Source organism: Periplaneta americana, chromosome 1 (genome assembly GCF_040183065.1).
Source record: "Periplaneta americana isolate PAMFEO1 chromosome 1, P.americana_PAMFEO1_priV1, whole genome shotgun sequence".
Taxonomy (NCBI): Eukaryota; Metazoa; Arthropoda; class Insecta; order Blattodea; family Blattidae; genus Periplaneta; species Periplaneta americana.
Window position 1 is genome coordinate 117811482 of NC_091117.1, and position 72089 is coordinate 117883570.

A 72089-nucleotide genomic window follows, 5' to 3' on the forward strand; every position below is an offset into this window, starting at 1 on the left:
TAAGAAGTAAATTGACAATGTTTTGCCGCTTTATGGTGTTTCGCCTCTAACGTGAAAGGTACAGGATATCTTTTTTATAGGTTACTTTACGACGCTGTATCAACATATTAGGTTATTTTGCGGTCGGATGAGATGAAGGTGGTAATGCCGGTGAAATGAGTCCGTGGTCCAGCACCGATAGTTACCCAGCATTTGCACATACTCGTACTGGGTTGAGGGAAAACTGCATAGGATATCATATACATTTTAATCTCATGCGATTATCGTCGTGCTTTTCTATAAATATGACTGGGAAGCCAGTTTTGTTTTGAACCCGGCCAGTTACCATAACAATTTTGTTCCCCTCAATTATTTGTTGTAAACTTTTTAAAATATAAATAATTATGCAAGAAATATATAAATATAAAGAAAGGAAACCATTGACATATTGACATATAATAAATTATGAGGGTATAAAACACAGGCCAAGTATAAATATCTATAAACAAAAGTGCAGAAAGATGCCATTTAACATAATATGTAACAAAACAGATCATTATAATATGTTAAGTATATGCAAATTAGCCTAAACTCATTGAACTTTAAGTCCTGTAAATACGAATTGAAAAGAAACATGTTTGTAACGAATCGCAAAATAATAATAATATTAATAATATTAATAATAATAATAATAATAATAATAATAATAATAATAATAATAATTAGAAAGCAGAATTTTAGGCCCTAAAAGTAGCATTTTAGGGCCCAAAAATAAGCTTTTAAACTCCTTTATGTAGGCTCCATAAAATAAAAAATAAACCTTTTTTGTTAAAATGTCATTAATATAAGATTCAACATTTATTTAATGCAAAATTCTAGGATTAAAAGAAACTTCCAAACATTTCACATTTTACGGGGGTACACATGCATACACAATTTGAAGACATTCTGTCTTTAAGTTAGTGTTTTCATTCACCAATCACATTTCCATAGTTTGCTTCACAGTAGATTATCAGCACCTATTGTAGCTATTCTGTCGCTCACTTACAAATGATCAGAGAAAAGGAAGGGGTTGTTATCTGTCTTGGAATGTAAGAGAATGCTTATTCGGGTGCAACCCAGCGAGTTTGTGTTAAATTGCTGACAGAGGAAGACATAAAATAATAATAATAATAATAATAATAATAATAATAATAATAATAATAATAATAATAATAATAATAATAATAATAATAATAATAATTTGTCCCACAGGAGTTCTTTTACATGCCAGTAAATCTACTGACATGAGTCTGTCGCATATAAGCACACTTAAATGCTATTTACCTGGGCCGGAATAGAACCCGCAACCTCAAGCACAGAAGGCCAGCGCATACCGACTACGCTACCCAGGCCCACTGAAAGTTGGAATTTTAGGATTGAAAGATTGCAAAAATGAGAAGGAGTGGCCAGGAGGTACTTCTCTACTGTATTTTTCACTGCTATGTTATCTGTCTTGGAATGTAAACGGTACAGGATGTTAAGAAAAACAGTAAACAATTACGAAAAATGATGCAAAAGTTTAAAAACTTAAAGATAGGCACTAACGTCGAAATGAGCATTTTTGGCATTATAACACACCTTTATTTATACCTATATTTCATGAACAATGTAAATATTAAAGCTCAAACTTGTATGTATCAAAGAAAAAAATAGGTTTTTGCCTAAATTAATCTCTCTAATAATAATAATAATAATAATAATAATAATAATAATAATAATAATAATAATAATAAAGAAACCCCGAAAAGCAACAAACTGAATGTGTGCACCTACAAATTATAAATTATTCTGACATATGGCAGGCATTCCGAATCTTCAACAAAACTGCAACATTTCTAGTGGGATCACAAAATAGGTGTTTACAATGAACCACCACTTGAAAATCAACTGAGTAACTTTATTGATACATATAGCAGGGGAGATCCTACAACTTGGCTGAAATAATATTTGTGATCACAAACCACAAGTAAGACTACAAAAATTTAGTTTATAAAGTATTTAATATGTAGATAAATTTTCAGTCACTTTGTCATCATTAACCGGAAGACTGCAGGCATTTTATTTCCATTTACCGTATTCAGATTATTACCACAGTCTAGTATATACAGCCGCGAAGCTCAATACGTAGTAAATATGCAAACTCTAAGTAGTTGCTCACCACTAGAATCGCTAATATCGCCTCATTACAGGCAATGCAAAATAGTACCGTCACAGTCTATTGTTTCTAGCACCCTCAAAACTCAAGCTTCGTGACTGTATAATAGTAGACTGTGTTATTACCAATACGCACATAGTTTATAATCATAAACTAATTACTTTTGGCACAACCGCGAACACAATTTAATCAGTACACACTTATGTAATAAAATGTATTTACATTGAAAATCGACGTTAATTAATGTTAGAAACTCATGCTTTTGTATCGTAGGTTTCCGCTTGACAATTATTCACAATGTTGCAGACCTAAGCCTCCGGCATTCTATGTAGATGGCTTTGGCTTTGTGACAAATGAGTTTCAAAAACGAAGAGCCATTCGATACGCTGATGATACTTCATGAATACCGTCGGAACTAAAAAGCAGCCGTCCATGTTTACGCAGAGAAGTCCACATCGAGTTCATCACTCCACCAGTGCTTAACTGATGTCAGGGACTGCCGGACTTTATCACAATTCAAAATTAAATTGGAAAATTTTGTCTTGTTTAATGCTTTTTAGATATTGCTAGAAGTGTCGATTTGTGTTTTTTTTTACTCCAGATTAAAATCGCAAGTTTCTTGTTTATGTTAGTTAATTAGGATACAATTAATTATACTTAATCACTCATTTAAAGTTTGTGTGACTGCAACCTGTGTATATTTTTGTGTGACTTTACTTCGTTTATAGTGTTTTTTTTTTCCTTTTTATTTCTGTTATTGTATTTGTATTCCTGGTGTTGTGGAAGAGAAGGCCTGATGGCCTTAACTACACCAGAATAAATAAATAAATAAATAAATAAATAAATAAATAAATAAATAAATAAATAAATAAATAACTTCTTGCAAATCATGTGCGCACAACAGATCTGGTCATCCGGGACACAATAAGGGTAATCGTTTCAGATGGTATATTAGGAATGAGGAAGCAACAGAAGACCTCTCTACTGTGGTTTTTAATCCTCATGAATGACAAAAGGTTTACCCGTAAATCAGGATTGCACCACGGAAAAGTGTGGTGAATTCTCTATGATAATCACTTCCATCTGTACTATGTCCATCTTCATCAAATGACTTCCAAAATCGCATTGGTTTCTGCAACTAGTTCGTGAACAAGATAAGTAAATTCCAGCGCAGCATTCTGTGTATTGACGTGGCCACTTTCAAAAGTAGTGGGAAAGTGAACATTCATAATGCCCATTACTATTCTGTAGTTAATCTAAGTTGGTTATGTCAATTGGATATCCAGCATGTGTGGAGCCTCAACACATGGTTTGACCTGCTCGGACACCGTGCCATGGTATCATATTTTTTAGACCACTTTGATGGTGCAACGTGCGCAGACTTCCTCCAGAACAAATGTAGCAAATGTATTAACTGCCCGGTGATATTCCTCTCGCTATAAGGATAATAATGTGACTTCATCAAATGGCTGTCCAGTTCAATTCTCACTCATGGCTCAACAACTTGTTGATCAGTTACTCCCCGAAAGATGGATTGGACGAGAAGAACCTGTATCTTCGACTCCCCGATTACCTTACTTACCTCCAAATTATATATTTTTTGTGGGTTCGAATTTAAAAAATCGTTTACCAGGTGCGTCCAACAACAAAGGAAGACATGAAAGAAAGAATTAGAGTATCCTGTAGGTTTCTCAGCAGTGCTGAAGTCCTCCGTGCTTCTCAGGACACAAGAAAGAGATTATAGCTATGTTTAGCACAGGGTGCTGGATATTTTGAGTATTTATGAAGAGTGTTGTGTGAGAATGATGTTTTCCAATACCACAATAACGGAGGTACAGTATTTACAATTTATTTTTTTCTATTTTCTTTGATTTTGAATAAATAATAAAAATTAGAATAAAAGCTTCTTTGAAAATTGTTTCTTTTAACAATCATATCCAGATACCTTACACGATCTAGGTTCTCATTTTAAAACTTAAGTTGATCCCAGTTATACATACTTACGATTGCTCCAAGAAATTGGAAGTCCAACGAATCGATTCTTTACAACCGTTTGGTAACGATTTTTTTTTTTCGTTATCTTCCATTTTCATGCAGTTTTCGACAAAGACGAGAATGAATTTATTCATTAAAAATAGTTTACGAGGAATTAATATTAACCTACATACTGTATTATGTAGTTTTACTTTTATGCAGAAATTTTCATACAAATGTGAGGAATTAATGTTATACTGTTTATCGTAAATTGACTTAAAATATGAACAATTAATATCGTCTTATTTATTGTAATATCAGAGAATTTGGGACAACACATTTAGCCTTATTCATTGTTAATTCACAAAAATAGGACTAATTAAAATTATCCAAGTATTGTGAAGTTACAGTAAATGAAGAAATTAATATTATCCATGCTATTGTTTGAGGCGTATAAAACCTCTCTAAATACGCTACCGGGATGTTACTCGCCAGATGGAGTTGTACATCGGATAATTGGGATGTGCGCAGTGGAAGACTTACAGAAATAAGTAGTGTGAATTTATAATAACAAATATAATTAACAAATAATAAATAACAAGTACATAAATGATTCAATGAAACAAACATGAAAATATGAGGTTAAATGAAAAGAAATGATGTACTAAATTGATCTCAAATACAACAATAAATGAGTTCCAGAACCTTCGACACTTTGAACAATACGGGCCAATATACTTCGAAAGTCATAACTCAATCTAATTGACAAATTCCAAAATAGTAGGTTGATGACCTATAAAAATATTTCCCCGTTGGAATATTTTCACAACATCTCAAACAACATATCAAAACTTAACATCAATCTCCAGCGGTTCCCACTAATACTTACTAAATGCCCAATTATATTTTAATAATTCCCATAAAAATGCAACTAATAGGCTCAAGATATTGACTCGATACATTACAGCGAAATAACGCAAAGTGAAACAGTCACACATCTGATCAAAATGCACATACTTAATTAAAACTTGATTCTTAATTACAATTTTTAGATATTATAAATCTCTGTACTATCACAATGAATATAATGCCTGAGAGTGAGAGAGAAAAAGGTATATGTAAAACAACAATGCCGCCAAATCCACGTACCCGCATAAACAAACTAGGATTCAATACACTCAGACTTATAAGTCGAATAATCTAGAACAGCGGTTCCCAAAGTGTGCTCCGCGGAGCCCTTAGGGCTCCGCGAATGATGCTCAGGGGCTACGTCCGCGGAAGTTATGAAGATGACAAAAATTGCTAATTCCATCTAGTTTCTAGCGGGAAAATGGAAACTACTTCCATCAAGCGAAAAATACTTTCTGAGAGAGTAGTTTGTGTTCTTCTTGCTACATGGAAGCATTAATATTAGACCTACTCGTCACTGGAACTATCTCGATCTTTCTTGCTTGCCAAGTACTCAATGATTCTCGAAATTTATTTTATTTTTTTATATATATACTGGGCAGGCAGCGTTTGTTATTCGTGGTACGTGGAATCTACAATCTATTGACTGTTACGTTACCTAATATATATATATATATATATGTGGCTTAAGACGGGCTCCCTAAAACCTAAGAGTCATTAGCCATCAACCAGTGCTCAGTCAAAGGGAGATAACAACAGCTATAACCTTACTTCAAAGAAGATAGTGCGAATTCCTGGGAGTTGAGTTCGGAATATGTTGAACATGATCCTGTCTCAGAGCCTACGATGCCTAGTGTAGAGATATTGAAAGTAACAAACGAAAATATTGTGATTTATGTTTAATGATAAAACACACATGTTAGGTCAATAATACAGTGTTCATTGATGTTATGAAATACATTAAAGGTGATATGTTACAGCTGTATGAACACTACTTGGTAGTGTTCATACAACTGTAACATATCACCTTTAATGTATTTCATTGTGATTTAGATTTGGACATGGGATTCACTGAATTTGCTGATGAACGTCCACAGTGTGTGATATGCAGGGACGGCTCGTCCATAAGAGCTGCGGAGCTGCAGGACTCCCTGCTTTGACAGGAAAATAAACATAATATATATTTTAATTTTTAGAAGAATTGTTACAGCTTTTATTGGTAAATTGCTTTATATTTCATCTGGCTAGGAATATGTACTATTATCTTATGCATAATCTTTTTACGCGTCGACTGTATTGGAATTGACCCTGCATTCATAGTTGTCCTGGGATCTGCAGGGTGGTCAGCTCATAGAGAGTGTGTCTTGCATGGTCAGAGCGTAGAGAGGTGAAGGGAAGCAGAGGGAAACTGCCGCTGTTTAAAACCCATATCTTGTTGCTGCAGTGGCTTGCAGTGCCAGGCCATAAGGGATCTTTCCTCTCCTCCCACACCGCTATTGTAATGCTGCGTCTATTCCTTTGAAACGTAATGACAACGTTTCTTTTTTCCTTTTCTCATACTTATTTTGTAGAATCTTATCGAGTTAATATAACGAAATTAATATTCTCTTTTGCCTTATTATTACGTATATATCCAGCCTCCAGCAGAATCTAATATTTGCCTTAACGCAAAATGATTGCACGAATAGAATCCTTTTGATATAGCACGTAAAATACGAAAGAGACTTCTTTTCCAGTTTTAGAAAATTGTTGACCATCAGTATATCTGAGTGTTGCTTTGGTGTGACGTCTTAATGCCGTAACTTAACCAGTGCAAATTTGCAAGAATTAGTGTGTGTGAATTACAGAATATATATTTTATTTTTCTCAACTTTCCCTTGCGGAAAATATTGATGTAATGAAGTGAAATTAGAGGGTCGTCCGTTACCTGACTTAAATCTTACTTAAGCTTCATCCAGCCGAAATAGTGCATGTATGTAAGGAAGTATAGCAATTAAATTTACGCTAAGCGTTTGTGGTTACATGGATGTGAACAAAAAAAATCTGTTTTCTTTTCCTTGCCTCCTCTTCGGTGGTGATGCTGCATGGACTAGGAGTGGTGTAACACATTTAGGACATTTGTCCCTTAAAAGCAAAATGCACGAATCTTCGCAGTCTCACCTGAAAAATGTTGTTTCATTGGCTATGTTACGCAACTCATACTGCTGTGCAATTAAGTGAAACGAACAGAACGAACATTCTCAAACATAATCAAGATGTGAGAAAAAAGCGTTTTTTTTTTTTTAAATATTGATTGTATCAAATTTTGTGGCCAATATGAACTTCCCCTTAGCGGACATGATTAAACAACGATTCGAAGAACTCTTATGTGTTTCGTGGGTTGCTACAGTTCGTGAGTAATCTAAACGAGCCTCTCAAAAATCATTTGGAACATGCCACTGTTTAAGGTTATTCTAAGACAATTCAGAATGAACTGGTAGATTGTAAGTTGAATGTTTGCCGATCTGAAATTGAGACTGAAATCGATGGTATTAGTTTTTCTTAGGGATTAGCAAATGGTCCCACAGACATCTCCCAACTAAGTCAGGAAGTTTTGGTTTTTCGATATGTAGTGCATTTATTTTTGTCCTATACTTATTAGTAATGGTATCAAGAAGTGAAATTTGTATGTACCGAAATCTACTGCAGCTCTCCCAATCCACAAGTTCACGAGCCCCCACTGGTGATATGTAACAAAGTTTTTCCCAATATTTCTATGTTCCCTGCCAAGCTTAGACGGCATTTCTCAATTCAAAAATTCACAAATAAAACTGCAAATTACTTCGAAAGAGAAAGTGACGAACTCCATGCAGTTCAGACAAAATTTTACCTCGTGTAAAAACAAACAACGAGAAAGCACTGAAAACGTCGTACTTGGTTAGTCATGACCAGACTATTGGTGGTAAATATCACCCTTGCTGAAACTCTTATGAAACCAATATTAGTGAAGGTAGTGAAGTGCATGGGGGACGAGAAAACTGCAAACTTGATTTCCAGTGTGTCCTTATCAAATAACACTGCATAATCGAATCCAGAATCTATGAAAAGACGTAAAAAATATAATGATTCCCCGTGATAGTTAAACGAAATTTTCGTTACAACTTGACAAATCCACGGTCTTTGCCGGATTAGCTATGTTAATGATGTTTGTGCGGTATGAATTTTCAGGTTCTTTCATGAAATATTTTGTCCTGCAGCCATTGCCATCCTCTACAAGCGGTACTGAATTTTTTTCTTCTTCATTGATAACTCGATACCGTGGTACAATTGCATTGACGTGTGCACAGATGGCGCAAAGGCCATAGTAGGTCCTGCTGCTGGCGCTGTTACAAGGATCGAGAAAGTTTCAAAAACTGAACAAGTAGTCACTGTGTACTACACCAACACGCTCTCGCAACAAAAAAATGCCAGCGTTATTAAAGCAGGTACTAGACAACGCCGTCAAAATGATCAACTTTGTTAAGGCACGACCTTCGCAGTGTAGACTACTTAAAATCCTGTGTAAAGATATGGGTAGTATACACAAGTCATTGTTAGTAATATTACACACAGAAGTGCGATGGTTATCGCACGGTAAAGCGTTGTCCCGATTACATGAATTTCGAACGGAAGTTTCTTCGCTTTTGAATTACCAGAACAGTTTGCTAGCAAATTATTTGAATGATCAGGAATGGTTGTACAAATTATGTTACTTGGCACACATTTTCAAAAATGAATTCAGCACATACATACAAGGTAAACGGAAGACTATATTCGATGCTGATGACGAAATTGTCGCACTGAAGAAATACATAGAAAGCGTCCACAATAAGGATCTTACGTTTCTCATTGACTTCAAACTTTATAGAAGAAAATAACATGACAATGAATGTCTCATTCATAGCAATAATGAAAGAACACCTTGACAATTTGCTTCAAAATATGAATTCATACTTTTCAAGGGACACTCAGGAATCGATTCCAAAGAAATATGAGTGGATTGTAGATCCATTTCCAGTGATGTCAAAACCAGCAGTCCTCACTGCTTCAGATATGAGGTCCTTATAGACATGGTTTCGAACAGCCACTGTCAGGCATAATTTAAAAGCAAACCATTTCCCGAATTTTGGGCTAAGTTACGGGAGGGTCTTTTGATATTAAGTTCAAAAGGTAAATTTCTCTCACTGCCTTTTGATATTGTGTACCTCAGTGAAACGACCTTTTCGAGGTACACGGCTACAAAAACAAAATATCGAACTTGTTTGGACACAGAAGACGATATACGTCTTCAACTGACTTCTGTGACACCGGACATTAACAAATTCTGTCGCAAGAAACAGGCACATTCTTCACATTAACTTCGGGTGTACATGTAACATTGTTTAAATATCTTAACTAGGGCCTACTTGTTAATATCATTTTGTAGATTTAAATAAATTATATCCAGTACTTTTTTACTATTGTTTCCTTCAATATATACACACACATATATATATATATATATATATATATATATATATATATATATATATACTTCCGTTTATGTATCGTGTGAAATATGCTTCATAGAACGTAGACAGATAAAACTAAAAAGTAAATATTTCTTGGGGCTCCACGAGAAACTTTTGCTTCAAAAAGGGCTCCATGGCTGAAAAAGTTTGGGAACCGCTGATCTAGAAGGTAGTAATCAATTTGGAATAGAAAGTAGAACAATTGAGAAAGCAATTTAACATACAAGTTCGTTACAGACTTTACTACGATATAACCAATAAGTATTATCCACAATTCCGCCAGGCTATCTTGGAACTTTAAACACGACGTAAGCACACAATATCTGCGTATCCTAATACTCATGCAAAATGAAATCACGAAACCACTTCACTTTCTCTAACATACTATGCATCAATATGGCGTAACTCGCCACGACTAGAAACCTCACACAATCTGATACAGGAACCAAGACATTCCCACAAGCGAATATTCTCATAAACAATTCAGCAAATATATCGTAATCAAGTGCAACAGATACCAAACAAGTTCGTAATATAAATTAACTACTCCGTGATACATTCAATACAACCTTATATGTGTCGACTGAATTCGTGTATGAAATTAAATGTAGAACATTGAATGCCCAAGTATTAACTGGTCGACGTATGGTTCCCGAGTGAGTTATGAACTAGTCGACGTTGACTTCCTGAATGCACTTAACTGGACGAGATTGAGTTCCTAAGTGAAAGGCTTTGCTACTGAAGGTAAAAAGGAAACCTCGGTTCTCTCTCTCTCTCTCTCTCTCTCTCATTTGTTTCAAAATCCTAGCCGGCCAATAGGAATTTAGGTAACAAAATGAAGGGGAAAAGATGGCGCTATGGGCGATATGCTAGTGATGCGAACTCTGTCGGTGACGTGGTCGACGAGATGATCCGCTCATGCGTCGAGCTCGGCTCTTGTTAAACAAAAAAAATGCGCTTTTAGTATTGTTCTATGTATTCTAAGACATAGTAATTATTATTATCCGAATTATCATAAAGTCACAAAAATGGGAACAGCGTATGTTACCTTACAAATTTCAATGTCACATAAAATAAAATCAAGTGAAATTGTACTAAATATTATTAAGATGTAAACATTAATTTACTGGTCAACATGACTTTTGTCTCACGAGTACCAATAGTTGTACTTAATGCAGTTTCTTTTATCGTGTTTTCAAATATGTATTCTGAATTTCCCCATCATCGACAGTTTTTTTCTTTCAATTTCAATTTTGTAAAATAAACGCTTTTTTTCGTCAATTTGTCCATTGTCAAATAAAAGCTCCTAGAGCATTATAAATATGATGGAACCATGGTACCGTTGCTACTATTGCATAGGTTCAGACATATAGAGACATGTACAAACCACCGCCTGCTGAATACGCATCTACACACATGTACAGACATGCACAAACGTGAACTAGTGTAGCACGCATTCATCAGAATCTTCAGAATGATGCCAGTTGTGAGATAGCAGTGAACCAGTAAACACGTTATTGTGAGTGTTTTGTGTGTCTGAATTATTGTGTATTACATATTTATAAATTTATTTATTTAATTAGTCGTTAGTTAACAAAATTCTAGAGTTTGTTTAAATCATCCTAAGAACTTTTGTTATATATGTGGTGAAGTGACGCTCAAGTCCCAAAGGCGAAATCTTACTCCATTAGTAAAATAGAGTTATGAACTTTATTTTGGGTGTAAAGTGGGGGATCAAACAAGGATCTGAGCCCCACATATCTGTTCTTTATCGTGTTCTATGCTTCTCACTACATGGAAGAATGGCACACGTCACATGCCATTTGCTATTTGTACGATTTGGAGGGAACCCAAAGATCACTCCTCTGACTGTTATTTCTGCTTAACAAAAATTAAAGGGATTACGTCAAAATCAAAACATACAGTGGTGTACCTTAACTTGTCATCTGCAATGAGACCAGTTCCACACTGCAAAGAATTGCCCATACCAAAGCCTCCAGAACATGCGAAATCAGATGAAGAGAGGTCAGATTCTGATGGAAGTAAGGAAGAAAAAAAACAGAGTTTGGTGATACAACGTTTGAACAAAGCTGTTCATCTGAGCCTCATTTATTGACTCAAGTAGATATTAACGACCTCATACGAGATTTACAATTATCCAAAACACAGTCTGAAATGCTTGCTTCCCGGCTAAAAGGATGGAATCTTCTTCAAAGAATACAAATATATATATATATATCGTAATCGTCATTCTCAATTTATGGACTATTTTTCTGAAGAAAATGACTTAGTGTTCTGTAATGACATTTCTTCTCTTATGAAGACATTTAGTATTGAACACAACCTAACATAATGGCACTTGTTAATTGATTCCTTTCAAGTCAGTTTATAATAATGGTAATAAATTCCTATCAGTACTTGTGGCTCACTGTGCTAGTATGAAAGAAACATATGGGAACTTTAAATTTATATTGGAAAATCCTCGATATGCAGTGTATGAATTGAATATTTGTGGTGATTTGAAGGTAATTGCACCTATTCTTGGTCTGCAGCTTGGTTACAGAAAGTACGGTTTTTTTGTGTCGCTTGGATAGTAAGGACAGGAAAAAAACATTACATTAAAAAAGAATGACCTAAAAGCGCATCATTCATTTCTGAAAAGAAAAATGTGAACATGACGTATTGTGTTATCCTAAAAATGTGTATCTACCTCCGTTACATATCAAACTATGATTAATGAAGTATTTCGTCAAAGCCATGGACAATACTCCTGGTTTCATGTACTTTGAGGGATTAGGTACAGCTTATAGCAGTAAAAGTTTTGAAAGTATTCAACATTTTTTCCTCCATTACTATATCTTGAACAATAATGAAAATTGGTATATGTAAAACATTATCCTTCTGATATACGAAACAATAATTTTACCATTTAAAAAAATGTTTTATCTTTGTCTTTTTTCAAAATGGTCGCAGTTTACTGTGCAGTGGTGCAGTGATGCAGTTTTTCCCTCATAGCTCATAAACTCAACTTTGTCATGTTCTCTCTCTTTTATTTTATTCCTGAAACTAATTTTTACAATATCAATCTGTTTCAACTATATTCCTTAAACAATTATATTCTTTCATTTTTTGTTAAGAAGAAAATACTGATATTTGACCATTTTTTTAAATGAATTTATTTTCTATCAGACAATCTATCATAGATAGAAAAGTGATCTTCCATACATTGTAGATATGGCATGCATAAATAAACACAAAAAATTTCATCACGGAATGTTTGATAGTTTTGGAGTTATGAGGGAAACGCTTCGTCACTACACAGTGAACTGAATTTAAACAAAATGTAAATATTTTTTTTTAAATCGGAAAAAAAAAATATATATTTTTTTTCATATAGCAGAAGGACTGTGTTTTACACATACTAATTTTCATTATTGTACAAGATTCGGTAATGGAGGAAAAAAATGTTGAATATATCCAAACTTTTACTGCTGTAAGCTGTACCTAATCCCTTAAACACAGAAATGTTCTAAAATTTGTGAAGCAAAAACTAAAGACGGAATATTTTTGGGTCCACAAATACGATCACTAATGCATCATGAAATGTTTGAGAAACTATTGAATCCACTGGAGAAAGCAACTGGCAAGCATTAAAAAAAGTTACTCACAGTTTTTTTGGGAAACCGAAAGGCGGAAAGCTACTGTGAAATTGTCAACGAGCTTATATCTTATAAATATTTGGGTTGTAATATACCTTTAAAAGTGCACTTCCTGCACTCGCACCTAGATTTCTTCCCGGAAAATCTTGGCGCAGTGAGCAATGAGCACGGGGAACACTTTCATCAGGGGATTTCAGCTATTTCCATAGCTATTTCCAAGAGGTATCAAGGCAAATGGAATTCTAATATGCTGGCCAAATATTGTTGTACAATCAAGAGAGATGCTCCACAGGCGAAATATAGTAGAAAATCGTCATTTCTTATTTTCTACGTGAGCAAGAATGTTTGAATATGTGACTTGTGGCAGGAAATGGGACCTAAATTTGGATTTTTCATTTTTTTTTTTGTTTTTTTTTTTGTGTGGTTTCAAAAAGAGGATGAAATACTGAACATTAAAAAAATGCATGGTTTTAGGAGCTATAGACCTTAATATATTACTTATTGAATGTTGATATTGCATTATGTACTTTTCGAGAAAAATGCAATTAATGTTTTCACTTGTTTTCTTAGCAACTATAAGAAAAAGTTATGTATTTCAGAAGCACTGAGTAAAACTACGTCATAGTTTAGTATGTAAACAAGCCTACAAGTAGCTCAAGATGTCAAAATATAGAAATGCAGTTTTTACACAGCAAATTCGTTATTTTGTTCGTCTGTAAAATTTCCTTTCACGATTTTAGGTCCCTTTTCGCTCAACGGGTCACATATTGTGCAGTTAAGAATGTGAAGTAGAAAATATTAAAGTGTTTGAAATTATAAACGCCTGTCTCTCGGAAACCTTGCGTGATGGGGAAAAACAGATATCATAGGGAATGAACAGGTGAAATATTCAAATTATGCATTTGTGATGCTAATGGACTGAAATTTTTACCACAGAGTGCTGATGTGTATTTAAAACATCCCTATAAATTTCATCAATGTATCTTAATTAGTTTTGAAGAAATTAATTATTTACCAATTAATACTAATTAATATTTAAAAAATGCTGCACGATGAACGCTTAACATTATGAATTTTAAAAAAATATAGAACAGTTCCTCTAACAATAATAAAACATCTATCACATGATTTTTAGTTAGCACTTCTTAGTTTCTGAGAAAAAATTCAAAACTGGGTGAGTGCCAATTTAAAGAAAAAAATTAATTTCATGCATCTTAATCAATTTATATCTTGGCAAATAATAAATATTTTAAAAATCCATATGACAGTCTTTTTCCTTTAGGTAATGTGGGCTTGTGGTAAAAATTTCATCACAATTGGTTAAGAAATGCATCATATGGAGCAATTTGAACATGTTAAAATGTAATAAAATTTAAAAGGGAGAAAATCAAGTTTTAAAGTACAACACTATGTTTGAGTACTTACACGTTATGGAAATTGCTTAAAACCCTCCTGCCTGATATGTTGACCCCTCCTGCTGCTTTTTCCTACTTTCAGTGACACTTTTTGACAAACGTAGCGTCTTCCTGCTTGTTTTGAAGTTCTCACTGGTTGAAGTAGCCGCTTGCTGCAGTCGACGCTTGTCTCTCCTATTGCCAATTTTGTATGCTGCAGGGGATAATTTCACTGTTGACACTAAATCTCTCATGGAAATGTTTGCTGTACAACCCATGTTAAATTCAGTCACAGCTGAAGTAACAGCCACTTCAAGTTTTTTTTTTTTTGATACAAAAATTTCTTTTGGGCACTTCCGCCATATCACACTATGAACACTTTCATTCACATTTTGAGTTTTTCCTGCAGTGTACTTGCTAAGAAGTTCATCACTAGGTAGTCTACAGTACACTGGCATGATTTTAGCCACAACATCAGGTCGCAACACTGTCTTCATGGTTTTCAAGTCATGCTTCGGAACAGCTTCTTGCTTCGCAATGGCCTGGTTGAAGAAGCACCATGACTTTTCACCACTAGGGCATCTTGAATGCAGGGGCTTGTCATCCGTCGACTTTGCATAGTCAAGTGTTGCATAGATGGCTTTCTTCATCTTGTTTACATCGGGGATATTATCAATAATGGCCTTTCTGTAGTAATTTTGCAGTTGAGGTATCATTTCTGCAGTCAGACTTCCCTTTTTTTGCCTCCGGTTGAGGAATCTGTCCCTCTCCATTCCCTAACAATATTCTGTAGACCTTTACCTACTCTCTTAGCAACGTGGTTCACACATTCTTCTTTTCTAATGTCAATGCCTTCACCATAAACTTGAAGCTGCTGAAGGTGATGGTGTGTTTTTGCATCCCCGTCAGACAATAAGGTTGTGTACCTCATATTACACAACCTAATGGACCGGGTCCAGAGAATTTCTGCAGCTTTCATCTCCATGGCATTTGAAGATCCATCAAAATTTTTCTCACAAACACCAGCATCTTTGTGACTTTGATACCACTGTTTATATTCGTCACTTGCAACATCCATTTTTTTTTTCTGTCTTTTCACAAGTACTGCAATATTTTGACATTATTTCAAAATCTAACACTAGCCCTGTTAAAATATCTATGACTAAACCTAAACCATACTTTGATGTATGTCCACGCTTCATCCATGTGCCATCGTATGACACACCAATATTTATAACATCACTATCACTAATAGAACTGTCCACTTCCATGTGAGCTTGTCTAACTGCAGAGTGAGCATTTCTCAGCACATGTTGTCTAACAAGTTTGTTTTCTTCCGTCAGTTTTATCAGGTGAGAGTTGAAGGATGGTGAGCTCAAATCTGCCATACCCATAGCCATACAATGTTGTTCCATAGCAGAGTGTCCTTTTCCCATGGTAACAAAGGCGTTGACCATTCTCCTATTTACATCGAAGGGAGGTCGAGTTGACTCAGTGTTACCTACCTTAGGGCTTGTATACATTTCATTCAACACTGTGTTGCAATTATAACACTTCACTATCACTTTAAATGCAAAGCCTGATGGTTCAGTAAGCTCAGCTTTTGCACTATCCATTCCACATTCACCACATTTTACTCCTTTATACAGTTCACTCAACAAACTTACATGCACTAATGTGTAGTCTTCACTACACTGGGGGGCACTTATATTTGAATTCTCCTGCAAGTTGCCATATTTTATCAACTTTATCTCACTAGCACTTTGTTTATTATTTGGTTCTTTTGACACTTGATCTTCATTATCACCAACTAGGCCTAACACATTTTCTTGTTGCACACATTCCACAATAGTTTTGGCATTCTTCCACCTTATATTTGCTAAATTTTTAGCCCTATTAGCATATTTTGATCGTTTCTTGCCCTTATTATGAATGTCACTTAGTCTATTCATGTTTAGAAAACTAAAACCATGCCTAAAATGCTAAATGTTGAGTTATACACGTGGTCTTGAATGTTATTGTGACGATTCCTAACCTAATGCACTTATACTAACTTATTCACACTAATATATACAACTAATTGAATACAAAATTAGTGTAAAACTTTAATAACATCCTAAATAACACGAAATCAGCAAATCAAGTATGAATATTCACGTACAAACGCACAAACTCGAGAAGAAACGATCCACAAACAATATTTTGCCGTTCACAGTTTCAAAACAAAGTATTTGCAGGGCTGACAGGCAAGCTGATAATGTATTCAGGAGTGACAACAAACTTAATTTCACTAGATACACACCAGAAAAAAAAAACTAGCCCGCTTTATTCAAATTACAAAGCTCAACATAAACTTTAGAGCTGACAGCTCGTTTAAAGGGCAACGAAGCACGTGCAAGCAGACATTTAAACGTCATGTGACACGGTTTAAAGGGCTCCCAAATAAAAAATGAGGCCATATAATGAAAGTAGAAGGTTTAAATAAAATTTTGAACATAAAAACAAAAATTTGTATTTTTTTCCATTTTTCCACATTTTTCACCTGTTCGTTCCCTTAAATTCAGGAGAAAAATACCATCATAATCACATTTTTTCTTTCTTAAAAAAATTGCTTTTTTGTTCCTCGGTGTTACCTTCCTTATGTAAAGACTAAAGAGGCAAAAGATGTGCGCAATTAAATTTATTCATCTTCATCTAGACTCGTGCCCCTGGTTGTGGGGTTGTTAGATAGCATCTACTATCTGTCACTGTCCCCCTTTTCAAACTCTCTCTCTCTCTCTTTTTTTTTTGGCATCTTGTTCTAGGTCTTTCAACAGCTTTTTACCCTTTTACTTTCAGGTTCAGTGCCTCCTTTGGTAATCTCTTTTCACTCTTCCTCATAATATGCTCAAACCATCTAATCCTCTTCTCCTCCAATATATCCTGTAATTTTGTGATTCCTAAAATATTTATTATAACTTCATTTTTAACTCTCTGTCTCTTTCTCTCACTCTCTCTCTTCATATTTTCAGTACTATACTTCTTAGGAATTTCATTTATGTCTCCTGAATTCTGCACTTATCTTTTTTTTTTTTTCATAGGTCAATTTTAAAGTATAAATTCTACATGATTTTTTTACACTTTTCAGATATGTCTCCATTCCATAGTAAACTTTTCAGTTGTTAGTAATATCTACCAGTAGCTGCTAGTTATGTCATTCTTAATTCGAAGTCACAGTAGTGGCAGCAATTAATATAATATAATACACATAAGTATATAAGTATAAGTAAATAAATTTTATAGTGTCCGGCCTGTTGTAATTTCATAAGAATAAAAACAAATTATGATGTCCCTAAACAATTAAAATTCATATAAATTGTATTTAGCATAAAGTATCCAAAGTCGCAGGAGTTGAAATTATGCGACATATTATGGATGTACCAATACGATAATTGGAAAAAGTAACATCATCTCAATTGGAGTAATGTCACAATATTTTGTAAAGTTAAAAATTAATTTGAGCAATTACTAATTGTTGTTATTGGTGGTGGTGTTGTTGTTGTTGTATATTCAACTGTCCGAGGACAGGTTGAAACTTCATAGATTAAGTGACACTAATGCGGCATCTCTCCTTAGGCAACTAAGTCAAGAAATAATTGGGTAGGGGGTCAGTTTGTTTCCACCTCCGTCGCATACATCGCGGACTAGTAACATATTACGTAAATCAGTCTACGATGCAGACAAACAATTGTCCTTACTCTGACACATAACGTCAAGTGAATGTAGACTAATGCCTAATAATATTAAAAAATTGAGAATCTAGTAGCAACAAACTTGTTGTAAAATCAGAAAAAAAAAGAGCAATTTATATCTTACTCCTTATAAAGTAATAAATATACGAGCAATTAAACTTGTTATACATATGGGAGGTTGGAATATTTTCAAACTTTTATATTATCTTAAATATTTTAATGTCTCAAAAATTGAATATCAATATTATCTATGTATTTTGAAGTTATAGAAATACGAGGAGTTTATAGTATAGTGTTTACTGTAAAGTCACAAAACTGTGAGGGAGTAATGTAAAATCATCAAAATAGGATATATATTACAAATTATCCTGCATATTGTAAAGTTAAAGTAGTTTGAAAAATAAATATTATTTTAAGATTTGAATGTAACAAATGTATAAAAAATAATTAACGTAGTTCTGCAATTTTGACGCCTTACAGGCATGAGTAATTAATATTTTCCTACGTATTGTAAAGTCACAATAGAATATGTAATATAGTATTTCGTATTAGCTATAAAGTCACAAAAATATTTGTTTGAAGTAAGAGATTTAGTAACTAATATCTGCCCATTTATTATAATTAGTAGTCAAACTGAGAGCAATATTTTTATTCTACTTAATGTAAATTGATAGAACTGGGTGAAATTAATAAATCCCCATTTATTCTAAACACATACAATCGGTACTGTTATCACTTATAACTAAGAAAAGGGACTGATAAGGAGAAGGAAGACTGGATGAAAGAGAAATGTAGGCTAAAGAAATAGAGGATCTTGAGAGAAAAGGAAGATATGATTTAGTGTACCGCGGAATAAAATTTTTGGACTTTAGAAATAAGAACAAGAAATCCATGTGGTTGATAAAAGACGAAATCGGAAATGTAATAACAGATAAACTAGGAATACTGAACTGTTGGACGAAATTTGCAGAAGAGTTATATGAGGCAGGGAATCGTGCAGATGATTTAGCTATGAAAGATGAAGCCGCAGTGTCAGAAGAAGGATTTTTTATTTTAAGGGAAGAAGTTAAACTAAGGCTTAAGGAAATGAAGAAAGGGAAAGCAACAGGAGCGAATGGACTCCCTATTGAATAGTGAAATGGTTGGATGAAGACAAGAATGAAATTCTATCATTATGCAACGAAATATATCGAAAGGCGAATGGCCTGAAGGTTTTACGGAGACAGTGTTGCTGCCAAAACCGAATAAAAATAATGCGAAGAAATGTAACGAGTTCAGGACTATCAGCCAGATATTTCACTTGGCGAAGATTCTCCTGCGAATTTTGAATCGACGTTTATATTCTAAGATGAAAGGAAATCTGGAAGAAGAGTTTCGCTTCAGGAAGGAAAATTGTACGAGTGGTGCAGTTGGGCTACTACGAACAACTGGCGAAGGATTCCTCGATAATAATAAAGAAGTGCATGTAGTATTTGTTGACCTAGAAAAGGCGGTTGACAGAGTGGATTGGAATAAACTGTTTGAAATCCTGCAGAAAATAGGTGTGGATTGGAAAATGAGAAGACTGTTCATTAATCTTCATATCAAACAACGAGTTATAGTCAGGATAGGAGAAGAAATGTCAGAATGAAGTGAAATATGGGGAGGAGTACGACAAGGATATTCCTTAACATCTACACTGTTCACATCTACTTGGAGGATTTAGTGAACAACTGTTTTCAGAATATGGGAGGGGTGATAGTAGGTAAAAGAAGAATAATGTGCATAAGATTTGCTGACGATATGGCGTTGTTAGCAGAAAAGGGGACGATACTAAGGGATAAGCTTTTGGAGTTAAATGACAGCTGTGAGCAGTATGGGATGAAGATAAATGCAAACAAGACGAAGACCATTGTCATAGAAATAAAAATAAAGAAGATAAACGTGCGAATACTAAACGAGGTAGCGTAGCAAGTGTACACAACTTAAAATACTTGGGGTGTACTATAAGCAGTAACATGAGTTTCTGCCAGGAAGTCAAAATGACTATAGCAATGGCCAAGGAAGCTTTTAATAGAAAAAGGAGCATCATCTGCGGACTTCTGAAAAAAGAACTAAGGAATAGACTAGTGAATTGCTTTGTGTGGAATGTGGCATTGTATGGAGTAGCAACATGGGCATTACGACGAAGCGAAGAGAATCAACTAGAAGCATTTGAAATGTGGATATGGAGAAGAATGGAGCGTGTAAAATGGACAGGCAGAATAAGAAATGAAGTTGTTTTGAAAGTGGGTGAGTAAAGGAAGAAGTGGAAACCGATCAGGAAGAGAAAAAAAGTAATTGGTTTGGTCACAGACTGAGAAGAATCTGCCTACTGAAGGATGCACTGGAAGGAATGGTGAACGAAAAAAGAGTTCGGGTCAGAAGAAGATATCAAATGATAGACGAGATTAAGATATATGGATCATATATACGGAGACAAAGAAGAAGAAGGTAAGAAAGACTGGAGAAAGCTGAGTTTGCAGTGAAAGACCTGCCATTTGGCAGAACACTATGAACAGTATTCGCAGCATTGTCCATTACTTTGCAATAATACTACGAGCTTGGAATATGCATTTAAAACAGATTACAATTAATTTACGTAAGAGTAGTAACATTTTTACAGGATATTGTATTTATGTTTTGAACTATAGTTTGTTAAAGACTATGGCCTTTATAAAAGTTTTGTGGACAGTTTCAAATATTTATTTATTAGTTCATCTTTCGTTGGAGGCCACGTTCCTCCTCTGAAATAATGTTATTACTTTTAGGACTTGCTCGAGTCTTTTCTTGTTCGGGTAAACGTTTATGGTCTGGTTGAAAAGTCTTTTCTTAGATATTAGAGTGTTTTGCATTTATTTTCATTGAATTGAATTTTGTTTGCTATTTGGCAAGTGTTCGATCGTTTTTAAGTCTAAATTAGCATAGTTTTCTTCTGCAGAGGCTATTACAAGAGTATGAGATGTATGTATACAGGGTGATTCCGAAGGAAAGTAGAAAAAATAGGCACATTGGTGTTTCGCAATCGCGAGTGTGGAGAACATTACATCAGGAATTACTGTACACTATGTACAACGTGTGCAGCACCTCGAACCTGAAAATTTCGCCCGCCATTTGGAATTTTAAAACTTTAAATTGTGGTTTATTTAACGACGCTCGCAACTCCCGAGGTTATATCAGCGTAGCCGGTTTCCCGGAATTTTTTCCCGCTGGAGTTGTTTACATGCCAGTAAATCTACTGATATGAGCATGTAGCATTTAAGCACTCTTAAATGCCATCGACCTGGGCCGGAATCGAACCCTCAACCTGGAACACAAAAGGCCAGTGCTATACCGACTGCGCTACCCAGGCCGACTTGTATGGAACTTTAGAATTTGTCTAATTACTAAAAAGCAGTTGCATCATTTCATACTGTTTACTGATGAAGCACAATTTACCCGCGATAGTGTCAACAATAGTAGAAACTCGGATGTTTCGTCACATGTAAATCGTCATGCGGCAGTGGAAAGTAATTTCCAACACCGCTTTAATGTAAATGTGTGGTTTGTTGCACGATATATTTATAGGCCCATTCATTTTGGAAGATCGTCTTATAGGACAGAGCTATTTACGATTCCTACAATATGAATTGCCACAGCTTTTGAAAGATGTGCCTTTAGATAAACGAAGTAGAATTATTTTCTAACATGATGATCCCCCTCCCCATTTTTCCCGTGCTGTTCGGACTTATCTTAACGAGCTTTTCCATTAGCGATGGATCGGCCGAGGTGGGCCCCAAAATTGGCTACCCAGATCTCTAGATCTAACACCTCTGGTTTGTTGCACGATATATTTATAGGCCCATTCATTTTGGAAGATCGTCTTATAGGACAGAGCTATTTACGATTCCTACAATATGAATTGCCACAGCTTTTGAAAGATGTGCCTTTAGATAAACGAAGTAGAATTATTTTCTAACATGATGATCCCCCTCCCCATTTTTCCCGTGCTGTTCGGACTTATATTAACGAGCTTTTCCATTAGCGATGGATCGGCCGAGGTGGGCCCCAAAATTGGCTACCCAGATCTCTAGATCTAACACCTTTGGATTACTGTCTATTGGATTGGATAAAAGACTTGGTATACCAAAAGAATGTGGAAACGAGAGAGGCGCTAATCGACCGTGTTTTGGATGCTGCACGCCGCACAAAGAACAGCCACGATCAACTCTCCCGAGCGACGAGCGCGTTTCACGCCCGAGCGCAACATTGCATTGAAACAGAAGGAGGTACCTTCGAAAATGTGCGGAAATATCGACCTCGACGTCTAGAAAATTAGGTATTTATGCATATGTGAATATAAACTTTAAATTTGTCCGTTATCTGCCTCTAAATGCGAGTTAGTACAATGGTATCCCAGAAGTTTTTGTGAAATCAAAGAGCCATATATCCGTAACCGTTCGAAAACAGACCAATATTCATATGATCGTTTTGACTCAGAATGACTTCAGAATTAACATCCTATTTTCTTTTACCTTTCCTAGTCAATCTATTTTCAATTGAGAAGTTGGTCTTACGAGTAAATCACATTTCAGTATCCTGGACCAAAACAAGATCCCTGAGAACATGCTTTCTTTACTTCCTTCTCTGCTCTGTAGTTATTTGTGACCAATATAGCTGTTCTATTGCTAAAATAGCTGCATCATAGGAGATACAGGTTTCTTGGACAGTTTAGTTTTCTCAGTCTGTTCAGTATGCTTGGCCATCATACAGTGTTGAAGACGCCTTTCACGTCTAGACTTGTTAACGCCATGCAATTCTTGAGCACTAGGGCTGTCTTTATAAATTCCTTAATGGTCATAGCAACATCAAATGTACTCTTTTACGGAATGAAGCCATATTGATTATTGTTCAAGTCATTGGAGAAGGGGTGGTGATTTATTCTATCTATTATTAGTTTTTCCAAGACTTTACTTCCCACGTTAAACAAACTTATACGACTAGTCTTCTGCACATCTTTGCTCTCCTCTTTTCCTGGCTTTATTATTGGAACTACTATAGATGTTTTCCACAGCTTTGAGAAACAGCCGGTCCTTAAGCATTCATTATATATTTTTGTAACAAATGTTGGAAAATAGACAAAGACTTCTTCTCCAGTTGATTTTTTGGGATCAGTACCCATTTAGCACAATTCGAAACATATTTCTCACTGAACATCTTGTCATTTTTATGTGAATTTCCTGGTGGTGTTCGTCTTTGTCTCTGTCGATACTGTCATCCGGTACAAAGTAATCTAGCATGTACCTAACAGTGTTTTCATTGTCGGTAGCGTAAGTATGGATAGATTTTTGAAGCGTTGACAGACATGTTTTAGGTCGTAGCTTTCCTGCTGCTATATATATGTGTGTGTGAGAATGTAGTTCTTCTTCTGCAGTCTTCAATCTTGCGATTAGTTTGTAACAGCTCTCCATGCTTCCAAATACATGGCAAGTCTTTTCACTTCTTGATATGTGGAGCATCTGGTATCTTCTTTAATATTTGAAAGGTAGTTTATCCGTGGACGTCCCTTTTTGTTCTTTCCTTCTATTTGTCCTATTATTTTGAAAACTGGGTGATGATTTCTAACTAGATGGCCTAAAAGTGAATGTCTTCTATTTTGAATTGTATACACAATTTCTCTTTTATGTCCTATTCTCTTCAATAATTCTTCGTTAGTGATTTTATCTATCCAACTTACTTTCAGCATTCTTCTATAGCACTACATTTCGAAAGTCTTCAATCTTCCTTTTTTCTTCTTTGGCGATAGTCCAAGCTTCACAGCCGTATAATGCTAAACTCCATACATACGACTTCAAAAAGTGTTTACGGATGTCTATTGATATGTTTTTCGATATTAACAGTGTTTTTTTTCTTGTTGAATGCCAATTTTGCTAAAGTAATTCTGTTTCTTATCTCTCCAACACTCCTTCCTTCTTTTATAATTTTGGAGCCTAGATAACTAAATTCTTTAACTTCTTCTAACATTTCATTTCCTGACTTAATTTGCGTTTTTGTTTGTTCCTTTTCTCCACATACCAAAATTTTGGTTTTCTCTTATTTATTTTCATTCCATATGATTCTAAAATTTGTTCCATTTTTTCCAACATCTTTTCAAGATCCTGCTTATTTTCTGCCAGCAAAGCGATATCATCCGCGTATCTTAACATACTCCATTCTTCTCCTTGAATTTTCATCCAATGTCTGTATGTCTTTAATAGCTTGTTCAATATATGCATTGAAAAGGATTGGTGACATGTTGCATCCTTGTCGTACACCTCTTGTTATTTTAGCTTTTTCTTGTATTTCTTCACATCTGCTTATTGCTATCTGCTCCTTATATAAGTTCCAGATAATTCTTCTTTCTCTATAATTAATTCCTATTTCTTTTAAAATTATCACCAATTTGTCCCATAAAACATTATCAAATGCCTTTTTAATGTCTATAAAGCTATATAAGTTAGTTTATCCTTTAGCAGTCTGTTTTCAATTAAAATTCTTAGGACTAGTATTGCCTCTCTTGTACCTGATTTTTTTAGAAACCCGAACCTGGTCTATTGAAAGAGTTTCATCTATTGTTTTCTCAATTCTTCTATATATAATTTCGGTAAAAATCGTTGAGGCAATACATAAAATACTGATAGTGCGGTGATCTTCACACTTATTTGTTGTAGTTTTCTTTGGACTAGGTATTATAATACTTATCTTGAAATCTTCAGGTATTTCACCGGTCTCATATATTTTACTTATGATGTGAAAAAGTTTTTCTAGTCCCTCTGTACTTGTGGCTTTAAATAATTCAGAAGGGATGTTATCTATTCCAGGTGCTTTTTTAGCCTTTAAAACTTCTACAGCCATTAAAAATTCTGATTTCAAAATAGATTCTACTTTATTATCTATAGCTACTGTATCTTTTTCTTCTGTTTCTGGAAATTGCAAACGGCTTCCAAAGTATAAAGATTCTGCAAATTTTTTTTCCAACAGAGTGCTTTCTGAGCATTTTCTATCATAAATTTTCCTTCCTCATTAACCCCCCCCCTTTGCTTGTTTGCCGTTTTTAAAAAAACATATTTACTGTTTTAAATGCTGTTTCTATTTTCCATCATTCATGTAACAGTCTAATTCTTTACATTTACTTTGTAAAAAATTTTCTTTTGCTTTTTTGCATTCTCTTATTATCTGATTTCTTACAGACTTGTATTTCCTTTCTCCTTCTGCTGTCCGTGAATTCTTCATCGCCTCTCTTTCTTTGATCATTATTACAATTTCTTCTGTGATCCATGGTTTCCTCACCTGTGTATTATTTTTACCTATCGTGTGATTCGCTGCGTCTGTTTAAATAGATTTGACACTATTCCATTGTTCTTCTAGGGAATGTTCTTCTTTATATTCTGAAATTATCTGTGTATCAATATGGTCCTCATACTTCCACTTAATTTCTTCATCTCTTAATTTTTCTAGAGGCCAACTAATTATTTTACTTTCGGTCAGTTTTTTAAATTTTAATTTACACTTAGCCATGACTAGGTTATGAGCACTATTTACATTTGCACCTGGATAACTTCTCCTACCTTTCACTTGATTTTTAAAACGTTGCTTAACTAAGATGTAATCAATTTGATATCTTGCGATATCTCCAGGCATCTTCATAGTATATCGTCTTCTTAGATGATGTTGAAACAAGGTGTTGGTAATTATCATATTATTTGCAGCACAAAATTCATTTAATTTATCTCCTCTTTCGTTCCTTTCTCCATAATCAAAATGGATAACAATTCCTCTTGCTGCTCCTTTCCAGTCTCCTAGAATTAGGTGATTTTCATCTGCTTTAATTGATAAGATAACTTCATTTATCTGACTATATACAATCATACCCATGCCTCTTATAAAGTCGTATAATACGAAGGCATTTCTTTCTTTTTTTATTTTAATTACACTAAAACAGTGCAATTTAAATTCCTCTTTAAGCAATCATAATAGTTGGTGCAAATAGAGTATACCTGGATCATTCCACAGTAAAAAGTTTAAGAATATGCCAGTGATGTCATGAATTATTTTGTACTTTTAATATAATAATGTTATTATACTGTAAAATAAATTAAACTGTCAACTAAGGCCGTCATATCATTAATATATTAGTCATACGGATAGCTGACAAATGGATGGCAGTTACATATTATCTATAATTTGAAATATTCTAGACACTCTGTATGAAGTGTTATCGAAACTAAAGAGATGCCATTGTAAACCTGAACAATCATATTTTAATATCTTAAAGACTAATTCGAATAATATTAAGGGATGCTCAAAAAACGCTTCATTGAAAAAAGAAAAAGTTTTATATTCGAATGCAACATTTTAAATTCATGCGAATTACATTCGTATTGAAGAAAAATCTTATTCTTAATCCATCTTCTAAGTTTAGGAAGTTTGTTCTGAAGGTTGAAAATCGTTTGTTATGTGTGGCGGTCGCGAGACGTCATAAATCGATGAGCAATCTCAAACCAGTGTGTCCCCTTCCTTACCTTGACCGCGCAGCACGAGCTGACAGTATACGTCTGGAAGCATTTGTTTAAAGCTGTTAATTTTTAACAGTGTAGTGGTGCCTGATTAGATTGAAAATCCCAAAATCTGAAAGTTATTTTGAGTATTTGTGGTGTTGTACCCCTTTTGGACTCAAAGGACATACAATAAAAACAGATACCGTAATAGAAAAGTTATAGAATGAATGCGAGAAAAAATACCAAATGTAATGATAGGTGATGCGATATGCATTTTGTGTTTTATCAAATTATCAAAATGGCATCCGCAGGCTGTAGTGAACAAAGTGATGTGAGGAAATCGAGCGAAGAAGAATGTGTGCCGAAAGAAATGTATGAATGGGCGAAAACTAATATTCCTGGTGTTGATATTTCGTTTACGGGGAAAGAACAACATGAAAATGAGGCTCACATATCAAATAACGATCGGTTTCTCAGGCTTAAGACAGTGCCGGGAACACGTAGGATTCACTGTGTAGTTCCAGTTTGCGAGAAGAGAAGAACTAATAGAACATTGTCTTCGTCATGTGAAGTACCCAAAGAAGTTACTGTAAGTGCACAGAGAAGTAGCGGCGGGAGAGAAACAGTGTAAACAGTATCACTCGGCAATAAAATTCTGCACGACGGGATAGTCTACCTGCCGAGGTCCTTTCTTCCGGAGAGTTATTTTTATTAAAAACTAGCATGGTATTTAAGTCTACATTCTAAAATCTTCACAGTGGAATCAATATACCCTAAAGAAATAAACACATATTTTTTTTGTCTGTAAAAATGAATTGAATTTTGCGTTCTATATTTTTTAAATTATTTTACTGCGGGTAGCTATTTAAAAAATTATATATATATATATATATATATATTTCATTTTGAGGGCATTTATAAACTAGGCTCTCCTTTTCCGAATTGCATTGAAATCACTTTTCGATCTTCTTTTACATAGTAAGGAAACTTCAATGAATGAAGCCATGTTCCTTCCCAAACCAATATTTTAAATGCTGATTGGTGCCAAACTATGAAGAATATAAATATAATATTACGAGATATTCATACTTAGAACATATCGAATAACCTACTAAAACATTTTTAACTTTTGAGACATCATGGTTAAAAAAAAAATATATATATTTTTTTTTTTTTTTGCATGGAATGACCCACCTAGGGTAAGAGCACTAGTTCTGCATCTACCTAAGCATACGTCCGATTTCGGAGATGGAAATGGCAGAGAGTAAGGAATTTTACCTACAATTATTAATTGACCTCTCTACAATATTTTAAGGTCGTTTAAATTTACAAAAATTTCAATTCAGTACATATTTTTCTTGGAGAAATATAAAGTAGCATTTGATCCACAACTAACCTCCGGCACTAGTTGAGGTTCAGTTAACGAAAAACATTTCCCTTTTATATCTTAATATAGAATAGCACAAGTATCATATAAATGTAAGGGGCATGACATTATAACACTCCACAGATGAGGTAAGGAATGTGATCGTAACTAGTGACCGGAACTAATTGAGGATCAAAATTTGAATATTATGTCCATGATAGTACATCTTCAAATTATTAAAGTAAACTGAAGGAAAATGCATTTTGCTTTGTAGAGAACAAAATTACATACATGTTTGAAACAATTTGCTTAAAAATTAGAGTGATGTAATTAAATTGTGCAATTCATTGTTCACTATTGTTTACATTTGACATATAGAAACTTCATTGGTTAAGCCTTATTTGACACATTTTGGGTTGTTTGATGGTACCAGAAATTGCACCTTTTACATTGCATCGAACTTTGCTTTCTTTCTGCTATTTCTTCTATTTCTCTCAAGAACTCAAGTGGAGTTACATATCTTGTGAGAGTGATTTTTCTTGAGTTTTTGGCATTGTCTTCTTCTGGTGCAAAAAGTTCTTTTATCATCTGAACCATTGGCGGGAAGGGAGAGTTTCCTCTTTCTCTTACTTTAGATGACCATCCGGGTTGTGTCTCATACTTTTGCGTAGCATGAACAATAGTGGAGTCATTACTGCTTTTCGAACGATGAACGTTGACAGCAGAAGAATCCAAAGGCCAGACACCACTTCCTCGAAATCCACTCAACATATTGTGTAGAGTTTTCTATTTGCTTTTTGCCAAGCTTGAGTTGGTACATTTCAGAAATCGTATCTATATTTTTCTAATTTTAACGCATCAGTTTGGTGCGTTCTTTCTTCAGAGAAAGATTATTAGAGCGCCCAAAATCATCAACATTCAAGTGCTGTAATATGTACGCAGTGTCATGAAGAAACAATAAAAAATAGACATCACTTTCTCTTGCTGAAACTTAAGTTTCTCCAGGCAAATGAGATGCATGATATTCAAAACGTATTAAGACATTTATGTACCCTTAAAACCCAACATTTTACTTCGAAACGAATATAAACTAGAAATGCATTTAAATTTGGGCGTGCGCCCCGGCCTGCTAATTATCTCGTTGCACGAATATAAAAAAACTTACCCGCTAGGTAAGACTGAAAGCTTGAAGTTAAATCCTATTTCTCTCTACAAAATGTGTGCATATGACCAACTTTTGAGAAAATTTGGAGGCTCTAACTTATACAAGTAAGTAATTACAGATTTTCAAATCCGTTTACCTTATTTTTCTCTTCAAATTTCCGCTAGTAATTGGAAAAAAACACTACTGCGTCATAACTTACGGCTTCTTTCTTTCCAAACTTCCAAGAAACCGTGTGCCATGGCTACCAAACGTACAATAAGAGACACCTGCCACTAACTTGAGAAACTCACAGTACAGCCAGTTTGATCTCAACCAGTGCCCGATCCAGAACTAGTGATCTTACCCTACTTACTTTATGAATATTGATATCTAAATTAAAATCAACCGTTTCTTCTAGAACCTCATTAAACATATGGAGTTCACATTCCCCTCATCTTGAAAAATACCACAAAATTGATGTAATTGACTTTCTTTTGCCTTCTGTAAAGTATCGCAAATCAGTGCATTTAACATTCGCTCGATGTCTGTAAAACATCAAAGTCATTCAAAAAAATATTGTCCTGTCCGCAGTAAAATATTGTGACAGCTGCAACGGGGTTCGAGCACGCGTCCGACAGAGCGCGCGGCAGACGAAACGCTGGTACGGGGAGCATCTGTATGCTGAAGGGCAGAGGGGGTGTATTACTTCAACGCGGCGAGGGGAGGTTGCGCGCGCAGCTGCTACTTGCGGAGTGAAGGGGGGACGGACCCTCCCGAATCGTCCAGAGGAGTCCGTCGAAGTGGAGATATCCAGATAATTCGAGAGAGCTATCTCAGGACACCCGTAGAAATTTCTCGTAACTATGGTTTAGCTATAAAAGAAGAAACGCGAGCGAACTGGAGCAGTTTTCAGTTTATTCAGCCATTCAGTGATTAAGCCAGTAAACAGAGCAAGCCAGCCAGTCTTGTGTATCGGAGTTCGACTTGAGTGTGCGTCCGCAAATGTGTCAGCATCCGAAGGCCTGAGTTGGAGTGCAGTGGACAGCAGTTGGAGGGACCTGAGTTCGAGTGCAGTGGACCGCAGTTGGAGGGACCTGAGTTCGAGTACAGTGGGCTGTCTCTGAAGGTCTGTGGTTCGAGATACTGTGAACTCGAGTGACTGAGCTAGAAGAACTGTGAACTGAGAACTGACAGTTCTGATTTGTAAATAGTGCTTTGTAAATATTAGTTAAGATTAACAGTTCATTGTTGTTCGTAATAGTCCAAGTAAATTGTCATTGTCGTCCGTTGAGTGCACTAGCGAATACTGTGTTACTGTGTAGAAAGTGAAGAGTTATTGTTGAGATAATAAAATTACATTGTTGTTTAGTTTAAAGATTACAATATAAAAGACTGATGAAACTACCGTTATTCTGTATACAATCTGAAGAAACCGATATAATTTAAACTAATTTCCTGCAGAATCTTGTACAAGTGAATCGCTTAGAATGAAAGTGCACTTTCTCAAACTATGAAATATGCTATTACGTGATGTTTCAGTAAAGAATTATTAGAGAATGTGATAAACTGCACATTCTTCCATTTATTCATTTCTTCTTAAAGAAGTCAATGAATCTGACCTGGTAGCAGTTTCAGCAGCCTCCATGAATAGACTGTTTTGCTGATTACTCCTTAAATTTCTTATGTACAAGACACAATCTGAAATTGCATTGATACACATCCGAATATCATTTGTTTTCTTCTGAAGAATATTAAATTATAACTCAGTCTATTAAATATTTCTTGGTAAGTCAAGAGAAGAAAAACAAAATTGAAATCACGTAGGTTTATAAATCCTTGTGCTTCCCTTGCTGAATTACCGTTTGAATCCGGGAAATCTATTATTTCATTGAAAGCTTCGATTAATTTTACCCTTTATATGTGCACTACAGAAATGTGTTTGGTATTAGAATTCCACCTGACATCATTGCTTGTAGGCATACGTTATTCCACAATTCTGTCGAGAATAGCAGTACGCTTTGAGGGCCGATTAAAAAAGGTAGGTATTCCATGAAGTGTCGAGAAAAAAATTTTCACAGACTTAATTTTAGAACAACTCTGTTGTAAAACTAAATTCAATCTGTGTGCAAAACAGTGAGTAAATAAAGCTTGTCGATCAAGCTCATTAATTTTAGCTTTCAAGCCAATCAACTCACCCGCCATAACACTTGCGCCATCATAGGTTTGAGCCACTAAATTACTTTGAACATCGTATTTCTAAAGAACATTACACAAGCCTTCAGCATTTCTGCTTTCACTAACATCATGAAAACCAAGGAAAAACTCTTGAATATCACCTTTTGTGTCAACCAGCTTAACTGAGATGTTTCAGTGATGTCAGTCGTCTCGTCAACAATACAGGCAAAGAAAGGGGCCTCATTAATTCTTTTTCCAATGAAATCTTGTATTTCTTCTTCAGTGCACTCAATGAGTTTATTCTGAATTGTTTTCGATACCCCTCTAAAGTATTCCATATTCTCCCTATGTTTTTTTAATGCCACATCCCTACTTAGAACTAGAATAAATATAGTTTTAAAATTTCCAGGGTTTAGAGAGCATTACTTTTCATCATGGCTTCTGAACGCGATTTCTTGCGCAGCCAGAGCATACGTGACATCAATTAAAATTTTGTAAATTTCCCTGTTGAGTTTACTTCATTGTATTTAATTTTTAACAGTCTATTCTGTTCGCTCAACATTTTCGATATATTAAGGGTTTGTTTACAGAGTCCTTTAAATGCCACGTGACAATTCAAGTGGTCTGTACTTGAGCTATGCTTAACTACAGCCCTAGACAAGTTTTTCATGTCACTGTAGCCTTCATATGACCAGACGCCTTTGTTATTACTTAAAAGTATACATGGCCAACAAAACAGATTTTCCTTCGTACTACTAACACAGCCACTTGTGTTGATCGTACCACAGGATTTAAATGTTCTGGTCTTACCTTTATCATTTTGAAGAAATGAAAATTTCGGAGTAGGTCTACCTTGCTGTAGTATAATTCTTCTGTCGATTTCATTTCGTCGTGAAGGAGTGAAACCACAATATCATCACTCACATTCATTGCTACAAGCTCACCGCATCAGACTGAAGCGAGGAGCCCAAGCCAAAACCAACTTCTTTCATGGCGTCTTTTTGGTATGAAGTGCGCGAACAAGACAGCTTCCCTATTGGCTAAACAGCAGTTGGCATGGTTTCCAGGAGCTGAGTTCTGCCAGGACGAATAGAAGGAATAGTGTACGCATTCCTATGTTCTCTCATTGTCGGTGGTGGACCTGAGAACTAGTGGCGCTTCGATCGATAAAGTCCATCGTTTGTCTGTGGTCAGACACCTCGAAAATACAATTTCTCGCGCGTTTAATGGTGAAAGTTGTTAGGGGTTGTTAGTATGCATTGTTGTTTGGGTTTGTGTAGAAGTCTTCAATTTATTGTGCTTTGAATTAACCAGTGACAAAAGAATATTGTGTGGTGGTTTACAAAATAATTGCAAAAATGTCGTACTGTTTTGCTCCGGGTTGTAGATCGGGATACGGTAGAACTAGTGACAAAAGACATTATTACGTAACAAGGCAGTTAAGAAGTCTGTAGAACTTGTATAAAAGAAAAAATTGTTCTTTGTGAAGAAATGCATGGTCAAGGCTGGGAAAGTGCTGTGCCCGAGTTGGTAAATACCACTCCTGCCGTGTTGATTGACAGATTTTTAGTGCATCATGTGGCAGGTTATGTCGTAAATCATTCCTCTAAGTTTATTGCGTGTACCCTCTGTGTCCATTCCCTTCGACAGAAATGTAATGTGTCTAAACATTGTGCAGCTCTCACCCAAATCAAGGACTACGGATCCGGTAGGAACGTCAGTTTTTTAACCCATCCCTTCCAAGCTGTGTACGACGTACTTCTTCAAACAGAAATGAAAATTAAAGAAAAGATTAGCTCAGCGAGTGTAATGTGGGGTGATATCTTCTATGACTGTCTTGACACTATTGACGCTCTTACGATCCAGTCTTCTGGAGCAGGATGTTGCAGAGAACACATCATGGATATTATTGTTAAATTGGTTTACCACTACTTAAAGTGCCGATTCTTCTTCAGGACAAAGGAAATCCGAAGAGAATTGCAAGCTCGTAAATCCGCCAAGTCATCTCGCAAACTCTCGAAGGTAGCAGGCAACTAATCATTCATATGGTGAGTAATTTAATTAATTTATAAGCACGTAAAATATCTTTCAACTCTGGTTTTATTTAACATTTTGTAGAGTTTTCTGTCCCTGAATTCGCAACTTGTTAAATACTGAACTTATCGCTTTCATAGCGTTTCAGATCCCATTCTATTTTCTGTTACGAACGTTCATAATAGTATTAACTGAGAGAACGCTATTAATTATGAATAACGGGCTATGCAGGTATTCCTAAAGTTGCGAATAGACGGGTTAAAGGGTAGAAATTTGCTTTTAAAAAGGACTACGTTTAACGTAACAAGAACTGTGAACTTCCTCCAAGTCACGATCCTAGCGATAGAAGCGCCGCGTTGCGGCGGACCCGTGTAAACTCGTTGAGTGCGTACACTATTCCTTCTATTCGTCCTGGTTCTGCTTTGCCTACCTACTCCCAACTATTAGAACGCAAGGTCGCTAGATGTCACTGTAGTACAGTAACTTCCGTGCTTGTGCTCTGTGTATTCCACCCCATAGTGCTACCTGCAGCGCTTCCTGTTGCTAGCAGCACGAATTACATGTTCCTCCCTAAGACTAGAAACGCGGTCAGTTTGAATATTGCCATCTCAGCTTATGAGAGCTGGGATAACACATTTTGTGTTGTCTCTGACAAAATATTTAGGGAGGCCAGGTCTCCCTTGCCTCCCCTGAAAATCCGCCGCTAGGTTATGATAGTAGTATTAGTGATAATACTGGTTGTTTGATGGTAGTAGCAGAGGTTTAATTGTAGTATCAATACTAGGAATACTGTGGTTGTTGTGGTGGTGCTGGTAAAATAGTGGTTGTTGTAGTAGTATAATTAGCTGCAGTGGGCGTTGAGATAATAGCATGTAGCTAAGCTATTGGTTGAAATAAATTACTTTAGTAGTAGTGGTAGTAGTAGTGGTAGTAGTAGTAGTAGTAGTAGTAGTAGTAGTAGTAGTACAGTAATAAGAATGACTGTTGTGATAATGGTGATGGTGGTAGTAAGAATAACTTTTGTGGTAGTTGTGGTGGTAGTATTAGTTACGTGTTGTAATGGCAGTAAGAATAACTGTTATGGTGGTGGTAGTAGCAGTAGTAGTAGTAAGAAGAAAAATCACTGTAATAGTAGTAGTAGTAGTAAGGATGACTGCGTAGTGGTAATAGTGGTGGTAGTAGTGATTGTAGCAAGAATGACTGTGACAGTAGTAGTAGGAATGACTACAGCATTAGTAAAAGTGACTGTTGTGGTGGGAGCAGTAGTAATAATAGTGTTAGTAGTAAAATGATTGTTGTGGTGATAGTAGTAGTAAGAATGACTTGTGATGGTAGTAATAATAAGAATGACTGTTTTGGTGATGGCGGTAGTAGTAGTGGTGGTGGTGGTGGTGGTAGTAATAGTAGCAGCAATATTAGTAGGTCTAGTGAGAATGACTTGTGATGGTAGCAATATTAATAGTTTAAAATGTGGTGGGAGTCATATAATTGATTGTTGCGGTAGGAGTAGGATATTAGTAGGAATGGCTTGTGATAGTAGCAATAATGTTAGTAGAGGATATGGTAGTAATATAGCATTATTAGTAATAGTGATTGATAGTGGTAGTGATGGTGGAGGTGAACAACGATTGTTGTGGTGGTGATGATAAAGGTAGTTATTGCAGTAGCCACAGTGGAGTGAATTTTGGTGGTAATATCATTAGCGGTGATTGCGATGTAGTAATAATAGCTGTGGTAGTGGTAATAGTAGTGCTGGTGGTGATAGTAACAGCAATGTTGCTGATGGTTATAGTGATAATTTTATGGTAATAGTGTTAGTTTTAATAATTGTCGTTAACACGAGCAGCTAATAGAATAGAGCCTACAGTGTCTACGGCGACGATAAATTTAAAGCGAAATAATAAAATAATTCACAAACATTTAAGTAGGTATATTCACATTCACATAATAAAGCTATCTACGAGTAATCTCGGAGGATTTATATGTGGTTATGGAGGAATATCATGTGGTTTTCATCTAGGTACATTACGTATCGCATCAGTATCGGGACTTTATTCTCTCAGCTACAAAAATTTAGTTTTCTCTGTGACTAAGCACACATATTGCAGTAGCCTATTGGCGGTTTACCGTGTACGTACGTTTCCGATCCTGCTTCTTCGCATTATTGGGTGCTAGGTAGTGAAGGGAGTTTCAAAACTCTCCTCCCCAGCATTACATCAATCACACGCCGCACAGTGTGAAATTTCGCCAATCTAGCTGGCCAAAAGTCAATTTTTGACTTCGAAAATTGAGATCCATACTGCAGCACATTTTATTCTTAAATGTCTGCAGTATCTTGTTCTTCATTTTGTTTGACAAGGGTCATCATAGTTTACACTCAGCACAAGCATAAACATACGCCTCGAGATAAGGTTTCAGTTGCCGTTCTCAGTTGCGTTCAGCGCACCATAAGAAGAAGCTGTGTAAGTTTTGTCAGAAGCGTGGTATCTTAAAAGTGAAACATGGAATATGCAGAGAAAAGTATGCACTTTAATCCTATATATATATATATATATATATATATATATATATATATATATATATATATATATTTAAATAACTTGTTTTCTATTAATAAGCCACAGCATTAAGATTAAAATGGCCAAAAAATGTAGAATTTAAAAAATATATTTTCTTCTCTAAATAGAGTTTTGAAAATTTCCAAAAAGTTCCAAACTCTGGAATTTACATAATTATGAAGATCGATTTGTTTTAAATATGCATGCAAAATCTCAAGGTGCGGAAATTTGCGGAAGTTTGTCATTTTCAGACTCGCGCACTTCAATTGCAAGGCGGAGGCTGTTTGAAGTGTGGCGTAGCAGCTCCAAACAAACAAGGAATACAAAAATGCTGGACTCGCTGCTTCAGGATTTGGACATAAGAGAATGTAATAAAACCACTCTTAATAAAATGGAAAATTTTGTGTCAAAACTTTCGATACAGTTTAGTAACAAGTGGGTTAAGTGTGGAAGACGGATGCACCAATTTTTTTAATTCAATCATCAGAGGTTAGATTGTGATTTAACATTCCCGGCAGAAATATATACAGACATGAAATCGGACTATGCAGAATTTACAAACAAATCGGGTTCAAGTAAGGGTAGGCCAAAATTATCCTTTGGCGATAGTAGTTACAGGAGTAGGAGGCGGAAAGCTAAATATTTTTTCAGGGGCAAGGTTCCGGAGCTGTAATGTTAGCAGCTGAATTAGATCTTAAACATTCAGACAAAAGAGATGCTGCTAACATTGTTAAAGAACTGTTCCTAGCTTCAAAGAGCAACGAAAATAAAAAAGCCAGGCAGTTGTTCTAATCAAAACCGAAGCAAATTACTCCTGAACAGGCATTATCCTTCTATTTTAGTGCCAATCTTACGTACAATCAATATAAAATTATGTACGATAATGCAAAAGAATTAGGATCACAGATATATCCTTTCTACTACATTTTACATCAGGCAAAAGAAACATGTTACCCTCCAGAGGACAGTATTTCGATCACAGAAGTAAATGCAGAAATTAAATTACAGTCATTATTGGACCATACTGTTCATCGATTACCAAGTGTGCAAGGGGATGTTCTAAATACTATTAAGACACCAATCAAAATAAATTCAAACAATATTTAAATCAAACAACAGAACTGTACATTAGTTTATACCCATGGTATTATATGCCAGTATCTGTTCATAAGGTCCTGGTTCATGGCCCAGAAATTGTGAGTAATTTCATGCTACCAATAGGGCAACTATCGGAAGAAGCCCAAGAGACTCGAAACAAGGGCTGTAGAAGATACAGGCAGAATTATATTAGAAAGATGTCAAGAATCCATACTAACAGAGATATACTTTCTATGTTGTTGTTTTCAAGTGATCCTGTCATCTCCAATCTCAAAAAGTTTCGGCACTCAGCACATGTTGATTTATCACCGGATGCTATAAAGTTGCTTACGGACCCTATAATTCCCTTTAATGCTGGAGATAGTGAGAGTGATAATGAGTTTTAAGCATTTGTTGGTCTGAAAACATTCTCTTGCTTAGGTATTACCGTTTTAATTTAAATGTCAGTCGGTATTTTAATATATCCCTTCTTTATTATGTTAAGATTTTATTATTCATTTTATTTTGAGTTAGTATTATTGCCTTTTTACTGTCTTCATTCTCTTTTAAATACTTCTATTTCGCATTATGTTCTGTTTGTATGATTCAGTCTGCTCTATCTCCATTTACACAAGAGTATTTATTTTGTGTTTACTCAATTATTATGTTTAGTATGCTATTGTTATTATTATTATTATTATTATTATTATTATTATTATTATTATTACTGTTATTATTATTTATTATTATTATTATTATTATTATTATTATTACTACTACTATCATTATTAAATGTCACTTTTAAGTGTAATTTCATTCACTTATAAATTACAGGCTAATATGTTTTTTTTTATTTCCCCACTGCTGGATAATAATATTTTATATATTTTATTATGTTCTAAAGTGTGATGTGTTGTGAAAATGTTTAAGGTTCTAGATGTCAGATACAACATATGTGAGTGGAAATATAGTCGGTTTTCCTATATCTGCGAAGATAGTGTTTAAATGTGTACGTGTCAGTATTATAATTGTCCGATAATTATCCCTCCAACACTTAACGCAAAATAATTATTTCTGGTTAAAGAAGTAATACAATTATTTTTAAAATATTGAACATTACCTACAGTAATTTTTTCTTTTCTAATTGACCAATTTAAGAATATTCTATGCCAACTCCAAAATGTAACATAATTTTTTGTAATCCGTACAGATTCGAACCGACAACCTCGCGAGTTCAGAAGTCTCGCTCATATGAAACTGTCGTCAAATGATAGAATAAGGATAATATTATGTTATTTTAACATAAAACATTACTACTCGTGGTTATAGAAGCGACAAATATTTTTGGCCAGCTAGATTGGCAAAATTTCACACTGTGCGCCGGTGAGATTGGTGTCACGTAGAGACCGGGGAGGGAAGCACTTCCGTCAACAAGGTCTGTTCGCCCTCTTGGAAGAAATTGTCATTCGAGTGGCTTCTGTTGATGCCGATCACCGCACCAACTTCGGGTCATTGCACCTGCATGACGTAATCAAGCGAGGGGGTGCAATTCATTCAGCCCACACATTTCTTTCCTAGTTTACAGATTGCTGCCATAGTGTGATATTCAGTATTAAATACTAGAGGTGGGGGAAAAAATAAGGTAACGGTTATTTTGGAACAGTTTTTTTGTTAGGAACTGTTCCAAAAAGTAACAGCACCTTGGAATACTACGTTCTAAAATAACAGTGTTGTTTTAAGCTAGTACGAACTACTTGCTGTTACAAAATAATTGTTTCACTTTCGAACTACATTATGACAACGCCTGTTCCACAGAACGGAACATGTTTGGAACTATTGGAAGCAGTGACATCAATTTTAGAAAAGAGTGGGTGGGCTGAAACATTTGAGGTATAAATGAAATAAATCTTATAACACGACAAATTATTATTGATGGGCTCGGATTCCACGAGCCCATATAAGTTGGCGCCACTGTTTGAAAGCAGAATTACGAATCATTTCGTCGTACTGAAATAAATGTTGGAAACTAATGTAAAAGATAAATAGTAAAGATACGAAGATTGCCTTTAAAAAATGTACACATTATCTTGGAATTGATGTTACTGAGTATAGGATTCTATCAAATAACATAATGCCTGTATTATAGTAACTACATTGTGAATTTTATCAAGGGAGATGAAAATATATAGGTTATGTTTTACTTCCAAATATTTTACATTTTTAGTTTCATTACCAATTCTTGAAATTAAACTAAAGTCTGTTTAAACATGACTGCATTGCTAAAGTTCTTTTATTAAAAAAAAAAAAATACAACGGTAAATTTTCATATTTCGTTATAATGAGATTATTACTCTTCATGACGGTATTAATATGAATTTTAGCACGGCCGAAATGATTATAGCTTTTATTTACTAATTTTTGAACGCTATTGTGAAGAGTAAGAATAGGTTAGGTTTTATTTACCATTGGGATCCACTTCGATTTCGTGACCAATTTACAAATAATCTAAAATTACATTACATTTCCTGCTTCGAACAAACCTGATCTACAAACTCAATTTAGCATTAGAAAAGATTTCTTTTCCACGAATTCACATCTCGACTGATTATGACATCATACTGCATCACTTGCCATACAGGGAAGTATGTGATCATTTAGCGTCCTAAACACCACTGTTACATTATATACTAGTCGTACATACGTACATTATATTACATACTAGTCGTGCATGGCTCTTCCAGTGAGCTCTATGCTCTCTAGCCCTTCGTTACTCGCGTTAAATTTCGTAACGCCAGTACTCACCTAGATTACAATGGTAATCCACATTTGTTTTTGTTTGCAGACATGGTTTAAACATTGCAATTAGATTCAAATGTTAAGAAATATATTGTTTTCAGTTATTACAGTAATGAGAATGGATATGTTACGCATAACGGAACGCATTAAATATAAATATTAATAATGAAACGTATTATAGTACACAAATTGCATTCAAGTGACATGTTTACATAATGTTTCCACACTGGACGTGTCTTTGAGTCATAATTTATTGTTGCACCATAGTTATGAGTTAGTTCACTATCATCATAATTATGTAGGTTATCTAGAATTGTTGCTCATTCGCTGTTTGAAGGTCACCTGATCTCTTGATGTAAACTCTCCCACAGGAAACGCAAGTTCACTACTGCTGACCTTTGTTACGTCATATTTGATAACTAAATACCTCACTCAGGGGTGTAGCAATGAAAAAATTCAGGGATGTAACAATCATTCACACTTCACATATAATATTTTACAGATGTTTTTGCAGTTCAGATTTAACGCACATGATAGCCTAATCTACATCTGATTCAATTATCTAAGTAGGCCTACGCATTTCTTCCATACAGTTCAAACAAATTACATGTTTAGTAAGTCAAAGAAAATAGAGGCCAGCGTCGTGAATTTCTGCTTACATCATAGGCTGAGCATAACTGTTCCAGGACATTCACAGCACATTTAGTTCTATTATAAAATTATATTATTTCATGTTTCTAGCTGCTTCCCGTTTCCTCATCCATTGCCTTATCATAATGCATGGTTGATAATGCTAACAGTGTTTTTTTTCTTTGGTACATACGAAATAATTGTGCAAAGTTCATTGAATCCAAACAATGTACTGTTAACTTGCCTGTCTTAGTAGTTGTGAAATGAGGAGGGATTTCTCTTTTGTTTTCTTTCTATGTTCCTACAAGTGTAATTTTGTCATTTTCTAGAAGATCTAAACACAGAGGTATGCTCATGAAACAGTCATCGGTGGTCACATTTCTTCCTGTTCCTTTGATGGGATGAACCAGCCTCTTCACCACTGCATGTGCACTGTTACTTCGGTGAAATGGACAGTCTGGTTGAATACCAGCATAAATTTCCAAGTTATGAGTGTAATATGTTTTCACATCCACCTTAGCAAAAATTTTGATCCAACATTTTGTTGGTTCAGTAGGTATATACTCTTCATGGGACATCGTCCTCTGAATGCAACCAACTGCTCGTCTATAGTTACATATTCGCTTGGACTACAGCACTTTTGTGAGTTCTGAACAAATAACTCTAATACTTCACGTATAGCAGCCAATTCATAAATTTTTTTCCTTTCCTTTTGTCATAAATGATATCAAAGAGTAGACATCGTAACAAAAATTAGAATCTATTATAGGTCATTGTCAGGTAAATTGACTCTATTCCTGTCCCATTTTTATCCCATAGTTCTCTTACGTTCAGTCTTCCCGATTTCAAGGCGCCAGCAAAATACAAAATACACAAGATTGCCTCAATTTCTACGTCATTTGTTAATTTGCAATCTCTGTCACGTCCGTAATTACGCTTCACTTTTTCAATACAAATATTAGTACCCTTACAATTACATTGATTATTGTCTGATCAATAAAGCAGTCAAAACTCTCTGTGTGGGTCCGTGCAATTCTTGCAGCCCTTTTAGGGCTCGATAAATGAATCACTATATTTTGTGCTCGTCTTCTCCCTCGTTGAGCTACTGGTTCTTCCTGCCAAATTGTAGTCTTTTTTCTATCCGTATAGCAGTTTCCATCATTTATAGACATTAGTCTTTCATCATCACCACCACCACCATCATGACGATCATCATCATCATCATCATCATTGTCTTGTTCTGAATTAGAATCGTGAACTTCATTCTAAAGATCTCCCCTGTTGCTTTCATCATCACTTTCATTTTCAATGCCATCATCCATATCTTCATCCAGTCATTTGCAAATGTTGTTTGTAGTTTCCGTACCCATTGGAGCAAACTGCGAAGAGGATGGAACGATGTCACACATTTTTTCATAAACTTACTGCATTGCATCACTTATAACCACATTAAAAACTATTTCACTTACCTGAACAAAAAACTGACGTCAGTACTCGCGCGGATTACAATAGTAATCCACTCGGAAAAATTGTGCATCACTTTATAAAACTTCGTATAACTTTCCAAAGGGTTGCGACAAATACGTCTAAACACCAGTAATGCCTCACTTAGACTGTGACGAGAAATTGCATTGACGCTCAACTACGCAGTGCTGCAGGCAGTGACGTAATAAAGGATTAAATATCAGTGGATTACTATTGTAATCCACGCGAGTACTGAAGGGCTAGTCTGTTCCAAAACACCACTGTTACATTACATACTACCTGGTATACAAAATACTTGCAGTTCCAAAATACTTGGTGTTACAGAATAGGCCTACTCGATGTTATGGAACTACATTATGAGTTATGACTATAAAATAACGTAACGGTCTGTTCCAAAAGACCACTGTTACATTACATACTGCCTGTTATACAAAATACTTGCAGTTCCAAAATACTTGCTGTTACAAAATACTCAATGTTAGAGAACTACATTATGAGTTATAGCTATAAAATAACGTAACGGCCTGTTCCAAAACACCACTTTTATTATCGCCGAGGTCTCATGCTTAACATGTCGGCATCATACAATAATGTGCGGTGTGCTTTTAAAACATAATTTTGTCGACCGATTGTTGCTCTGTAAGTATCACTCTAAGCCTCACGTTGTCACGTCTACTTCTTCGATAAGAATGAGCACTAGTTTGTTATAGTGTTAAATGGCTATTATTATTATAATTATATTTATTTTATTATTTCATATACGAGTACGTTGACATTTTTAACTCCTAATAATAACTCTTTAATAATTTATTATCACGTAACTTAATGTTCGTCCTCAGCACAAGACCTTGCAACCTCGGTTTTAGTCCACGTGGACTAGACAAGTAGATGTCATATTACTTATAATGGAAGCAGCTTATTGGTTGCAACATTGAAATTGAGGCGAGTGATTGGAGAGGCGACATAAGAAATTGAAAACAATAATACAAGTAAATTTCAAAGACCTGCCGAATTTTACGCATGAGGCCGCCCAAAGACCTGCCGAATGTTAAGCATGAGACCGCGGCGATAATACATTACATACTCTCATGTCTTCGGCAGGTCCTTGATAATACAATATAATATAGTACTGTTAAGATTTGTCCAGTAATAATATATTAGGGAGGATAACAGCGTAATCTTTATTGGGAGTTATTGATAAATGTGTTTGGGAACTCGATGGGGGTAGATACACCTTTATGGGTCCAAAAATAGCTAAGTTCAGTTTTGTTCGTTAAAGTATGAACTTTTATCTTTATATCAGTGAAAGAATTTCTTAGATATCTGCAATATATCCTGAGATATGTCTATATGTATGTTTATGTCATCCGCCCTTTCCCTTTAATTGTGACTTGCAACAACCACCAAACTTCTCACTGAAAATGTTGAGTTAATTTTACTGTATTTGTATTTAGCGCTGTAAATCTTTTTCTTTGGCGCTGTATGCTGAATTTCTCATACATTCTGAGGAACAGGAAGTTATGTACGACACTGTTTTCTTCTTTGCTTGGTTATCTCACTCGTGTTTGTTTTGAAATAGAGGCTTGCAGTGTATACATGTGTGTCTTGTAAATACGTGTTTTCAGATGTTTTTATTTAATTTTATTAGATAAACAGTAAGATAATGGGTAAACGTAAAGCAGTGTATAAAACTAAGACCCGAAAATTTCGTGGCAATAAGTATGTACGTGCTAAAAGTAGAAACGAACAACCACGTGGTGAATCTAACCCTCCTAGTGCTCCAGCTAAGAAGTTGTGTGATGACTGTGATGTCAAGAGCAGTGTATATAGTGATGTAAATTTCTTATTTAATGTAAATATAATGTTCAAAGAACTAGAGAAGATCCTGAGTTGTGTCTGTGGTTCCAGTGTAAATATTAATGTACATAATGTAGTAGGTCTAAGTTGTAAGGTTAGAATAGTGTGCGAAATGTGTGATGTTATACAGTAGAATCGTTTGACAACTGTTACAAATTAGGACAAAATAATAATGTATATAGTGTAAATAGAAGAATTATATATGCAATAAGGTGCATTGATCAGGGCTTAGCAAGTATAAAGGTGTTCTGTGCACTTATGAATTTGTCCCCACCTGTAGCAAAGACTACATGTAATATGATAAATCAGAGAATTTTGGATGCAACAAAGTGGCTAATGAATCTGTAAGTATGGCAGCAGAGGAAGCAGCTAGACCAACCAACAGTAGAGATGTGTCTGTAAGTTGCGATGGTACATGGCTTACCAGAGGCCACGGTTCACAACATGGTGTATGTACTGTAATTGGAACCACTTGTGGGAAAGTTTTAGACACTCATGTTCTTTCGCTGCACTGTAAAGTTTGTGAGGTGTGGAAGAATAAAACGGATACTATAGAGTATTTAGAATGGCGGGAGACACATGAAAATGACTGCAGCATAAACCATTATGGAAGTCCAGGCTGCATGAGAGTAGAAGGAATAAAAAAGATTTTTTTCTCGTAGTGTTCAAAAACACAAACTGAGATACATAAACTACATCGGTGATGGGAACACAAAGAGTTACAAAGCTGTATCATATTGCCAATCTTATGGACCTGAAGTGTAAATCATTAAAAAGGAGTGTGTTGGTCATGTGCAGAAGAGGATGAGAACAAACCTCAAGAAATTGAAGGACTCAATGAAAGGGAAAAAATCAACACACTCACTGTATATTATGGTAATGCAATTAGAGCTAATTGTGGATTAGTAGACAATATTAGAACTGCAATTTGGGCTATCTGGTATCATAAGATGTCATCTGACCACAATCCAGTTCATAATTTCTGTTCAAAAGGCATGGAATCTTGATGTCCTTACCAACGAGTAGTGGAAGAAAAAACTGTGGACAGCTACAAACACAAGAATAATCTTGCTCCAGCCATCATGGAGGCAACTTAAAGCCAGTGTTAAAAAATCTCGTATCCACTTACTTACTCAAGAGGTGTGTTGGTGGTTTTACACAAAATAACAACGAGTCGCTGAATTCCAAAATATAGAAAATTTGTCCGAAAGTAGTCTTTGCAGGTCATAAAATAGTGAAAGTGGCTGTAAATAATGCAGTAATTACTTTCAATAATGGTATAAAGGACAGATTAAAAGTAATGGAACTGTTAGGTCTACTTATTGGCAAGTACTGCCTACAAGCATTGGAGAAGCAGGACACAACTCGGATATGATCTGCAAATAAAAGGGCTCTACAAGCTACAAATGAAGCCAGGAAGTGCAGGAAGAGACTAAGATTAGAAATAGAAGCCAAAGTTAGCGATAAGGAGGGAGTAGTGTATGCAGCAGGAGAATTTTGAAGAACTTCACAGCTTCCCCCCTATTGGTAAGTTTCTCTCGTTTCCCGTAAATTTTATTTTTTGAAACTGTTTTTTTCATAACTTCTACAATATTAAAGATATCTGCATGGAACTTTGCATGCGTGTTCAGTGTGTTTAGATCTAGAAGCCCTAGTAAAATCTTTGCAGTTGCTTTTATATTTTATTTTTTGGAATAAAATATGCATTGCTAAAAATGTGAAAGTTTTGTTCTATTGCATGTATCCCACGTAAAATAATATTTTCCATAAAGATAAATAATTTATTTTACTACAGCTTCTTCATACGGGTATTAAGAACAATTTAAAAAAGAACCAAGTGAAAATTCTTATATATAAGGAATTTATCATGAAAATATTGTTTCATGTGCGACGGTTACCTGGTGGCACGCGTTGTTGTTTATCTTCCTCTCTGTCGCGTCGCCGGCAGAGGAGAAGTCGGTTTGCTCAGTTGAACGTATGCTGTCCCCCGGTATAGGCGATCTCTTCTCAGGGACCTTGTGGTTTTGTGGGTGTAGGATATAATGTGATGTTTGTCCTTCTCACGAAAAGAAACCAAGGAGTAAAAGTTCCACTAAGTATATTTATTCGGCTCACGTCCCTTGCTAGAGTCCAAGCGACGGAATACTGGCTGTTGTCTTCCGTGTGATTTCGGCGTCTCGTCTAACGCCAGTCTAAAATCGCTGCTGTCACTTTTTGAGTAAATCACAAAGCTAAAAGGTGCGAAATCTACACTTTATCACTTCGATCGGCTGGAAAACTGAGAATGATAAGATATACACGATCGGAACAAGTGCCGGAAATATTATTAGTACTCACGCGATCGGCTGTATAAGTGAGTAAACACGCCACTGGCCGGCAGTCTTCTGACCAAACACACGATCGGCTCACTGGCCGGTAATATTCTGAGCAAATACACGTACGGCTCACGGGCCGGCAATCTTCTGAGAAAATACACGCTCGGCTCACAGGCCGGCAATCGTCTGGGGACGCGTCTCGGTACGCCGTCCTTTTAAATACTCACTAAGGTGACGCGCTCACCAGACGCTACTATTGTTTGCAAGCTTCTAACAACGCTACAAGCGCGTTCCTAGACGAGAAAAACCCCCTTATGCTATGCTAAAGTTCAGTAACCTACCTCGCGTCTACTGGTTTTAAATGCGTTAGGCGCCTGTCAGACTGAGTGAATAAAGAGCCTATTACGCGCTTCGCTGATCCCCGTCGCGTAGGTTAAACATCTCAAAGAAATATAGAAATATCTAAAATGAAGCTATACTATAACTTATATAGGAGAAAAATATCTTCCTATCGCTGGACCACCCGACTACAGCTTCAAATGCCCCTTTTTCAACAATGGAAATTCCCCTAAAGAATTTTCATTGTTGGGAAATCTCGCCTTCGACAATGCCAATCTATCATTATCCCTATCGCGATCAGCCAGGATATACGCCATCTTGCTCAGCTATATACAAAATCTAAAATAAACATGACATATATGGTTTTAAACAATCTCTCTGTGCACACAGTCATCATTCAAGCATACTTGTTAATCATCCCATACACTATTTACATACATTATTTACAAAATTCATAAGATTCTTATTTACAGTGTCACACATTATTCAATCACGCATCCGCCTTGCGTACGCAGTTACACTGCGCCCCACTGTACATTGGTATCCTGCCTCCACACAATAGAGTCTAGCTCACCATCCTAACTTACGTATCTATATTTGCATTGTCTTGCCTGAATGGTCTTAGCAGATGCTTATGGTATTTACCTAGAACCTTGTTTTTGTTTAGGTCCTTCAACTCGTATGTATGGTCTCCAAATTGAAGGATCTCTACCCGGACTTGCTGACCGGTCACACTCGTTGCTTCGCGTGGCTGGCATTCTATTGTTTCCCTGTTGCGCCGCCACCATCAATGCATTTCTGCGGTCTCTTTCCTGTTCTTGCCTCCTCCAGTCTCTCCTATTGTTCCAGCCCCTACCAAAATTAGGCTGCCAGAATCCCTGCCTGTATCTCCTATTTCTTAACCAATGGGGTGGGTTGCTGTCCCTAGGGTGCATATCTACTTCTCTATCCGTATACCATCTTATGTGATTAATTCTGCGGACTGGTCCGCCCCCATTATATCTCATCCTATTTACATTACTTCCGCTACCGCGGTCAACACCTGAATTATTGCGGTTGTACATATTTCTGACAGGTTGAATATCCCTCCTATTTCGGTTTGGGCTGACAGTACCACTTTGACCCCGACTATTATTATTATTATTGTACCCATAGCCTGGTTGTCTGTCAACTGCCCAATTATTTACATTCATGTTCCCTCGAGGTGGTGAGAGGGCGCCATGTGCCCCTCTCTCCGCCTTCGAGTGGCTGGAATAACCCTGTATTCTCTTCTCTGCACAATTAGTTGCATCATAACTTTCGCCTCCATTGTGTGTCATGTCAGAACTGTCTAGCGCGGTCAGGAGGTCAATTGTCTCCCCAAAATCTCGTGGTCCCGCGATATTTAAATTATACCTAATATTTTCCGGGTAATGGGATATGATAGTTTGTATCAATTCAGAATTTGGCATTGGTGGATTTAGACTCTTTCCCTTTTTGACAAGCTGCATAAAGTAATCAATCATCGATATGCCTTTCTTATCATCAAACCAGCTATCATTGATTTCTTTTCTGATTTTGTGCTGTTGCCTCTGCCCCCAATACCGGTTAAAGCAGTAATTAGGAGAGGGAGAGACCGATTTATTAGCGAAGTGATATCTCCATATTTTTATTACATGTATTCTCGGGGATGTTCTGGCGACTTCGTTAGAATTAGCTTCCCACACAGGTGTTTCGTCACTTGTCAGCATCGGACAGATTTACAGCCACCTTGTGCGGGATTGCATTGACACTCGTCGAAGCGTAAAAGCCAAAGTTGGACTAGACTCGTGGGAAAGTAATTGCAAGCTTGGGTTTTTCCAAAGAACGGGGTTCTCCAAAATCGACAAACTAATTAGATGTTATGGGAAATCCAAAGTCTAAATTTAGAGATGACATATTTCGCGCCCAATAAGAAGAGATCTTGGTCCAGCTTATGAGGTCACTTTGGACCAATAGGGAATAGATTTTAGGCCGGTTAAGTGACGTAGTTGTTAGCCAATAGGATAGTTAGTTTTAGCGTAGGATAGGTTTTTTATAAATAAGGGTGACGGGGAGCGGAGATGATCACAACATCTCATCGTGTCGGCGGCCCTACATACAGGGCACAACCACTACTCCTTTTCGTGTCGACGGCCCTACATACAGGACAGAATAACTACTTAGTTTCATGTCGACAGGATAACTACTTTTCTTCGTGTAGACGGCGTGACATCTTTTTTTTTGTGTCGGCGGCACAACTTAATAGTCTTTCTTCCGGCGAAGACTCGATAGTTAGAACTTTGTCATCGGCGAGACCACTCGTCAACGTTTAGGAGCTTCGATCATAGTGTACTGGGCAGAGTATTGAATTTATAGTATCGGATAGAGCTTATTCAGAGCTGCCATAGAGTCGATGCAGAAGTGCGACCAACGATTGAATTATAAGTCAGCCGGAAATGCATACTCTAGGGTTTACCAAGTGAATACGACAATAAACTTATAGTTTTGGAGTTTACACTGCCTTTTATATAAGCAGCCGGCTTGGTATTATTCCCGACATCATCCTATACCACAACAGTACCTCGGCTACCCTGAGTGAATCTCACGCAACACCGAGACGCACCCACCCTCAAATGGCGCTTTCAAACGTGGGGCTCGAAGGAAGACAGCTGTTCCAGTGACCGGCCCCGGGTGCGAAGACAGCACCAAACAACGCGGAGGACCGGACGGAGCAGTTCAGCCCTGCATAGCCGAGGAACGACGCTGGAAGGCGGGAATAGAACCAAGACATCGCGACATCACAACAACACCAGAGAAGGCAACACGGAGACCACCAGAGAAGGCAACTCGGAAAGGCGGTGGCAAGTATGAATGGAGGATGTATAAATGTGTATATATATGAGCAGTATATGATATGTTGGGGGAATAATTATAAAGTGTATATGTTTCAATTTCTGGTGTGATATTTTGGGTATATATATGTATTTTTGTGTGTGTGATATTTTGGGGGAAAGAGTGAAATAAGTGTATTGCGTAATTTGTTGGAAGTGAGTAGAGTGCAAATACAGGCCTAGTTAGATTATTATTGGGAAAGCAAGCGTCGGATAGATGACAGAGTAGCATATAGATGATACTACGTAGCCATAGGAGTAAGGTAGTTAGGAAAATACGAGAAAGACGAGGAAATAGTAACAAGGGAACCATGGAGCAAAGGAAGGACGAGGAAATTATGGAAATTAGGGAGGAGGTCGAGAATAAAGCAGGACAAGAAATAGAGGGAGAGCGAACGGTGGAAAAGCAACAGAGTAGAGACAGTGGCAAAGGGGAAATGACGCTACAACAGTTATGGGAGCAGATGAGACAATTCATGGAAAATAAATTAGACAACAATTCAAGGGAAAGTAGAGAACAAATGAAACAAATGGAAACTAAATTAGAGAATAACTCAAGGGAAAGTAGAGAGCAGATTCTGAGGGAAAGTAAAGAACAAATAAAACAAAAGGAAACTAAATTATAGAATAACTCGAGGGAAAGTAGAGAGCAGATTCTGAGGGAAAGTAAAGAACAAATAAAACAAATGGAAACTAAATTAGAGAATAACTCAAGGGAAAGTAGATAGCAGATTCTGAGGGAAAGTAGAGAACAAATAAAACAAATGGAAAATAGATTGGGGGAAAGTTCGAGGGAGATTAGAGATCATATTGCGAAATTAGCGGAAAGAGGAAACAAGATGGAGGACAGAATAGAGAAGCTAGAGGGGAAACTAGCCGAGAATGGGATCGGAATGGAGAACCAATTGAAGATAGCTATGGATAGGATGTCAGAAAGTATGAAGGATTTAGAAGGTAGAGTTAGAGATAGCGCTACGAGAGAGAATAGTGATATAAATCAGCTGTTGAGGAAGCGATAGTGGAGAAGTTTCGAGAAATTCAGAATTCGGTGGAAGAGAAAATAGGTGAGATGGATCAGGAAGTGGACGGTCTCAAGCGAGCCATAAAGAATAAAGAAAGGGCGGATAACGAATGTTTGGAAGAATTAAGAAGTAAATTAAACTCAATAAACGACGTACTAAATGGGGGTAGTCCCGCAAATTTAAGCGGACATTGAAGCTCGGACCGTGCAGTTTCTAGACAAGAGGGCACAAGTGAGAGCCCGGCATCAGGTAGTAACATAAATGTAAGACATGTCAACAATAGTGTCAGTGAGGAATGTCAGACCTCACGTGATGACGTGCGTAGTGAGTTTGATAAGTGTAAACGACAAGGCATATTTAGGCCGTCCTCAGTACCCCACTCACATTATGAATGAGATTGGTTACCCTATTTTCGATGAGGTTGAATTTTCAATCCCAAATAACTACATAAGTGAGCTGGAAACGTACTTTAGAGTAAGAGGGGTGCCGGATGACTTAAAAATGACTGTCGTACGAAAGAGCCTAAAGAGCCGACCACTCAACTGGGCGCTAGTGGCCCTAGGAGATTATGTCACTTATGAGGAATTCAGAGAAAAATTCTCGGAGAGATACTGGGGACAAAGACAACAACAAAGAATTAGGAAGGAAATTAATCAGAGCAGGTTTGACGCGGGAAGAGGCGTCTCTATGATAGATTATTTTCTTGAACTTGTTAAGAAAGGGAAAAGCCTCAATCCGCCTATACCGGATTCAGAGCTGATCCAAACTGTGATTTCGCAGTATCCAGAGAACATCAGATATAATCTGATCGTAGCAGGGCCCCGAGACTTCGGGGAAACAATAGATCTATTGACTGCGCTGGACAGTTCGGACGCCACGCACTATGAATGTAGTGGACAGGCAGATTACGAACATGGTAAAGGAAAGGGTTCAAGCCCCACCGACCAGAAAGCGGGGAAGGGGGGAAGTACGGCCTTTTCATCCCCAAGGACAGGAGCCCAAAATCACAGTAGCTGGGGTTGTGATAGGAGCCCCAACAATGCATTTAGTCGATACCATCATGGTCAGAACGGAGGGAATAGTCCCAACAGGGAGAGAAGGATTGACCCGCCCTTTGGGGGCCCTTACAATAATATTAGGAACAACCAGAGCAGTCACAACAGGATGAGAAACGATAGAGGAGGTGTTGGTCCCGTGCGTAGGGTTAACCACATACGATGGTACACGGAAGACAAGAGAACGGAAATAGTAGGCTTAGAACCCAACCACATTGGCTTCGAAACAGAAATTACCGACAGGGATTCTGGCAGCCTAATCTTAGCAGGGGACCGCAAAATCGAGGTGATTGGAGGAGACAAGAGCAGGAGGGAGGTAGGCGAGACGTCCTACAAGAAATGGCCTCACAAGGGTGCAATAGGCCCCCTACACAGTGTAATGTGGGACAAAGTAGGAATAGAGACATGAACGGACGTCAGCAAAGTCCGGTCAGAATGAATATGGGCCGGGAGCCTATAAATAGCAGAAATAGAGACGAGATAGCAGTGGAACCGAATGCTTCTCACTCGGGAAACTGCTAAACAGAAGTCTCAAGAGTTCGGAGATTTCTGTAGCTAAGTGCAGTAAGTCACTATCAAAAGAATCCACCAACGCGGTTAGCGTAAAGAGACAGAGCGAGATTACTAACCCAGAGTTAGAAAATAATGGGACTTATGTATTGCCTTATATAGATGCTAAAATATTTGGGATAAAGTGTTGTGTGTTGTTGGACTCGGGCTCCACAAATAACGTATGCAGCTTGGAATGTTTTCAAAAGGTTAGGGATTCAGGAATAAAACTGCAAACGTTACCCATATGTTCACTGTACTGTGCGGGCGCCCTAAGCAAGAAGAAGGAAAAGGTAAAATATCAAGTATGGTTCGAGTTAGAGTGCGGAGACGTGAAATTAAATGCTATTTTTCTTGTGATACAAAGGTTGACTACCGACATCATTATTGGAGTAGGAAGCTTCTATGAATGGCACGCGCTATTAGATTTCAGGGAAAACAGACTAAGGTTTACGGCAGGTAACGGCAGTATAGGCCATGTCCCATTCAGTAGAAATAACGCTCGATCGGAGATAGACGAAAGAACCGCGGGAGACATAGAATTACAGGAAGAGTTATTTTTTGTACAGCATCTCAAAATTTGTAAGAATGTAATTATAGAGGTTAATCCGTGGGAAGGTAACGAGGTAACTAGGGGAGTGTGTCAAGTAGGCTGCGGAGAATGCGAGTTGTGTATCGGCGAATTAGTCCAGGCGAGACAAATAGGACGTAATCACATTAGCGGTAGAGCCAGATATTGTAATGAGATTTCGCCGGGCGATCGTAGGCAGGTAGACGCGTATAACAATAGGAAGACAGATACTTTCGAAATAGTGAGAGATAAAGTTAGCCAGGCACACGGCCTGAGTGAGAGTGAAAGGAAACACTTAATGGATGTTGTAGGTAGACATTTAAATGTCTTTTCAGACGCGCCGGGTCTGTGTAGAGTGTATACACACAAAATTAAGGTGGTAGGAATGGAGGAATTTCGGCATAAATGTAGACCCATCCCCCTATCTTTCAGGGATCAGGCAGACGAAGTCATAAATGATATGTTAAAAGACGGAGTTATAGAAGTATCAGACACGCCTTATGTAAATGCATTGTGCTGGGTTAGAAAGCCCAATGGAAGCTTAAGAGTAACGATCGATGCCCGACACGTTAACTCGTTTTCAGTTAAAGATAATTTCAGGACGGAGTCAGTGGACACTTTGTTAGGCCGTATCAGTGACTGTTCTATATTCACTAGTTTGGACCTGACCAGTTCGTATTGGCAGATTCCGCTAAACGAGGACTCGAGAAAATTCACAGCGTTCCTACATAACGGGAGTGTTTATCAGTATACCCGATGCCCATTCGGCATCGCGAGTTCTGGATCTGCGCTACTAAGAGCACTTGACATAATTTTTGGTGATTCGACGAAAGGTTTTCTGGCACAGTACATTGACGATTTTCTTATATATGGCAATAATGTTGATAGGCATATTAGGGATATTGATTTTGTACTCACTAAATTGAGAGAGGCTGGTATGACAGTCAAGCTGGGGAAAACAGCATTTTTTAAAGTTGAGACAGTTTTCCTGGGTTACGTAATTTCGTCTGACGGAATTAGACCGGACAAAGAGAGAATTCAGAGCATTGCGAGGATCCCGCCGCCGCGGAACCGGAAACAGGTTCGTAGATATCTAGGTATCCTACAATACCAGAATCGGTTTCTCGTCAATTTTGCTAAGCATGTAGCCCCACTCAGAGCATTGTTGAAGAAGGATACACCCTTCAGGTGGGGGTCGGCAGAGCAGGAAGCATTCGATCGAACGAAACTGCTTTTCGCCGACTCAATTCTGTTGGAAAGGCCTAACGACAGCCTACCTTTTCAGATTTATACTGATGCGTCTTCATACGGATATGGAGCAATTCTATGTCAGACAGATGAAGATAACAAGCGACATGTGATTGCCACAGCTTCTAGGGGACTGTCGCGTACCGAAAGCAATGCATCAATCACGGAACTAGAGATTTCTGCTGTGTACTTCGCACTACAGAAGTTCCGTCAGTATATCTTTAATAGGCAGATCATCATATTTACTGACCATGCGAGCCTAGCGTTTCTGAGTAGATGCAAATTGACGAACTCTAGAATATCTAGATATGTGCACGAAATTTTGGCTCATGATGTGACGATTAGACATATTCCGGGGGCAGACAATATCTTTGGTGATTGTCTCTCTCGTTTGAATTCCAGATCGGGGCTACCGGAAACTATCACCGCCCCCGCGTACGAAATTGCCGTGATGAAAATTGATTCCACGAGTAATGGAGCTCTGACGGGAAAGTTTCGGAGAATTGCAGATTTGCAGCAGGAGGATTCCACGATAAGGGCCTTAATGGACAAAGCTAGAGAAATCTCACAGGTGAAAGACGAAGTGTATGGATTGCGTTCTGGTATCTTGTATAAATTGCATGGTAGGGATATCCAGAAGTGGAAGATATACATACCTGCGAGTATGGAGAATGAACTTATAAATAACTTTCACCTATCTATGTGTCACTCTGGGAGTGATAGGATCATTTTAACTATGTCAGAATCATCTTATATTAAGCAACTGTCAAAGAAGGTTAGAAGGGTAATATCTCGTTGCGACGTCTGGCAGAGGGCGAAACCTCTAAATGTAAGGTATGACAATGTACCACAGGTCGTTATTAGGGGTAAAAAGAATGAACTTGTAGCAGTGGACGAACACGGTCCAATGCCCACATCGTCCTTCGGACACAGGTACATATTTGTTACGTACGATGTATTCACAAAATTTGTAAAGATTTACCCTTTAAGAAATATCTCTAGTAAGTTGTGTGCTGACAAGCTGGTTAGAGATTACATACCGACTTACGGTCCGGTAACAGCGGTGCTCAGTGACAATGTGTCGGTACATAAATCGAAAGTGTTTTGCAAAAGGCTGGAAGATGCGGGCGTGAAGCTCTACAATTGCTCCGCATACTTTCCCAGCGGTAATCCCTGCGAAAGAACGCTTAGGGATATATCATTGTATCTCCGTATTCTGTGTCACCCAAACCATAAGGACTGGTTTAGGCAATGTGAGGTGATTGAGAGAGTCATGAACCACTCTATCAATCCAACGACCGGAATAGTTCCGATCTAACTTATGTTAGGGATCGATCCCGATCCTATGATAAAGAGTTTGCCGCAGGCAATACAGGAGGGTGAGCCTCCTAGTGCGGAACTACTGTGTAAACTAGCTTTCGACCGAATCAGGAAAAAGGCTGAGTATAGACTCGGTAGAGTCAAAAGATATCGCCACAAATGGGAGCCCTCACCCGGCGATTTGGTATTGCTAAGGGACGTGAAGTTATCTTCCGCCCTTAGAGGACGTTACTCACGCATGGAGCTACTGTACAAGGGGCCCTACGAAATTAAAAGTAAATATGGAGACCATACTTTCGAATTGGTAGAAAGGTGAAAAAGTAAACCTGTTGGAAGGTACCACAAACAACTCTTGAGGCCTTTCAAACAGGAGAGGCAAGGAGGCAGGAATGAGAAAGAGTAAGGATAGTTAGTCTCACGCGTACAGCAAGGTGAACCTGTACAGGGCGGCTGGTACAACCAAGCACGCAGAGTGTGTAACTGATCAATGAATAAACAATTGTAAATATGTGAATGAATGGGATTGTACATATGTAAATGTGAATATAAACTGTACATTGTTGTGCTTATTGTGTGAAAGTTGTGTACATAGAAGGGCTTGTGAAGATATATGCATTATTTATTGTAATTGTTTGTAGTGACATTGTAATCTGATTGTATTGTAAATAATGTATTACCGGCTGACCGCGTGGGGGAACTATGAGGCTAGTTATAGGCAGAAAGCGGGGACATCTCATAACATTGGAAACTCTTTCGGGAATTTCCAATGGTTATGTAGATGGGCATTTGAAGCAGTAATTAGGAGAGGGAGAGACCGATTTATTAGCGAAGTGATATCTCCATATTTTTATTACATGTATTCGCGGGGATGTTCTGGCGACTTCGTTAGAATTAGCTTCCCACACAGGTGTTTCGTCACTTGTCAGCATCGGACAGATTTACAGCCACCTTGTGCGGGATTGCATTGACACTCGTCGAAGCGTAAAAGCCAAAGTTGGACTAGACTCGTGGGAAAGTAATTGCAAGCTTGGGTTTTTCCAAAGAACGGGGTTCTCCAAAATCGACAAACTAATTAGATGTTATGGGAAATCCAAAGTCTAAATTTAGAGATGACATATTTCGCGCCCAATAAGAAGAGATCTTGGTCCAGCTTATGAGGTCACTTTGGACCAATAGGGAATAGATTTTAGGCCGGTTAAGTGACGTAGTTGTTAGCCAATAGGATAGTTAGTGTTAGCGTAGGATAGGTTTTTTATAAATAAGGGTGACGGGGAGCGGAGATGATCACAACATCTCATCGTGTCGGCGGCCCTACATACAGGGCACAACCACTACTCCTTTTCGTGTCGACGGCCCTACATACAGGACAGAATAACTACTTAGTTTCGTGTCGACAGGATAACTACTTTTCTTCGTGTAGACGGCGCGACATCTTTTCTTTCGTGTCGGCGGCCCAACTTAATAGTCTTTCTTCCGGCGAAGACTCGATAGTTAGAACTTTGTCATCGGCGAGACCACTCGTCAACGTTTAGGAGCTTCGATCATAGTGTACTGGGCAGAGTATTGAATTTATAGTATCGGATAGAGCTTATTCAGAGCTGCCATAGAGTCGATGCAGAAGTGCGACCAACGATTGAATTATAAGTCAGCCGGAAATACATACTCTAGGGTTTACCAAGTGAATACGACAATAAACTTATAGTTTTGGAGTTTACACTGTCTTTTATATAAGCAGCCGGCTTGGTATTATTCCCGACATCATCCTATACCACAACAGTACCTCGGCTACCCTGAGTGAATCTCTCGAACACCGAGACACACCCACCTTCACGGTCAGAGAACTTTGCTTTGAATTCCCCATAACTAACCTGTGCGTCTAACGCTACGAGAACCCAATTAAGTGGCCGTCCTCTCAGACTTTTTCTCACGACGGTCATTTTTAGTTCCTCTGGTACCCCTTTCACGTGAAAATGCGTTTCTAATTCGCGGATATAACAGTGAGGGTTTGAGAATTCCACCTCATCAAATATGGGATAACCAATTTCATTAATGATATGCGTGGGATACTGTGGGCGACCTAAAAATGACATCTCGTTTACAATATTTAAATTACATTGTTCCTGATTTTGGAGGTCTTGGTTCTCTCCGGCCACATGATTACTTATGCTACCACCTCCTACTATATTTCCTAACCCCATACTACTGCTCCCGCCAGGCGTTCCGCTCACACTCGGTTCGCTAATTGAATTATCGACAGTAACTCCATGGATCCTATCTTGCATCGAATTCCATCTTGATTCTAGACTCTCTAGTCGTTCTCCCTCTTCCTTTCCCTGGTCTCTCACTACTCGCCTAATCGCCTCCATCTCTCGATCCACACCTTGTAACCTCTCATCTACCGTTCCTTCTATGGCCGATCTCGTCTTTTCGTTCTCAGCAATTTGCTGTTCCTCACCTTCTCCTCTAGTTCCCTCATGTTCTCTGCCATCTTATCTACTACGACGCCTAGTTGACTTTCTATTTCCGTATTATTGTCTGCTATCTTCCCCTGCAAGTTTTCTATTCGACTCTCTATCAGCTGGTTCACCTGTTCCCTAATCTCTCTGGAATTTTCTCCCATCCTATTTTCCATTTCTGACAGTTTGCTGTCCATATGCCTCATCAGCTGTTCGGTCTTTTGGCCTAGCCTCTCATCTATTTGCTTTATTTGTTCTGAAATTTGCTTCGCTTGCTCCGTACTCTGACCTAATCTTTCATCCATTTGTCTCAAACTCTGTTTCAATTGCTCTGAATTATCCTGTTTCATTTGTTCAAAATTTTGCTTAAATTGTTCTGAATTATCCTGTTCCATTTGTTCAAAATTCTGCTTCATTTGTTCTGTACTCAGTTTCAATTGCTCTGTAATATGTTTCATTAAAATTCCTAGTTGTCCTAGCATCATCCCCTCTTCTCCCTTTTCCGTCTCACTACATTGCTGTGTTTCCTCGCTATTTCTCATCATCTCATCGTCCCCCATACCGCTCTCCAATTCTAATCTTCCCTCCATTTCGCTGTCTCCTACGTTTTCCATCCCTCTATTCTTTCTACTTATTATTTTCCTCTCACTCTCCGTCCCTTCGGTCTCAATTCTCCTATTCCTTAGCAACATCTGGATATGCCATATCCTATATACAGTTCACACAATAACAATCCCCTCCAAAATATTATATATATATATATATATATATATATATATATATATATATATATATATATATATATATATATATATATATAACCCTACACAGAATTATGCGTTAATAAATGTTATCCTCCCTACACACAAATAAAATTCATACATGTATAACCCTCCAAAATATTACAATCCACGTTGTCTTCCTCCTCGACGTAGCGTCGACCCTGCTCGTCCCGCGTGGCCGTGATGATTCTGCCACTCTCGGTGTTGCCGCACTCGTCCCGTTGTCTCGGTGGGGATGCTGCGTCAGCCTTTCTGCTGTCGTCTCGTACTGATGTTAATATGGTAGCCTCGTTGCTACTGTTGTTCTCGTACGGATGATAATCACGTTGCTGCTGCTACTGTTGTTCTCGTCCCGCTGCCTCTGTGGTATTGTTGATTCTCGTAGCCATGCGTTGTTGTTGTTTATCTTCCTCTCGGGGCCACACTATTATTGTTCATTTTCTTCTCGGGCCACACTAGTATTGTTTATTTTCTTCTCGTAGCCACGCGTTGTTGTTTTTATTCTCGTAACCAAGCGTTGTTGTTTTTATTCTCGTAGCCACGCGTTGTTGCTTTTATTCTCGTAGCCACGCGTTGTTGTTTTTATTCTCGTAGCCACGCGTTGTTATTTTTATTCTCGTAGCCCCACTAGTATTGTTTATTTTCTTATCGTCGCCCCACGTTGGGCGCCATTTGCGACGGTTACCTGGTGGCACGCGTTGTTGTTGTTTATCTTCCTCTCTGTCGCGTCGTCGGCAGAGGAGAAGTCGGTTTGCTCAGTTGAACGGATGCTGTCCCCCGGTATAGGCGATCTCTTCTCAGGGACCTTGTGGTTTTGTGGGTGTAGGATATAATGTGATGTTTGTCCTTCTCACGAAAAGAAACCAAGGAGTAAAGTTCCACTAAGTATATTTATTCGGCTCACGTCCCTTGCTAGAGTCCAAGCGACGGAATACTGGCTGTTGTCTTCCGTGTGATTTCGGCGTCTCGTCTAACGCCAGTCTAAAATCGCTGCTGTCACTTTTTGAGTAAATCACAAAGCTAAAAGGTGCGAAATCTACACTTTATCACTTCGATCGGCTGGAAAACTGAGAATGATAAGATATACACGATCGGAACAAGTGCCGGAAATATTATTAGTACTCACGCGATCGGCTGTATAAGTGAGTAAACACGCCACTGGCCGGCAGTCTTCTGACCAAACACACGATCGGCTCACTGGCCGGTAATATTCTGAGCAAATACACGTACGGCTCACGGGCCGGCAATCTTCTGAGAAAATACACGCTCGGCTCACAGGCCGGCAATCGTCTGGGGACGCGTCTCGGTACGCCGTCCTTTTAAATACTCACTAAGGTGACGCGCTCACCAGACGCTACTATTGTTTGCAAGCTTCTAACAACGCTACAAGCGCGTTCCTAGACGAGAAAAACCCCCTTATGCTATGCTAAAGTTCAGTAACCTACCTCGCGTCTACTGGTTTTAAATGCGTTAGGCGCCTGTCAGACTGAGTGAATAAAGAGCCTATTACGCGCTTCGCTGATCCCCGTCGCGTAGGTTAAACATCTCAAAGAAATATAGAAATATCTAAAATGAAGCTATACTATAACTTATATAGGAGAAAAATATCTTCCTATCGCTGGACCACCCGACTACAGCTTCACAAGGCATAGCGATCAGAGTATTTATTAAAGAATAATTATTGTAATAAAATGACATTTATTTTAAAATTTTAAAAATAATACAAGATAGTAGATACAGTATAATGAACAACAACCATAAAAAAAATTCAATTCATTAGAGCGTGAGGTTACCTGGTGGCAGAATTTTTAAAATCACTAATATTTTACTAGTCAAAGCTGTATCTACCCCCTTGAGCGGCCTCGTGCGTAACATTCGGCAGGTCTCAGAAATTGAATTGTATTATTGTCTCAATTTCTTGTGTCGCCGCTCCAATTATTAACCTCAATTTCAATGTTGCAACTAATAAGCTGCTTCCATTATAAAATGACACTTACTTGTTTGATCCACGTGGACTAAAACCAAGTTTGCTATACTGTTCTCCAACCAGGAGATCAACCGTGAAAGGAATGTGCTTACTATTGCGTCATCTATTGAAGTGAAGTAGATAGATAATATTATCGTTATAACGTCAGTTTAAAAACCATGCGCTCTCCTGCATATGTTATTTCCTATATGGAGGGATTAAAAGACCAGGAGATTAACAGTGATCTAATTTTGTAACTGGGGTAGTATAAATATCTGTGTAACAATTTTTATTGTTTGTGCTGTGAGAGCGAGCCAATAGAGATACGAGTACCCACGTGTGTGACCTTATGACATCTTATCACATCAATATTCATTCACAGCATTACCCCGCTCAATTTCATTCCGCAAAGACTTTCTCGTGGTTGGAGCACAGTATCTTGTGCTGATGACGAACATTAAGGTATGTGTTTAAAAATTATTATCAAAGAGAACTATTAAGATTTAAGAATGTCAACATACTTATATATGAAACAATAAAAAATTAATAATAATAATAATAATAATAATAATAATAATAATAATAATATTAATAGCCATTTAACAACATAAAAAAACTAGTGCTTATTCTTATCTAGGAAATAGACGTGACAACGTGACGCTTAGAATGAAACCTACAGAGCAACAATCGGTCGGCAAAATTATGTTTTAAAAGCACACCGCACGTTATTGTATGATGCCGGAATGTTAAGTATGACGCCGCGGCGATTATACTGTAGGCGCTACCTGTTATACAAAATATTTGCAATTCCAAAATACTTGCTGTTACAAAATACTCGATGTTATGGAACTACATTATGTCAACCGTTGCTTACGAGTCTCGTGTCTCGTAAGCAACGATGACAACACCTGTTCCACAGAACGGAATTTCTTTGGCACTGCAGTCTTGTCAGTTTAGCGATTTTGTCACTAGATCTAGCTACTTTTAACAATTTTCAAGGGACAAAGTCAATATCAACTTTTAATCCTGAACTGACGTCGTGCATTAATACGTATAACGTAACTGGTAATGTGGTGTCAATATTGTCAGAATGATTCCTAAACTTTCTCATGCCCTTTTTTTACCCAAATGTTTGTATAAACTACTTTGATTAAAAGGTTTTAACATAAATAAATTGTATCGTGCGCTTCATAGAATGACAGAACTAAATTTAGGGACTTCACTCTGGAGGAATTTCGTGCATTCCTGGTGTGTTTTATTTTGGTGCAGTTTCCAATTTATATATAGAGGGATTCGATCCGGTGCTGTGGATCGAACTTCGGCGTAAATAATTATGGTGGTACTGTTATTTCGGAACTGTTATTTGAAACCTAGTATTTTCATGGAACTGGAACAGTTGGAACTGTTACGAGAAAATAACAACTTTTCCCATCTCTATTAAATACCTCGTTGGGAGTTCTTATGTGCTTACATTGCTTTTAAATTTCTAACGGATGTAATACTTGAAGCAACAATGGACTACTAGACCATTATATGAGTCGTGAATAGATTTTTTATAAAAACGTAAGATTTTTTCGAGATAATCTGGAAATGTAAATGGTCAATGAACACATTTTATGCGCTTACAAAAAATGATTTGCCATGTTCTAAGTACAAAACAAACGAATGAGCAGCAAAAGTACTGTATAACTTCTTAAGATGTAAATATGTGGTAATCGTGAAATGATAGATGACATTAGAGTTAAATTTATGACTTTATATTCAATCTCAAGAATTTAACAATGAAACGATAGCTAAACTAAGAAATTGAAATATTATTCTGCAATATTGTTCCAATGGTTTAATGAGCACACTTCATTGAGTTACTCTCCTTAAATAGAGAACTATGTAAAATTTAATAAAGTCACTGACATTAGTTCCATCAGGTATTGCACACGCTGATTCATGGCGGCGTCAGTAAATCGTTGCCACTTTGAGCAATGTACGTCTACTCAGTTGATGCTACAACCTACCATAGCATCGTGATTCTTCGCGTTTCGCCATGTTGCATCACAGTGCCATTTTTTTCGAATGCTTAATTCCTATTGTCCTTCCCATTCCTAGCATATAGGCCTATATGAAGTAGAGCGGAGAGGGAGAACGGAGGTTTCCTTGGAACTACCGGCAGATAGAATTATTCCGAAAACTCACACTGTAACGGTAACTTCAGCTGGGAAGCCATACTCAGAAAACTGATACGGTAGAGGATACATCGTACTTGGGAAAAAGCTGATCAGGACGATAGAGGCATACGAACTTTGCTATTATATATTGTGTGGATATCGTTTACGATAGGATTGTTAATGTATACTGGGAATTGTGTTGACATACGACGTATTAAATTTGTGTTGGGAGTCTATTTAGCTTCCAGAGATATTAATTAGGATCAATAACATTAGGATTGCAACTCATGGAATCTTCCGGAAGGTTATATTGGGACGAGTTGTAAGTCGCCATAGTTTTTTAGTGAAATTATTCGAAGTGGATTCGCTGGTGATTGTATATTGCGTCGCGTGCATAGGTTACGCGAATTCTTTAGTGAAAGTTTACGTCGTATTGGAATTTTGTGGTAACATTCGAGAACAGTGCTAATGAGCATCAGATTTGGATTATCGTTACGGAAGTATGTCTAGTTTTTAAAGGTTTGATTGAGTACGTTGAGTAGAGCATAAGTGTGCTACTTACTTCTCTCCCTCTCTCTGCATCAGGTATTGATTTTGTGAAATATTATGCAGATGTGTGCGTATTATTTGAAGACTTATAGTTACAATAGACCAAGTGTAATTCTATTTTGTGATAGTAATCAACTGTACATTGTTCTCTGGATTAGAATTGGTGTCTAAGAAAATATTGTCTCAGGATATTGTAGTAAATCATTAATGATATTGAATGGAGGTTAATGTATAGCCACAAGCTAATAATATGGCTGAGATATAGTAAGGATAGTATGTACGGATGTATTAGATTTGAGTTAGTTTGCAGAGAAGTTCTTCATGAATCTAATACATTTCACTTTATAATAAGAGAACATTAAAGATAGAAGCACATTACAGGAATATAGTTGGTAGTGGAGTTAGTATGGAGATTGAATCCTTGTTATTATACTTTGGTATTTTTGTATCATCACTAATATTGTTATCATACATCAATGCATTTGTGTATTGTTTCATAATTCATAATTCAGTCAATTACATTGTTCTTGTTACGAGAATTGATATTTGTTATGTAATCGCTTCCATTGCATTTATTAGTATAATCGCTTTCACTGTAATTATCAGTGTTATTGTTACACTGCTCCAACCAGTATAATCGAGTACGTCTGTAACATCTGACGCAGCGGCACGACGCCACTAATCGGGGTGGTTCAACTTGTAACTGAATTACATAAGAAATGTTAGATAATGCCCTTTTCTTTATCCTACATTCTCGCATTCGTTCAGTGTACATTTTTCATTTTTGGCTCAATATTTTTCGATTCACTTGCAATCTTCCTTTCATGGAATGCTGTCGTTCGTTCAGCCACTGATATCAGCATATTTCCTAGCAAAAAGAATCTTAACAATGTAAATTTTAATATCATTCAGTAGCTTCGACTGCATAACTTACACTACACAGAAGTCGTGGGTACTACGCGGTATTAGCCCAATTCTCACTTTCACTAATTTAGCCTATTGTTTTGTATAAACCGGAAACATCAAATATCTTTATTTGCTCCGAAACATACCACCATATACAATCCCATAGGAATGCATGCAATATCCTCTTAAAACATCAGTCATAGAAATTTTGTTTGACGGCATTCGGTACGACCCCTGTCTAAAGAAATTTCACTTCAATAAGCTTCTGGATCTTGACACATGGGCTATTTTCTTATGATATATTTTACATGTTATGTCATTTTAAAAATGTTACGTTTTATAGTTCATTTATTTATTATTTATAACTTATACCTAAATGAAGTCATTTAATATCATGCACCGAGAAAAGAATGCTAATAATAGTTTCCTGGATAGCAAGCAAAATATTTTCTTAATCTCAAAAATAATCCGTGTAATTTCATTATTTATACATAGTAAGGTTTGGAATGGAATGGCATTTAAGTGAGGGGGGCACGGATGGCCCAGCACTGCGACCTGTTGAGATCTATTCCGCTAACCCTCGATATGGAATGAATTGTGTGCCATAGATCCCCTACGCTCACCAACCCAACCACATGACTCTCTAATGACCGGTCCCTAGAGCCAACAGAAATCCATATACCATTCCTGCTTCAGCAACTTCCCCCAAGGCCCCCCTGTAGGTCCGAGGCGAAACTCTTCCAGGGAACATTCGTGTTTGATAGAAGGATAAATCGTTTAATATGTTACTTAATTTAAATTGCATCCAAATAACTAAAATGCGATCATTTTGGTCCAGAGACACTCATTTGGTGCAATGACAATTCCTTTAACATGTTTCTTAATTTTTATTACATGCAACCATAGTTTAATGAAGATTGACATCATTTAGATTTAATGTGTATATTTTATTTTACTTGTTATAGGTTTCCATTGAATTATGGTAATAACTTAATTTTAACCCTTGTTTTCTACGTATTCAGTAAATGGCGCTTTGCCCACTATGGTTCTGAACCCTTCAAATAACTTAAATTATATTATATAATATTACATATTATATTATATTATATTATATTATATTATATTATATTATATTATATTATATTATATTATATTATATTATGTTATATTATATTGTATTATATTATACTAATATTATATTATATTATATTATATTATATTATATTATATTATATTATATTATATTATATTATATTATATCAGAAGTTACTGTAATAACATTATAGCATTATGTCCATCTAGAGAAACTACACTTTCCAATGGTGAAATAATAATTAATTACTGTACCTGAGAGCTAGAGTGGCGTACGTCCATTTTTTTAAATGATATTATTACACATTTGAAGTGCTCTTATTGCGATGCATGAGTGCCACAATGCAACAAGTCTCTAATAATAGTAATAAACGAAATAAACAAGATTACAATGATGCAAGTCCAACTCACTTTAGAGCCAAATTGAAGTAAGTCCACTTACTACTATTTGGCTCTAATAATTTTTATAGGAAGCAAATGTAAGTCCACATAAGCTATTTTACCTCTTAGGTTTTGGCTAAATGTATTCAACGCATAACTGAAACTATCCGAAATCAAATTCATAAGGAATATTGGAGTGAAAACAGGTCCTGGGATTCAAAACGTCAATTTATATCATCATGTGTCACGGAGCAGACTAAGGGACTCAACAAGGGCAAATATGAGGACACAGTGTAATGTGTATTCTTTTACACTAAAAACTGCAAAAGAATCAGTAGGTATGCAAGACATTCTTTCTGAATACATTAGCCAACTCAGAATCCTTTATGAGAGTAGCACTGGTTAAAACTTCGGAAGTTGGAATGGTGAAACCTGATAAACGTGGCAGACACTCTTCATTCAGTAAAACTCCTGATTGCATTATTGAGCAAATAAAAGCTCACATCACAAAATATCCCTCTTATGAAAGCCATCATAGTCGAGAACGAACAAAGAAGAAATATTTGGGCAGTCATCTTAACATATCTAAAATGTATGCACTTTAGTTGATGAATGTAAAGCTTCCGGAGTTAAAGAAGCGAAGAAATGGCTATTTAGGCATATCTTTAATGAAGATTTCAATTGATATTTCCACCAACCAGATGTTGATACATGTGATACATGCGATCTTTACTGTGTACAGTTGCATGATGCTTCAACAGAAGAAGTGATTAAAGCCATAAAAGAAAATCAAGATATGCATATGGAAGAGGCAAATATGAGATACTGCTTGAAAAAGGTGGGTAAGGAAACTGAAAAAAAGAACAATAAAAAACACAAGTTATAATGGCTGATCTGCAAAAGTGCTTGCCCACTCTATACCTCACAAATTCATAAAGTTTTTACCTCAGAAAACTGTGGACACTTAACTATACAATACATTAACCAATTTCAGGAAGGTCTTGTATATGCTATGGGATGAAGTGACTGGAGGGCAAGGTGGAAATGAAATGGCATCTTGTTTCTTAGCCTGAGCAAATGGAAGCATAAAAGATAATGAAACAGAAGTCTTAACTGTTTGGACCGATAATTGTGCAGGGCAAAACAGAAATTTAATGATGGTAATGATGTATATGTGGCTCCTTAGCAAGAATAGTAGTCTGAAAGAAATTAACCATAAATTTCTCATGAGAGGTCATACCCACATGGAGGTCGATGGAGACCACAGTATAATTGAAAGGTCAAAGAAGAGACCTTCAGGTATGTCTACATTCACATGCAATGACTGGGCGAACTTTATATTGAAATGTAAGAAGTCACCTTTTACTGTGAAGAGAATGTAGTTGAAGAATTTTAAGAATTTCCACTCATTGATGAATTCCACTTCCGCTCCGCTTATTACTAGGAACAAAACTCTCAGAATGAAGAATTTTTAATTTCCTCAGCAGTGTGGCTTCAGTTACGAAAAATTCTGATGGAATTCTTTTCTACAAAACCGAATTTGGAGGAAAAATTTCAATAAGTAGATCTGAGAAGAAATAAAAGGAAACTATTAGAATCCTCAATAATTGAACTCCCACAATTGAGGATTTTCAAAAAGAAAATCGCGACAAAAAATACAGAGATTTGATGATTCTTATGCAGTGGATTCTAGAGGAATATAAAGCGTACTTCAGGGACTTGCCACGTGCTGAAGGAGAAGAAGACTTCCCGTACTGAAGAACAGTTCAAGTGGACTCTGAAACCTCTACAGTTTGTATTTCTTTAATTTCACTTTTTTTTAATGTACAATTAAAAATGGCTATTACAACATACTGTATATAATTTAAATAACATTTTGTTTTTGATAGCTTTGAGGTTTAGATAGTGTTGGGTATATTGTTAATTAAAATAGCCTTATTAATATAACATGAGGTTTCTGTCACTTATAACAGCTACTGTACGTGTGTAAACCATAAAAAATAAGTGTAGCCTAAGTGAAACCCATAAGACTGAATTTGAATGTCTGTTATATTAACCTAGAGTTACCATATGGTAACGCAGTGCAGAAAGCAATATAACTTGCTTCATACCCGTCCTTAATTAGTAAAACTGGAATTTTTCTTTGTGAATCCAAGCTACATGATTGGTTCTTTCTTACTACATTATGAAATCACAAATTTATTATACCAGTTGGGCAAGAGCAGCTGCGCGATTTAGATGTTGCTTTCTCAGCAGCAATTTTGGAGAGCAACAAGAAGTAAGATAATTTACTTGTTACTTTGATGAACTTGATTGTAAAGTTTGTTGTGGTATTTTACTTATTGTTGATTGAGTATTCGTGTACATCAAGTTTACAATCCGTAACATTGTTGTGGATATAATACATTGTTTCTTACGTTACCATATGGTAACGCTAGGCTAATATGTTGTCACTCATTCTTTGTGCTCTCTTGCTACTAACAGTAAGATGGAGTTGCAAGAAAGTACAAGTAACAAAATGAATGTTACAAACATGTGCGTGAAAGTGCATGAGATACCTTTGAAATAAGACAACGAAAAATTAGAGCATTCTACATACAGCCACCAAAGCCCAACTTTGTATCTGACGAGAACTCTGCGGATATAGAGGGTGGCATGTTCGACAACCTAAGTGGAAGGAAACTAAGTACTCAAGCTGGGGTTATTTTTGTTAATAGCGACAGAACAGGCGGACCAGACGATATTTCTTTTGTAGAAGAAGAGGAAATTGAAGAGTCATCTGTGATAGAAAGAGAATGATACCGTCAACATTGCAATGTGTGGAAATGGTGCCATCAGGGAAACGTAAGTGGATAAAACAGTATGTTATAACAGTTCAATCGATTTCTCCAGAGAGTGACTTTTAAAAACAGAGATGTGACAAATTTTGTTTTCTTTATAAAAATTCGCTATATCTATGTAAAAACTGTTTTAGTCCATTTCCACATGATTGTTAGATGTTGCTATACAAAATGCTTGGTAGCCAAGTAGAAGATTTGGCTCACCATTGAATGAATTAGAATTCAAATGGGAGATTTGAAGAAGTCGGGAGCACCCCAAAAGGCAAGGGGTGACCATCTACTTCCAAATACAGCGACATTGGAGCTACGAGACGTGTCCAAAAAGTAAGTTTCCCTGGGGCCATTTGCAGAAATAAAATAAAATTTTATGGAAAGATTTATTCGAACAGATACAGGAAATGTTGAGCTATTTTTTCAACATATTTCCACCTGAATTGAGACTTTTTGATACCGTAGGATCAACAGAGAGGTGCAAACGGCTGTCACACACTGGTTCCGATTCCAGGCGGGAGATTTCTACGAGGGACAAAAGTTGATACCACGGTGTGACAAATGTCTCAGTTCCGGTGGGAAATATGTGTAAATATAGTTCAACAAATGCTGTATCTATTCCAAGAAATTTTTCATGAAATTGTGTTTTCTCTCTGTAAACGGCTCCGGATAAACTTACGTTCTGGACGTCACTCGCAGAACATTTGATTATATAAGATACGATGGAATGGAACATTAGTGATTCCGATACACGGATGTGCTAATGAAAATGTTCTTCTGGCATACAGCTTTCCCAAAATTTGATGTAGGTCTCTGCAGCCCATGTTTTTTGTCATATAAGAAATGTTTTACCTAACTGCCGAAATATGTGAAAATCACACACAAAAATTAATGTAAAACGTTATGTTACGACAATGTGTTTTGTTCATACGAGTATATTGCGGCAATAATAAAATTCTATTATGTATATTTGTTCAGGTATTGCGAAAGTAATTTTCTTATTTTTGTATTTTCTGTATTATTTGTATGGAGTGTGGTATTGTGTGGGGCAGAAACGTGGACATTACGACGAAGTGAAGAGAAACGAATAGATGCATTTGAAATGTGAATAAGGAGAAGAATGGAACGTGTTAAGTGGACAGATAATAAGAAATGAAGCCGTGTTGGAAAGAGTGGGTGAAGAAAGAATGATGCTGAAACTGATTAGGAAGAGGAAAAGGAATTGTTTGGGTCACTGGCTGAGAAGATACTGCCTACTGACGGATGCACTGGAAGAAATGGTGAACGGGAGTGAATGGTGAAGAGTTCGGAGCAGAAGAAGATATCAGATGATAGACGACATGAAGATATATGGATCATATGAAAAGACAAACAGGAAGGCAGAAGATAGGAAACATTGGAGAATTCTGGGTTTGTAGTGAAACATCTGACCTTGGGCAGAACACTGAATGAGTGATGACTATATTATTTGTATGCTAAAGTTCAGTTAAGTTCAATAAATTGCTTGAAAGATGCCATTATAAGGCAATAACTCATTCTTTAAGGTTTGACAACATAATGACCTAGCGTTACCATATGGTAACGCCCTGTAATTCCACATATTCACTTCAACAATAGAAAACAAGAGCATTGTTGTGTTCAATATCATCCATTTAATTAATATATAACGAAATAAACGAAAAACTTGACGAAAAATAATTCAGGCTTTTAAGGGTTAAACTACTGTTACTTGTATTTTGATACATGAATAAGAGTTAAAAATATGACTATTTTATATGTGAATAATAAGTCCAGAAAGTATTACTTATATTTAGAGCTAAAATAACGCAAGTCCATTTAATTCCAATGTAAAAAACCGATGGAAAATAAAAGTTGTTGATCATGTAAAGAGTAAGTAGTAGTCTATACAACATAAATATGATATTCATAAGAAACGAATAAGAGCGCAAAAATAACAAAAATATGAGAATATTTTTTTTTTTAGGCTCTCCTGTAAAATTATTGTTTTGTGACTTGCGTCACTCTAGCTCTCTGGTACAGATTATACAAATCGGTTAATTTAGCTTCCGATATTACTTCATACAAACACAGAAACATTCTCTGTAGGCTATCTTTCATAGCTTCCGATTGTTGTTGTCCAAGGCCTCTTATAGACGAATTCATTTGTTTTTTAATTAATTACACGGCCTTAGATGGCAGTTGTTTTAATTTTAAAACTCATTTATCTCATTAAATATCAGTCCTATCAAAATTTCTCAAGGAATAAAACTTATCGCAAATTATTTAAAGAAACGTTTGGTATGTAACATTTTTCACAAAAATCAATAATAAGCTAAATATTTCGATTTATTTAATTCAAGCCTCCTTATAACCCCCCTTTTAAATAATGTATTTTGAATGACATATAGCCTATAATCTAAGTTACAACGAACTTAATTTATATTCCAATTTTCATCGAAATCCGTTCAGCCATTATCGCGTGAAAAGGTAACAAACATACAGACAGACAGACAGACATACGAACAGAATAAAAAAAAAGCGATTTTCGGTTTCAGGGTGGTTAATTATATATGTCAGGACCAATTATGTTTGGAAAATCGAAAATTACCAGAAAATTTTCGGCCGTCAACCAGATCTTTTAAACTTTAGCAAAGATATTACAAGAAGAGAACCATCTAGCATCAGTATCTTCTTGTGGAGTGAGAGAAGAGAGGGATGCTAACAGTCAGGGTAGCGTCTGCCCAGCAGTCGTATTTGGTAAGCTGTTGTTCCTGTGATATATTTTACGATATCATTGGTTTAGTGGTACATGCAATAGTACTTATGAATCGTGTTGTCATGAGTGGAAAAAAATAATTCCGTACTCGCCGTAACTACTGCTGAGAGTCCTTTGTTCGGTACACCAGGACCGATAAGACAGTCGCAACTTCCAACTTATATGGATGTGATAACACATTTTCTTTGGATCAGACAGTTAAAGACAAACGAGCTAGGTGGAAAACACCTTTCAGTAAAAGACATTGCTCATGCTACTGCCGACAAACTTATAGAGGTTTGGAAAACAGCAAGCCTTCTATCAACAGCAAGCGTAGAGTAGTGGAAATGATAAAATTGTATCATAGTAAATATCATAATATTCTGAAATCGCACAAATGAAGTGGGCCAACCTCAATGCCGCATGAGTAGGCTTTTATTAATAAAGGTCGAAAATTGTTTGATATATGCACTTGTAAGTGCCTGGAACCCGACAGACTCTGTGAATGTGAGTTAAGTAGGAAAGATCTATCGATAGAACTATCCTTTCTAAAGACCAGAGAAATGAACGAAATATGATGATTGTTAATATCGACATTGTGACGACCAAGACACTATTTAAGAGTGAATATTAATTTGTCTTCTCCATGCAAATGAACTTCCACTTCGCCATCTAATGAAACATTTCGCTGGTATCACTAAAGGTCCAGGAACACGTTCTGGACCTATCGGAGAAGAGTTACTTCATTGTGAGACAAAATCAGTGGCGAATTTCAAAGCTCTTGAAGTACCCTGGATCAAAAAAATTAACGTAGAACGGCTCTCCGATCTTAATACTGACCAGGAGTATCTCCTGGGGCTCTGTCAAGCCG